The following is a 70,288-nucleotide window of genomic DNA, read 5'->3' as shown; positions in this document are numbered from 1 at the left end:
CCCGTCCACCGCTAGCAGCCCGGTGTTGACCCCTCCAGCCCATTGGGACCGCCCATCCGCAGGCGGTAAGCGACCTGCTTCTAGGCTAAGGCCACAGGCTTCCTCCTCCACCTGTCCTAAGTGGGCTCCTGGTGGTTGCAGGCCCTCCAGGAGCAGGTGACTCCAGCACTCTCCTCTCTCTCTGTTCCCACCAGCCCCGGGCTCACGCCTTCCGCATGCCTCTTCCCCGCATGCAGCTGCCAGGCTCTGTCCTCCTCTCTTTGTCGTCTGCCTCTGGGATGTCCCACTGGTCCCGTGATCACAACAGCTCTGCCTCCCCCCAGGCCCTCTCTCTTACTCCCTCGGCTCGGGCTCTTGGCCTGTCTGGACCCCGGTAGCTCGTGGCCGCAGCACGGAATTCTTCAATGACTCCTGACCCTGTTCCAATCCCTTCTCTCATGGCCATTCGCCCTGCCCCTGCTCCCCGAGCCAGAGATCTTGGGGTCACCTCCTCCGAGCAGGGGCAGAATTCCCCCATGGCCTCGATCTCGTCTGAGCTCAGATCCTTATTCACAGCCCTTATTCACTCCCTGCCGTTACCCACCCTGGTTCAGGAGGCCTGGACCGCGGCACCCTGGCTCATCTCTGGTTCCAGGAGCTGGAGCGTAGGCCCCTGTCCTCCACTGCCATCGTCCTCTCCAACGCCTTGTACACTTGGGAACTACCCGGAAGGCTTTCCCCCGCAGCCTACTCACTAGTGCCATAGGGAATGCCCGTCTAGATCTGATCCAGGGCCCATGTAGCCCAGCATCTTGTCTCTGACGCTAGCCAGCATCACCTGCTTCAGAGGAAGGGGCCCCACAGGAGGCAGTTATGGGGCAACTTGCCCCCAGGGGGCATTTCTTCCTCCCTCTAATAGTCAGAGGGTGGCTTACGCCCTGAAAAGCTCTCTGACCTTGGTCTCTGTTCCCTGCCCAGGACTCTGCACAGAGGGGGTCACTAAAGCCATGGCAAATATTTGCACTGACCCTGAGACCTACTCAAAGAGCCCTCGGGGTCAGGCTCCCGAAGTTATGGCTGAGGTGCTTGGCAGCTGGGAAGCCAGCAAACCTCACTCCTCACAGCCCCCAGCTGACCCTCCAAAGGAGGCTTGGGGCTTGCTGGTGGGGGAGGAGAAGGCAGCTGGGGGACATGACGCTCCCCCGTTTGTTCAATTCAAACCACCAGGTGAATCTGTGGGGGTTGGGAGGTGCTCACATCCTGTGGTGATGGGTGTGGTATGGAAACTTGGCTGGATGGGTGACAGGAAAAAGAGAGAGAGAGACACTTCCCCTCCTTCAGTGCCACCACAAAACCTTCCTCTCCTCCCTAGCGCACAGCAGACGGGGTGTATGCAGCACCTTGCAAGACTGCAGGGATGCCATGAACGAGCACATGGCTTAGCGGGCACAATCCCTAGCCACTGAACCCCACAGGAGCCTCCCAGCTGCTGGCACTGGCTGTTTGTGGGCTGCTCCCTGCATGGTCCCTAGAGCGGAGACTTTACCATAACAAGACCCACGTGTCTCCCCCCCGGGGCGAGGATGGGACAGACGTTAGTCACATCGCTCGGTGCACGGCTGGAAGGAGCTGAGTGATGGGGGTGGTATAAGAACTCACGGCGAATAGCCACCGATGCCACCAGCGACAAACTCAACCAGTCAGCTTCGTGGCGATGTGCTGCTCTCTCTGATGCACCAACGCCAGGACCATCGCCCCACCCAGCACTCCCCAGGGGATGTCTACACTGCGGCTGGGAGCGAGCCTCCTGGACCAGGCAGGCAGGCTTGAGGTCGCGGTGCTCAAGCTAACAGGCCAAAAAGAGCAGTGTGGACGTGGAGCTTGGGCTCTGAAGCCTAGCGGGTCGGGCGGGCTCCCACTAGCACGAGTCTGTCTCCCTGGGCTGCCAGGCTGGCTCCCAACTGCAGTGCGGACACACCCTACGCGGTCACCGTGAGGTATAAACACGTGTCCGGAAACACCCTGCGAGCCACTAAAACAACGCGACCGAAGCGGGGGGAGGGATAGCTCAGTGGTTTGAGCATTGGCCTGCTAAACCCAGGGTTGTGAGTTCAATCCTTGAGGGGGCCATTTAGGGATCTGGGGCAAAAATTGGGGATTGGTCCTGCTTTGAGCAGGGGGCTGGACTAGATGACCTCCTGAGGTCCCGTCCAACCCTGAGATTCTATGATTCACTTGTTCTCTTTTCACTTTGACCCTGGCTCAGCCCAAGCGGTCACAGAACAGGTGAAATCAGTGGTGAAGAAGCTAGGTACCATTTAAACTGGCTCCCAAGGCAGGACCGTAACCCCGCATACGCTCTTCTAGTGCTTTGCCTGGCCTGGTTTGACGGGCCTTCCACCACCCAGTGCTCAGCGTTGCTGGGACACTCTGGGGGCAGGGATGTTATTCACCCTCTGGCCATTGAAGATGTTAACACTGAAGTCTGGAGGGAGATGGGTGTATTAAAGCTGCAGTGATAGATGGAGAAAGAAACCAAATGCAAATGGCACTGGTGTTGTCTAGGTCTGTATTTGGCCCTCTCTGTGCTGGGTAAGGGGAGATCGGGACAGATGCTGTCATTAAGCTTGGTTTCATTCAGCTGTTTGCTTGCTCGGCCATTGGGGCTGCAATCGGTTCTCTGGCGGAGGGGACAGCAGTGACCTCCTTGTCATTACACTGGTTCCCTTCTGCCTTCCGCCTCTTCTGCTGGGTCTTCCAGGGCTTGTCTGGTTGTGCAGTTCTTGCCAGGCCCAGCTCCTTGTGCTGCTCCACGTTAAATAAATCACTGGCGGCTACCCAGAGAGCCGCAGTAATTGCAGGATAATTCCCAGGGAGCCCCAGGTAATTCACTTGAAGCAAAGCAGAGTGGAGGAAAACAACATTAATAGCCATTACCCAGGCTTCGATAGGACCATCTGATCGCCCTGCAGATGCACTGTGCTTTGGGCAGCGTGTCCATTAGGGCCCCCTGACAGAAGGGGGTGCTCTCGAGCCACAGCTGTAGCTCAGTTTTCAGTCTCCTGCCCACCAGCTGGATGCAGGTCACGCCGGTCCTGAGCAGGCCTCCTGCAGAAGGTGCACAGTTCCATCTAGCAGCCAGGCAGGAGCAGACTGGAGCTCCTCGGCACTCCTCCCAGGCTCTGAACGAGTCCATAGGACATCGGGGCTACAGGGGTTGGGCGATGCCAAAGCACACGTTACCTGGAGAGGCCACATGGTCCAGGGGGCAGGTGACCTGAGTAGGAGACCTGGGTTCTGGTCCCAGCTCTGCGACTGCCCTGCTGGCTGACCTTAGACACATCACTGTGCCTCTGTTTCCCGAGCACAGCGGGGCAGGCTCCTGATTGCCGCGTCTGGGCGCTACCTGAGCAGGCAGAATAAGCGAATGGGCTCCCAAAGCACAATACAATGAGCAGCTTCTCCGTCAGCCTGGAACTGGAGTTTCTGGCTCCTTTGGGGCTCAAAGGCCTGCTCCTGCCTCGCTGAAGTCCATGTGTGAGCTTTGCTCGCAACTCCTGCGGGCGCAGGATCCGGCTGAAACACGTCCCACTAGCACGACGTCATCAGTGTCTGAGCACTGCGTTCCTTTCTGTTGGTGCGGTGAAGACAACCAGGGCTGAGGCGTCACCCAGCCTGATGCCTGGCTCTGGCCTAAGCCTAACCCCAAGGGTTGGAACATCATCACTGGCCTGATGGGGACTCAGCCCCGATTCCCAAAGAGATCAGGGCCTGACTTTCAAGTGCTCAGCACCCGCCGGAGTGGCAGAACAGTTCAGCCCCCAGCAGCTCCCGTTGCGACATTTCGGCATGGATTTCCCAGAGCGCTCGGCCCCCAATGTGCTGAACCGGTTGGAAAATCCAGCTGCTTATTTTGGTGACCCGAAAAACGCAGCCCCTAAGTGGCTGGCAGGCTTTCTAGCAGAGGCCTCGGTCTGAACGTCCCCCCTTGGTAAAGGCCTGGAACAACATGCGACCACAGGCGTTTCATTCCGAGCAGTCTTTCAGTATGGTTGGGCGGTTAGGGTCTCAATGAATACAGATGCACACACATGTGCGTGCACACGCTTGTACATACACGCCAGCGTGCGTTGCAGGATTTCAGATGCTTCTTTTGTCCCGTTTTAGAGCAAAAAACAGCTTCATTCACAATGATAAAATATTGCAGGCAATTAAATCCACAAGGCAAACTTTAACGGACTTTAAACAATGGCTCCTGTGTTTCCCAGCTGCAGCAGCAGCTATGAGCTGTAGCTCACGAAAGCTCATGCTCAAATAAATTGGTTAGTCTCTAAGGTGCCACAAGTCCTCCTGTTCTTTTTGCGAATACAGACTAACACGGCTGTTACTCTGAAACCTGTCTAAGGGGGGATTGTCCCCCCTTTTTCATTTGGGTGTGTGTAAACTTAGTGCTGCTTACATGTGCCATGCTTCGTGCTCACAGACACACCCTCACCTGCCCATGTGTACACGTGCACACTCAAATACCTACCTACAGACATACACACCCAGAGACACAGACATATGCGGACTCAGAGACACACACAGACATGTGCACACTCACGTATACACACACAGACACATGCACACTCAGATACCCACCCACAGACACGTGCACACTCAGATATACATACACACACAGATACGTGCATACTCAAACACCCACACAGACACATGCACACTCAGACACACACACGCATGCATGCACACACACACACGCGCACAATCATCCACGCAGCTCCACATGCACCCTGCAGAGCCCTGCCTGGAAGGCACCACTTTCGGGGGTGAGAAGGCAGCTGCCTATAGTTTGCTCCTTGGTCTCCGTGCTGGGGCTGCCCACAAGAGGCTCCGTTTGCCCCAACTTCTACTTAAGTTTGATAAGGCTCTCGGGATGCACTTTAAGGGCCAGTGTCAGGATTTAGCACAGCTCTGTGACACTAGGGGTCCTTCCACTGTGAAGGAACAGAAAGTAGTTCCCCATGCCCACTTTTCCTGTTGCAAGAGGCGGGAGTGGGTCGAGGGATATCTCTTCTGATTCATTGGCTGATGTCTTCCCTTAAGAAATAACAAGCTGGCATTTCGGCACAGGCTGCAGAGATTCTTAAAAGAGCTGTAATGAAACCAGACGACCTCTCAATGAGCTTATCAAAGCACCCTCTGCAAACACGCTACAAGCAAAGCAGGTCTGATTCTGATCTCGCGGAGGCTCCTTCCACCCTGGCACAACCACAGTGACTTAAGGTAAGTTAATGAGTTAAGTCCAAAGCAGCCTGCGAAGAGTTACAAAGGGATCTCACAAAACTAGGTGACTGGGCAACAAAATGACAGATGAAATTCAGTGTTGATAAATGCAAAGTAATGCACATTGGAAAACATAATCCCAGCTGTTCATACAAAATGAAGGGGTCTAAACTAGCTGTTAGCACTCAAGAAAGAGATCTTGGAGTCACTATGGATAGTTCTCTGAAAAACATCCCCTCCGTGTGCAGCGGCCGTCAAAAAAGCGAACAGAATGTTGGGAATCATTAAGAAAGGGATAGATGATAAGACAGACGATATCATATTGACTGTGTATCGGTGGTATGCTCATGTCTTGAATACTGCGTGCAGATGTGGTTGCCCCATCTCCAAAAAGATATATTGGAATTGGAAAAGATATGGAAAAGGGCAACAAAAATGATTAGGGGTTTGGAATAGCTTCCATATGAGGAGAGATTAATAAGACTGGGACTTTTCAGCTTGGAAAAGAGCTGACTAAGGGGGGATATGATAGAGGTCTATAAAATCATGACTGGTGTGGAGAAGGTGAATAAGGAAGTGTTATTTACTCCTCCTCATAACACAAGAACCAGGGGTCACCCAATGAAATTAACAGGCAGCAGGTTGAAAACAAGCAAAAGGAAGTGTTTCTTCACACAACGCCCAGTCAACCTGTGGAACTCTTTGCCAGAGGACGTTGTGAAGGCCAAGACTATAACAGGGTTCAAAAGAGAACCAGATAAATTCACAGAGGATAGGTCCATCAATGGCTATTAACCAGGATGGGCAGGGATGGTGTCCCTAGCCTCTGTTTGCCAGAAGCTCGGAATGGGAGACAGGGGATGGATCACTTGATGATGACCTGTTCCGTTCATTCCCTGGCATCTGTTCATTCCCCACTGGCCACTGTCAGAAGACAGGATACTGGTCTAGATGGACCTTTGGTCTGACCCAGTATGGCCGCTCTTATAACTTCCGTGGGTGACTTCCGCTCTTCATCTACATTAGCATGAGCAAGCTCAGGATCAGGCCTAGGAAATTTATATCCACAGATATTTATTAATTAAACATTTAAAGGTGCACTCAGCTGACATGCCAGCCCTCTCTCACTCTTGGGGGCCTGATCCTGACTCGCACAAGTAGTCCTTATGTACACGAGTAGCCCCACTGACTTCATGGGGCCGCTCTAGCGAGGCAGAGTTTGAAGAATCAGGTCCACGGGCCAAGACCTTAAGACGTGACAAGGGATTTTGGGTGCCAAAACTGAGACAAGCTGAAGGGGCCTGATCCTCAGAGGCGGGTGTTTGGCACTAGCTGATAAAACCAGACTTCTGGAAGGAATGTCAGATCTGTCATCACGTCTGGAAACCGTGGCCTTGTGTTTGGCTGCTCACTGCGGTCTGTGTATGTTATGCTAATTGTGTTATTTAGAATGCAGCAGCAGCCACCATGGACCGGGCACTTCCGAACACTGAGGGAGACACAGTCTCCACCCCAAAGAGCTGGCCGTACGGCACTGGACAGACTGAGGGAACGGGATGCACCATCCAGGCGGAGTGCTGGTTGGTGCATGGCTTGGTAGTTACTCTTTTGCTTTCCGGGTTTTCAGTTAAACACACTAAGTTCCCCTCCCCCACATCCTCCTTCCACCCCTCCCCAAAGCAATTCCCAGCTCCAGCTCCTTACATCCATCCCCACGCACAATCCCTCTTGTCAGGGGGAGATCAGCACAGCCCCGGTTGGGCCTGTCGTTTCACCTGCTTCAGAAACCCCGCTACCGCCTGACGCTGCACGAAGCCCAGCAGAATGTCTCTCCAGGAATACGCTCCAGCTCTCCTGGGAGTTACGGGCTTAGCAGGTGGAATTCAGCAGGAGACCAGACTGGATGATTCTAATGGATATTCTGGCCTTAAATTCTATTCACGCGTCCCAGATACCCCCACCCATCCCAGGGGTGAATTCTGCCCTTGGATGCGAACATGCTGCCCGCATCTGGCTGGCCTCCTGCTTCTTCCCTGCAAGCTCCAGCAAAGCCCCTGAAGCGTGGTGTTCACATGGAAAGGATTCCCTGCTGGGAGCAAAGAGCAGAGCTGCCGGGGCTCAGTGGGAGCTGACCTGCTGCCCCCTTTGACGCAATCTTTGCTAGTTGTCTCCCTCCTTAAGCACTCTGTCCTTTTCCCCATTTGTTCCCCCCATTGCAGTCAGCAGCTGTGCAGTGTAACAGCCCTGCCGACCCTGTCCTGGGGCTGATGGGGCCATGCACCGGGTTGATGGGACAGTGTTTGGAGGCAGAGGGTGTTTGGAGGCAGAAGGGCCTTCGGCTCTCCTGCTGACACCACCGTGGGGCCGTGTCTGCCGGCTGGTGCTCAGCACCCAGTTACTGCAGCTGAGACACCAGCAGACCCACTTATGGGCTGGAGGAAGCAGCTTGGCTGGGTCAGCCAGAGAGGGGCTTCCCTCCGGTAGGGATCCCTGAAGAGCTGGGCGTCTCCTCTTGCTAGCCAAGCTGCTCAGAGTCACCACGGAGTGGTCTTGGCTGGGGTTACCTCCCCCTGACCGAGCAAGTAGGAAGGAATCACTGCCCCTTAGCCAAGCTGCTTGGGGTCCTGCCAGCTCAGTCTCCACTGGGTCCCCTCCCGCTGGCCCTGACCACCTTGCCAGATCCTTAGGGAAGCAGGCAACAAACATTCATCCTCTTATAAGAAATCCCGCATTCAGTCTGCTCCAAGGCCCTCGGCTCCGGGTCTGGGGCATGTGCAACGTTCCCTGCACCCGGAGCTGCAAACTTTTCCCATGGCAATTCAGGGTCCCCCCACCCCACCGATTCCCCCGGGGCTACCCCAGACCTGGGCTGAGCCCTTGGGCAGTGTCGCTTGGGGTGTCCTTAACAGACGCTGGGGAGGGAAGGGGGCAGGGAAGAAGCCTCCAGATCAAACCACACCCCCCCCGAGGGCGCCCGCAGGTCGTCCCCCCGCCCTCCCCCCCCGGCAGGAAAGGGAAGGGGCTGTGCAATGGGTGGCTGGGTTTCCCCGCGCTCAGGTCAAGCCCAGCTCTTTAGATGCTGCCAGAGCAGCGTGTAAAGGCAGCAAGGCCAAGCCGCACACAGGCCCGGGGGGGGGAAGAGGGGGGCGGAGCAGGCGCTCGCCGGCGTGGAACGTGCGGTTACAGCTGTGCACTCTTTTCAGACGGAAAGGGGATGGGGACGGCAGGCAGCTAGCGAGGGACCACGGCTTGGGCCTGCCTTCCAGCCCCGGCCTGTCAAGGGGCCTTCCTGAGCCGTGGCAACCTGGCAGCCAGCCTCAGCGGTTGAGGGGGGTGGGTGACTCCCTGGCAGTTTGGGAAGGGGGGACAGGCGATGCCCGGAGTGTCCCTCGCTCGGAGCTCCTTGCTTGGGCCCAGGCACAGCGGGGATTGGGGAAAGTGGAGCGGCTTCCGGTGTTCACACCGGGCCGGCTGCACAGGAAGAGAGCAATGCCATTGTGATGCAGAGAGCAGCCGGCCCAGATTTTACTGCAGCTCCGTGGGGAGTCCTGCAGGGCCCCCTCGGCTGGCCTGTAGCCTGCAGACAGGAGGCGGCAGCCTGAGGCGCTGGGATCCGCCACACAATGGCCCCAGCATTCAAGAGGCGTTTTATTTGCCCTTTTATGCTCTTCTTTATTTTCTTGGCCAACCAGCCCTGTGTGGGACAGACGCCCCTCCAGCGCTCGATGCCCGTGTGCTGTGCTGCAGCCCCTGCCCGGGCAGCTCTCAGTTCCCTCCAAGTACCACTGGTGGCTGGCACCCGTGACCCTCGGCTCAGTGGGTAAAACTGCGCCCGGAGCAGACCCGCTCGCTGGAGCTGCAGATTCCACCCCAGTGAGATTTTAATAACACAAGGGATTTCTATAGTGCCTTTCGTCCCCAGGCTCCTTCATGAACAATACACAGGGAAGGAAAGGAGTACTTGTGGCACCTTAGAGAATACACAGGGAAGTGTGTCATCCCCAGCTGAAATGCAGCCACCTCTGGGGTGAGGCGCAGCAGCGATTTAACCACACTCAACAACACCGTGACATATTACGGTAGCAAGTAAAGGCCTCAATCCTGATTGTGCTTGGTGCGGCACGAACATAGAAGAAGACACAGTCCTTGTCCCTGAGTACAGGGTAGGACAGAAAGCTCCCGTTGCAGCTACAGAATGGGACTTGGCCAGGGTAAATGTCCTGATCCCACTGAAGTGAGGGGCAAAACTCCCACTGCCTTCGGCAGGGCCAGGGTTTCACCCCTTGCACAAAGGGTCACGGCACCTTTCATGACCGGAAGTGGTTAAGCTCTCACCTGTGTATCTCATCCGAAAGGCAGCACCGCCCCACCCCCTTCCAGGACACTGGGGCATCGGGGTGAGTAATGACAGAGAGACGAGCGCCCTCTGCTGACTCAGCAGCAGCCTCTGCAGTCCTCAGAGGCCCTTCAACCAAGCAGTGACCCCCCTCTTCTTTTGTAGCTTTCGAGGAGACCTAGCAGGAGGACACAGGTTACTGTCTCCCTCTGCTCTGTGTCACTTAGTCCCATGGTGATCCTGACCCCCCCTCCATTCCCAGCACTGGGGTACGTGAAACAAGTCCAGTCAGGGTGTGGCAATGCATGGGGGCGGGGGGGTGCTTACAGACAATACACAGGCAGTATTGAGGTCTGTTTGACGCCACTCTCCACCTCCATGGGCGGTGGGTGTCATAGGCCAGGCCATGGCTCCTCCCACGCTCCGCCCCATGGACGGGACTCCCTGTCTCCCCGAAGTCAGCAGGGGCTCAGCTCAGGACAGTGGGTCAGGATGGTTCAGCTGCGGCTCCTCCGGCTGTGGTGGGGAGGGGGGCGCTCAGGGCTCCGGTGGTCAAGGAGGGGGAAAGGGAGAGCAGGGGGAAGGGACGGGGCTGGGGGCTAGTCTCCCCAAAGGGGGCGTTCACCCACCACCCATGACCACCTCTACTCCTAACCACGCAGGGACAGAAGGCCTGGCCTGGAGCATGGCCCCGCAGTGACATTAACATCGCTGCTGGTGTGAAGCCTCTTCTTCAAAGTGACTCTCCCTGGGCTGGGGCGCTGGTGTTATCTGGCCCCATTCATAGGGCGCCGGGCCACACTGGCTCAGTGCTCTGAGATCCCCTGGCCACGGACGCGGCTTTCTTGTCTTTCTGCTCCCGATACGCTATAGCGCAAAGAAGGGAGAGGAGCCCAGGGGCAATAAGTAGCCCTGTCTCACCAACCCCCCAATTCACCTTTTACATTTTGGGGTACCTGAGGTGAGACCCTCAAGCGGTGTTTCAATAGGGCACATCTATACTGTAAAAACCCCCACGTGGCAGCGACTCTCAGAGCCTGGCTCCACTGACTGGGGCTCGCGGGGCTTGTGCTATGGGGCTAAACATAGCAATGCAGACACGCCAGCTCCAGTTTCCCTGAGCATCCTAAAGCCAATTCTTAAGGTCACAACAAACCCACAACGCCCCAGGATTTCCCAGGTTTGCTGCACTCCACTGCCTCCTTAGAACTTCAGGGTGTCAGTGGGGTTAGAGCTCGGAGCTGCAAGAAGACAGGCTTATATTGCCTGAGCTAAAGGAGAATCACCCTAAACTGCTTGCAGTATAGGGCCTATGAAACACTCACAGCAGCCAGCTCTTTGCAGTGTTCTTACTAAGTGCATCTATTCCACACACTCTGTTATCAACCTGGCCCTTTTTAGACTGCAGCTGTTATAACTGGCATCCTTGGAAGAGGCTGTTATCTTCGTGAGTCTGTTTCTTGGTCGCTTAAGCAGAGTTTGCTCAGACGTTGGGCCGAGGGGAGGTAGGGGGGAAGGGTTGCGGGTAATTCCTGGACATGGGCTCTGAGCATCTCTTGTGACAATGGCTTAGTCCTGACTATCAGGAAATTATTTTAACCCTTAACATAGACCATGGCTTTTGGGGCTCTGAACCCCACCCTGATTGGCATGACATAGACAGTCAAGATGTCCAAGCTATGACACCCCAAGGGTCCCAGGGAGGGGGGGGCTGCAGTGAAGTGGCATGAAAACTTAATTCAAAGGGCTGGCCCCAGGATAGCACAGGCCCCGCATGCCAAGCGTCACCCTGCGCGGAGCCCTGGCATGCAAGCACACTCCCGCTGAAGGGTGGGCTCTCTGCCCTGCCAGACAGGTGCTCTCGGCTGCCAGGACCCCTGTGCCAGCGTGGAGGAGGGCGCCCCCTGCAGCGTGAGCGCCAGACGCACATGCACCCCCACACCCTGGGATCCACAGTCTCCTATCCACCTGCGAGACAGGTCCCACCCTTTTGTTCACCCAAGATAAGACAAGAGCAGGCATGGGGTGGGCGGGGCGGCCACTGGCAATCACCCCATTGCATTTGTAGGCAGGCGCTTAGGATGCTGGTGGGGCGGGGAAGCAGCCTGCTGTGGGGCAGGCCGGCCCCTGTTGTACAAAGGAGAACTTGGCATCCTGCATCCCGGCTTGGGAACATTGGTAGTTAAAACACCATAGCCAGGTTTCCTTTTTTGTGCTTCCTTCTCTCAGCCTCCTCCCTGGAGTTGGCTTAACCCACCCAGCCCCCTACTAGGGCTATGGGTCAGCCTGTCAGACCACCCCCAGCCGCGCAGGGCCAGGTGCAGATGCTGGAGTCCATCTCTCCGCGCGTAACCCACGGCGCTTCCTGAAAGAACCTTTTAGCTGATGCTTTTAGCAAATGGAGCCTTTTGGCAGGTTGAGAGAGGCATGTTTGGGCAGGCGATTTCTGGCAATAGGAGGCTGTTATGAGAATGATCTTCCATTTACTGTCTCTAGCACCTTTCATTTCTGTGGGTCCCAGAGTACTTGGAGCACTGCTAGACACAGCGCCAGCCAGGCCGAACGCCAGGTGTGAGTGCAAACCGATCTCATTAAACCGGTGCCAGAGGCTGCGTGGGCCCACTTCATGCAGTTTAAAGCAGGTTTGTTTCGGTGCGGCTTCAGTCGGTTGGCTTAAACGGAACCAAATTAAGATGCTCTTAACCCGAATGAAGAGGGTCCACACTGCTCTTTGCGCCAGTTAAACTGATCCAGATTAAAACCAGTTTAAACTAAACCTAAGCAACTTCTTTGTGTAAACAAGGCCACAAGTACAAAGAAATCACTTCCCCCACCATGGCAAGACATCCACATTGGGGAGAGGGGGGGTTATGGATGGGAAGTGAAGCACAATTCTCTGTGCAACTGAAACTGCAAGGGGGGCTGAGGTGGTTGGACTCAGACAAGGTGGTATTTGGCCAGGGCGCCAGAGCTAACACCGTCACTTACAACAAGCACCCGGGGCTCTTTAAGAACCACAAACGATCGCAGTGTCACACGGGGCCACTGACCAATGGCAGCTCCAGCAGCACCGGGCCCCTAGCGTCGGCACTGACTCTGCCAGGACAGCGCCCCCGACGGTGTCATCCGCACCAATCCCTGCAACTACATGCAGGGACGCTGGGGCAAGCACTGACCGGGGGGAAGAGGAGCCTCTGACGACTTAAGGGCTCTGTGCAGCACCCCCGGCACCGCAGGCTCTGCCCGAGCTCAGAGCTCCTCTCACAGCCATGCCCTGCCAGGGTCTGCTTCTGCCTGTGCTCGGAGCAGAGAGTGGGGTTTCTTTCTTCGGCTCTAAGACGCGGCCGGGCTTTGCCAACCCCAGCATCCGCGCTGCCCGCCTCAGATGCTCTCCCCAATGTCCATTTTGTGCCGGTTGCAGTCAGGCAAGGAAAGTGCTCCTTTGATGTAGCTCCGTTCCTCTGCCAGCAGTGAGTCTCCCAGCGCGGGCACCCACCCAGCCTGGCACGGAGTCCTTGCCAGCTCTGATCCAGGCACTCACAAACAGGGCCGGGCCTTAGTCTTCTCCCTGCCCGCGCTTGGTAGGGGTCCATCCTCAGTCAAACCAGAGCCATGCTGAGGGTGCCCAGACAATGCAGCTGCCCTAGTACCCAGGTGGTTCCCCCCGCCCACCTGCCCTCCCCACTCATCCCCTGGCATTTGAGGAGATGCTGGGTTCGGCTGCTGTTTGAACACAGTGCCCTGGTCTCTCACAGACTGCAGGTCGTATGAGCCATCACCTGGCTCCTAGGAAGTCCTCAATCCCAGCGCAGAGCTCATCAGCCATCTGCCCACAAGCCTCAAATGCTGCCTCCTTAGGCTCAGCTAATAAAGCAGGAGCTAATTCCCAAGCACCCGGCGCTGGGCAGCACATTACCATATTGCACCGAGTACGAGACGCAAGCCTGAACACATTGGGGCTTAAATCCGGGGAATTAAGCTGTTCTCTGCTCGGAAATATGGCAATGACATTCCCAGGGGGGAAATCAGGCGGTTACTTGCAGCTTCTTGGGGTCAGATGCCTCCCCTTTTATGGTGGGGTGTGTGTGTGCTAAGGAGGATGTAACTCCAGGGATCCTCCCAGAGCCTGGATGACAATTGCATCCCTTTGCAAGACACTGACGGGTGCAATGTACAAGAGGATCCAGGGGAGATCAGATAGCAGGGTGAGGGGCACAAGAGAAGGATGGGTTTCAGAGTAGCAGCCGTGTTAGTCTGTATTCGCAAAAAGAAAAGAAGTACTTGTGGCACCTTAGAGACTAACAAATTTATTTGAGCATAAGCTTTCGTGAGCTACAGCTCACTTCATCGGATGGATTCAGTGGAAAATACAGTGGGGAGATTTATGTACATAGAGAACATGAAACAATGGGTGTGACCATACACACTGTAAGGAGAGTGATCGGGTAAGGTGAGCTATTACCACCAGGAGAGCGGGGAGGGGAGGAGGGGGGAACCTTTCGTAGTGATAATCAAGGTGGGCCATTTCCGGCAGTTGACAAGAACGTCTGAGGAACAGTGTGTGTGAGGGAGGTGGGGTGGGGGGGCAATAAACATGGGGAAATAGTTTTACTTTGTGTAATGACCCATCCACTCCCAGTCTCTATTCAAGCCTAAGTTACTTGTATCCAGTTTGCAAATTAATTCCAATTCAGCAGACTCTCATTGGAGTCTGTTTTTGAAGCTTTTTTGTTGAAGAATTGCAACTTTTAGGTCTGTAATTGAGTGACCAAAGAGACTGAAGTGTTCTCCAACTGGTTTTTGAATCTTATAATTCTTGACGTCTGATTTGTGTCCCTTTATTCTTTTACGTAGAGACTGTCCAGTTTGACCAATGTACATGGCAGAGGGGCATTGCTGGCACATGATGGCATATATCACATTGGTGGATGTGCAGGTGAACGAGCCTCTGATAGTGTGGCTGATGTGATTAGGCCCTATGATGGTGTCCCCTGAATAGATGCTGGACACAGTTGGCAACGGGCTTTGTTGCAAGGATAGGTTCCTGGGTTAGTGGTTCTGTTGTGTGGTGTGTGGTTGCTGGTGAGTATTTGCTTCAGGTTGGGGGGCTGTCTGTAGGCAAGGACTGGCCTGTCTCCCAAGATCTGTGAGAGTGATGGGTCGTCCTTCAGGATAGGTTGTAGATCCTTGATGATGCGTTGGAGAGGTTTTAGTTGGGGGCTGAAGGTGACGGCTAGTGGCGTTCTGCTCTCGTCCCCTAACGCCCCTACTCTACTTGCGCTACATTGATGACATCTTCATCATCTGGACCCATGGAAAAGAAGCCCTTGAGGAATTCCACCATGATTTCAACAATTTCCATCCTACCATCAACCTCAGGCTGGACCAGTCCACACAAGAGATCCACTTCCTGGACACTACGGTGCTAATAAGCAATGGTCACATAAACACTACCCTATACCGGAAACCCGCCCCCCCCCCCCCCCCGCTCCCCTGCTGGTAATAGCTCACCTTAAGTGATCACTCTCCTTACAGTGTGTATGGTAACACCCATTGTTTCATGTTCTCTATGTATATAAATCTCCCCCCTGTATTTTCCACTGAATGCATCCGATGAAGTGAGCTGTAGCTCACGAAAGCTTATGCTCAAATAAATTTGTTAGTCTCTAAGAGAAGGATGGTAGCTGTAGTGCAGGGGTGGCCTTAACCCTGTTCCCGGGGCGCCGTGGTGACGAGGGTGGTATAAAGACCTAGGTAGGTGTCCATTCCCCTCTAGCCAGGCAGTCCGAGTCCCGCTGGCAGCAGGACATGCTTCCACCCAGGTCCAGCTATTGCCAGTCACAGGCAGAGGGCTCCACTCTGTCACTAGAGTTTGGTTTTAGTGATAAATCTTGGGGTCCCCCAGCCAGGCCCATCTCCAGCTGTGTTCCTCTCCCTCCACCCCCAGCCGCCCTTCTCTCCTCATCTGACTGGTGCCGGGGCCTTGGTTTTCCTGGCATTGCTGGGCCCACCCTCCCCTGCCCCTGCCCCTGCCCCTCCCTACCCCTGGTGCGGATTTTCCTTCATTTTATACGGTTTGAGGCTAAGGGAAGTGAGGGGCTAGGAGCAGGCAGGCAGAGTGTGAGCAGGTGCTGGCTAAGGTCCCCACCCACAGCTCCGCCAGTGCCTGACAGTCCTGACCCACAGCCCCCAGGGGGCCCTGCTAACCCAGCCCTGGGCTCCCCACACGGCTCTGCCTGTGCTCCTCAGCCCCTGCTACCCCAGCCCTGGGCCTCCCTGATAGGAGATGTCCATCTGGCCGTTTGCGCAGTGGTTCTGCAGTGTAGACATGTCTGCACTGGGACCAGGTTAGGAGTCGCCCAATTAATTTCCACTGGTGAGCTAGGCCAGGACAGCCAGATGTGCCGGTGAAGAGGGTATGGGGAGGAGTGGAGCACTAGGCGGGGATCAGACTAGAGGAGTGTAGGGGAGGGCAGGAGATGCTGGAAAAGGCCAGAGCAGTGGGGGGACAGGGCCCTTGGTAGCACAAAGCACTGCTCCAGGTATCGGGGTATGCATCTGAACCCCAAGCCAGCTGCTCCAGCTCTGGCCTTCTGTCTGCCCCCCCGTAAAGTGGAGAAAAATGTGACATGGACTCCTGTGTCCTCCTGGAACGGACTCTAGCAAGGGCGGCTCTGCCCTGCATCTTCCTCCGCATGCCCAGTGAACGGCAGGGGGGAGCGGGGACAATGGCCACCGGGCAGAGCCAGCAGTGCTCGAATGGAAACCAAACCTGCCCCACTCCAGCAAGGCCCTGGACACTTGTGTTGCCCGAGGACTCCTGGCCTGTTTAGGAGGAGCCAGTCCCCTGGGCTGGTGCCTGCTCGGCATCACCGTCAGCGCCCCTCTGTGCCTCCCAGCCAGTCTGATCCCGCTGGGTGAGGATCCCTCCTACGTCCTCCCCAAACCTGCCTGTTCCTCTCCGCCCCTCACCCAGGTCCTGACCATCCCCCGCCGTCCTCCCCATGCCTGTGCCCTGGCTTGCTCCCCTCTGTCCATACCACTGCCGTGCCTCTGACCACCTCCAGCCGTTCCCCTCTCACCCAGACTCCCTGGCCTGGCCTCTCAGGCCCTGAACCGCCTGGCTCCCTCGCACCTCTCTGCGCCCGCTGCTCCCCTTCACCCCGTCCCCATCAGCTCCCTCCAAGCCACTTGACTGGCCAACCCCCTCCAGATCCTTCTCCCTTGATTTTCTCCCCATCATGACTCAGCCACTCTGGAGCGACCCCCTGTAGCCAAACGGGAAAAGGGTGGACAGGCCGTGGAGTAAGCCGGCAGAGAGATCAGCTGACCCACAGCTGGGTCTTCCTCTAACCCAAGTGTTGCCCAAACCTGGTGACATTGAGTCAACCCCTGACTCTCCGCCCCAGGGGACAGTGAGCCATCCTGAAGGGGCCCCCAAAGGCACCGAGGATAAGGAATTCCCGTTAGCAGAAGAGAACAAACATCCGTCCATGGCTGGTGTGCAACGGAGGTGCCTCTGCTTTGGGCCTCTGCAGCAGAATGCGTCCAGCCATGCTTCCTCCCGCGGCGAGGTCTCCTCCGCAGAACTCCCACCCCACCATGTTTGCAAATGCTCCCCGTTCAGTTCTGGCCTAACCCTTCCGGAACTGCAGTTCCAGCGTTCGCCTGCCTTTGATGTGCAAGATCAAAGGGGATTCTTTTGTGTGTGTGAGAGAGAAACAGACAGAGCGCGGAATAGGGGGATCAGGAGATCAAGGCCGGTTTGAGAAGGTGTCTATGGCGTCTCAAATCAGCCACCCCAAAACCCGAGTCACTCTGGACAGCTGTAGGGCAGATGGCGGTGGGCTGGGGAAAGGTCTCAGTGCGGGGCAATACCCTGCCTCGATGGATTTCTTGGTGCACGCACTTGGTAGCGTCCCGCCATTTCAAGCACGGTGCCATGCATGCGGTCACCTGAAGACTCTATGTTTCCAGGCAAAGGGAAAGGGGGTTTAGTGAAGGTGACGGGGTACACCTGCCCCGCGGCAGTGAACAATCCTGCTGCTCTGCCTGGAAGAGACAGAACAGGGCCACACAGGCGCCAACTCCCTGGGTGCCGAGAGAAAAAAAGAGATCAGCAACCTTCCTGATCAGCACCTCCCTGCCCTCCCACCTGCCGCTGATCAGCTGTTCCACGGCGGGCAGGAGGCACTGGGGGCTCACGGGAGGAGTGGGGGCGGGGTGCGCTCAGGGAAGGGGGGGGAACAGGGCAGCAAAAGGAGGGATGGGGGTGGGAAGAGGACAGGACAGAGTTGGGGCCATGGGGGAAGGGGCGGAGTGGGGGCCTGGGGCAGAGCTGGCGTCAAGCACCACCTCCTGCCCCCGGCTCGTTAGAAAGTTGGTTTCTCTGCATGGTGAGCTTTCAAAAGAGGCTGAAAAGCTTGAAGCGACGGATAACGGGGAGAGAGCAGAGGGACACAGAATAACAAACAGCTTGGGAGAAGTGCCTGGGGCACGGATAGTTCCCCTCCTTCGTTTTCATAGATACCCAGGTTTCAAGGCCAGACGGGACCATTCTGAGCATCCAGTCTGACCTCCTGCTTAGCACAGGCTGCAGAACCTTGCCCAGTGACTCCTCTATCCAGCCCATAGCTTGTGATTGACCTAGAAGAGCTCTTTTAAAAGAACCGGTAGTCATGGTACAAGAACGAGGGGCTATTCGGCGAGACTGAATGGCAACATGTTTAAAATGGATACATGGAAATAAGCTCTTGTGCAAGGCACGGTTAACCTGTGGAACTCACTGCCACTTGAGAACACTGAGGTCAAGAGCTCCGAAGGATCAGCCCGTTGTATGACTAGCAAGGGCATCTACTGTAAAAACAAAAGTTAAGTGGGATTTAAGCCCTCATGCTTCAGGGCCACAGAAAGGACTGGGAAGAAAACTTACCTCAGGGGCTGCCTATTCCATAGCTGCTCATCTTGCACCTGGCCATTGGCAGAGACAGGACGCTGGACTAGATGGCCTGGCACTTCCTCTCTTCCCACGTGCAGATCCCAGCATGTAACGCTCCCTCTCGATCTGAGCGCTGTGCATCCCACGGCACAGACTGCAGGTCCCAGCCTGCCCAGCTCCTCGCTATCAAAGAGCCGTGGCCCTCAGAAGAGACTGCAGGTCCCAACACGCCATGTTCCCTCTCGGTCTCAGCCACGCACAAGTGTTTGAGAGTCACAGTCCCCAGTGGCGAGACAGGACTCCCTCTCCATTACTATCTGCACGGTTTGTCCGTCACGCTGACTGTCACGGCAATGCACGTGCGACAGCTTCTGATGACTCCTCAGGGTACTTCTTGACCAGCTACTTCCAGCAAGGACCTCCCCACACCACAGGAGCTAAGGGGCCGTGATGAGCGGGCAGCTGGGATGTCACAATCTGCAGCACAACACGCTCTGCTTGGCTTTAGGGGAGACGTATTTTTCGGTTCAATCACAGGATTCAGACCCTAGAGTTTCCTCCCGCTCAGAGTCCAGATCCTTGGCTTCTTTCTTGTGAACTGGCTGCTGCTGGCTCGCCCCTGGAGGGAGGGTGCATTCCCTAACCCCGTAACCTCTGGAGTTCACTAGTACTTTCTAAAAGAAGTGCATCACTCTCCTCTGGCCACGATCACCACTTTAGCTGCATTACTCAGAGAAGAGACAATGATTGCTAATGAATAATTTACGTGAGGGGTCTGAGCAACCTTCCAATCCACAAGCTTGCGTCCTTGTATTTGTTATTCGAGCGCTACTGGATCATTCTTGGCCTGCGGCTTATTGGCAGGCAGTCTGTCCGGAGGAACTGAGATCACAAATCCAGTAGGAGTTCTGACCGGCTGCATTTGGCTACATGCTATTGCTTCTGTTCATTGATCAGATAAGGGTTAACTCTTCAGATCAGGTTTCTGGCAGGAATTTTGTGGATCAGAGCTCTTTCCATGAACACGCTCTAGCATTCACCTGCGAGCGGGCTGATCTCAGCAGTCCGGACAGCAAACTCAGACCTTAAGACATCTGCCCGAGCAGAACTGAGTGAAGGGCGTCAGGACTGAGCCCACTGAATGTGTAGCTACACCAGACCCATCCGTCCGGAGTTAGAGAAAAGGCTACTTTGATTTGCGGGGGTATTGGAGGGTGAATCTTGATCCGGCAAGGGCAGTTACTACGGCTGTGTTTAGCTTTTTAAGAAGCGGCATTTGGGGCATGGCAGTCTCTGGCATCCAGTTGCAGCCGTGCCTCAGTTTCCCTCCTGGGTATGGTGCAAACACACACCAAATAACTATGCTTCCGGACACACTCTCCCTTCCACACACAGTACCTCTCAACACTTGGACAGGAAACTGTCCACAACTTCTCCTTGGACTTCCCCAGCTTCTTACTGGTTTACAAATAGCTCTTCTTTCCTTGTATCAGAGATTCTCAATTTGCACCCTTAGCTTGCAGGGGCTCCAGGCAACTGGGAACCCTCTTGGGTCAATGCTTTCCATGCTGCAGACTCCCTAGGCTGCTTTCCCCAGATTTCTCTCCCCACTGAGAAAGTGGACTGCCTTTTATTCTACTTCCTCCTTTCCCAGAATACCTTGCTTCCAGCCCACAATTCTAATGGCTACACTACAAGTCCCAGAATTCCATTGATGGGGGCGGAGGGGAACAGACAGTTCAGAACTGGGACTTGAACTTCTGTTAAAGGCTCAGCTCACACCTGGACGGGGTACTTGTATGGGTAGCCTCTGAAATACAAGGCTGAATCTGGGAGAGGGGTGAGCCAGAACAGGGAGCATTTGTTCAAATTACCTCGAGCGAAGGGGATTTGGGGATAATGGGACCCAGGTAGGAACACTTCCTTTGTGCAAATCACTCCCGGTTGGTCCCGTCTCCAGAATCCTGGCAGCATTCACTTCACCAGACATAGAGAGCCCTGCCCGAGTCCCCGGCCTTGTCAAGGCTTAGGCTGCGAATTTCAAAGGGGCCACCACAGGAGCAGAGCTGTCCGAAAAGGGGGGATCCCTCCCTGTAAAAATATGCACAGTTTTGAGAAGAGAAGTCTCATCCCAGCATGCGGAGGAAATATTAAAATCTGGATTGAAAAGAAAAATTTCATTTCTGAAGAGCTGAGATGGAATATTTCCGCTTCCGGTGGCACTTGGGGAAGGTTTCTTCGTTAACTGACAGCTCCTCTGTTGTCTCTGCAATGACCATCACAGCTGGATAGTCAGTGGGGAGTTGAGCAGAGAATCTCCGAGCTCTTCGGCCCAAGCTGACTGGTAGCTCCAATGGGATGCTGACAATTTTCTCCTATTCCACGCGATGCAGGCCGGTCCTCTTGTGTAACAGGGTTCTCTAAAGCAGTGTTACCCTCCAGTTACAGCCTAGGTTGGCTTCAATGAAGTTGCCCTGATATAACTGAGGGGGGAATTGGGCCCATGTAGTAGGATATCATGAGGTCTTCTGCATATGTATCCAGGTTCTCACACTGCTTCCCAGCCCCATAGTGTTGGAGCACATCCTGGAAGTGGTCAGACCATGTGTGCTCTGGCTCAGTCGCATCTCCCCTGGAAGCTCATTCCACAGCTGAGGGTCCTTGACCCAGTAGGATCTATCTCAGACTCTCATGCAGCTGTCTTGAGGATACATGCACGGTGTTGCTGAGTCCTGACCCCATTGGTGGCCTTGGAGAGCAGGACCAAGGCCTGGAACTGGCAATGGAAACAGCCTAGGAGCCAGTGTAGGCCTGTCCCCCCGCAGGGCTGGTCTGTATAACTAGCATTGGCGTATTTCTTATTAGAGAAGCCAGTGACCCTGATGCCATGACAAAGCGCATCGGTGAGTGAATCCACTCCTCACTGAGAGTTTCCAGTTTTCAGGTTGGCTGCTTAAGGAGGCTGCTTGGCACCCAATGCACCAGGTCAGTTGGGATTTGAACCCAGAATCCAGATCTTTGAGTTATGCTATGAGATCACCATATGGTCCGAATATCACACCATATGATCTCTCTGGTCCCAGCGGGGCTGGGTATACGGAACAAGGGGCAGAATCTGCCTCTTAGCACAGACACTACAGAACTGCTCTTATTTCCTATCAAAACAACATGCGGTGCACCCGGCCCAATGGACCCTCACCTGGTCCTTTTTTAAGGCCAGCCCTCTGGCTTTTTCAGGACAGTGGGGGAACAGCTCACTGCTGGGTGGAGGGACTGTGACTTCAGAGCTAGCTGCCAATCAGTTCCCAGATGGGCTTTAATCCCTTTACAGGCTGCAGCCTTATTGGGTGAAATGCTGGAGCCCTTGCTAGGGAATGTTGTCGCATGTGACTGTTGCCCTGGGATGATGGCATTGTTCTGAGATGGGGCTTTTCCTCTCTGGATAGTGGCAGGAATTTTCTGCCTGTTAAATAGAGCGATCCAGACTCTGCTGGCTGCTCCATAGGGGTGAAACTAGAGTAAGGGACTTGCTCTGCATTGTGACCACAGCCACTGAGTACAGTTTAACCCATAGGACCTTCCCTGCCCTGCTTCTCCCAGCTGACAGTGGCTTCTTTCCATCTCTTCCCAAACCATCTCTCCTCTCACCCCTCCCTCTCCCTCTCCTTTCTCAGTGGAAAGAGGTTTCTAAGGGCTCAGAGCACAGAGGCTGTGAAACCAGGGCATTTATCCAGCTCACCTAATTGCTGGTTATTGTCCCTGTCCCCTGGTGCCTAATTAAATAGAGCAGGAGAAAAGCCCAGGAGAAGCTGTTGCCAGGTTCACACGCAAACGCCTGCGCGTGCTTACCCACATGTGCACACCTGTGCATGGGTTATAGACACACAGGCTGCTGCAAGGACATTGGTGGTCAAACAGTGCCAGGCAAAGACAACCCAGACAAGCAACCGGCAACAGAAGGGCTGGACCCTGTGCATGCACGCACACACGCACGCATATATACCCCCCCATGCATGTACAACCACACACACAAACACCAATATGCCTGTGCATATACACATATATGCATACACACATACATACACACACTGCAGGTGAACTGTGGGCCCCCGGATCTGCAGCAGCTCCTTAGGGAGTGGCTTCCATTCCTGTGCAAAGAGCCGACAAGGAACGGAGAAGATACGTGTGCGTGTGCAGGGCAGTATCCCTAGGTTCACCATCAATCCCCAGCTTCCTGTCCGCACACAAAGGTCCCCCCACACAGAGTTTTAAACCAGCCAGGTTTGCTGAAATTTCATGCCAGGTCAGGGACGGATCCAAACTCAAAAACTGTGTTGGGCCTAAAACACTGTCTCTAAACTAAACGTTATCGGCCGGCCGAGCGGTGTGAGCCCAAATCCCACTAGAATCGAGCAATGAGAAGCTTTGGTTGACTTGGGTCCTGGCCAGCGGTCCCACAGATGGACACTCACCAGTTCTGTCTGGCCCAGCTGCTTTGGGAGTGTTCTGAAGGGCTGATGTTGACTCCATTTTTCTTTAACATCTGACACAAATGATCTTAGTACAAAACCAGGACCACACATTTCGCCCATGTGACTTGACTGCAGTGCGCCGGAGAGGAGAATTATGCCCTATTAGAGCAATAATTATACAGCTACATGCCTGCGAACGAATGCCCAAGTTGTGCACACCAGTTAAGCTGTAAAATGACTCCCCTCCGGCAGGATTTGAGAGAGAGCTTCTCACCTGCTAGACTGGGCCCTCCGTTTTCCCAGGATCTAATATCTCCAGTAATAGTGGGAGCAATAAAAAAGGGGAACCCTCTCATGCAGTGCTCGGTCCTGAAATAAAGGAAGCCATCCCATGTCCTGGCCTCAGGGGCATTTGTGGTTGTGTGCATGGCAAGGCCTGGTGCACGTATACGAAGCAGTTTGGGCTCCTTGGGCAAATGGTACTGCAGATCAGCAAAGTGAGGTTATTATCATCAATGAGGAAGCCATCCACAACTCGGTCCCCACAGTGATAGATGCCTCCAATTTAGTTCCTGTTCTCCTGGCTGAATCAGGACAGGAAGCCAGTCTGCCAGTTTCTCCACGTTATTCTTCTCCAGACAGCGTGTGAGTGTGCTTGTGAAAGAGTGTGTGTGTGTGTGTGTCTGTGTGAGTGAGTGTGCGTGTGTGGTGCCTTTTCTGAAATCTCCCACCGTCACACTAGCCCTGATGCTGTGAACAGTAGCAGCAGTAAAAAGAAAAGGAGGACTTGTGGCACCTTAGAGACTAACCAATTTATTTGAGCATGAGCTTTCGTGAGCTACAGCTCACTTCATCGGATGCATACTGTGGAAATCCTTGTGCAAATTTCTTTTTGCGAATACAGACTAACACGGCTGTTACTCTGAAACCTGTCAGTAGCAGCAGTGGGAGCCCTAATGTAGACAGAGCTCAGGTGGTTTTAACCCGTTTCAGACCTGCTCTGAGCAGGATTCAAATTGTCCTGTCTGCACTAGTGCTTCTGCCCTTTCTATCACCAGTAGAGCTTGATCCAGTTCCCAAACGAGTCAATGGAGGAACTCCCAGTGATTTCAGTGGGCTTTGGATCAGGTCCCTAGACGGTAAGGTCCCCAAAACAGGGTTGTACTGACCCAGCCTTTGCGTGTGTACTGCACTGCCCCCTGGTGGATCAGGGTGAACTTGCTGGGGCTATCTCGGTTCTCTGTGTCAGCTGAGTTAACAGAGCCCTCCAGACAGGCAGCTATGTGTTGGCACTCCAAATTCCAGCCCTACAAAGGCTGGCTCTGTGAAAAATGACCAGCAACTGTGGCATCTGGGTGTGAGCACATGGCTCATTCTTACATGTTTCAAAACAGAAGCTCAGAACCCTGCTTCATAAACCGAGCTGTAAAATAAGAGCTGATCGGAGCCGTGGAAGGATGCTCCGGGCTGATCCAGCATAACTTTCCCTGATCAGTGTTTATGATCATTTCCTCCGTGCTGCGATGGGAACTGCAGCAGATTTGACACACTGAAGGGCAGGGTGTCTGGTTTCACTAGCACTCCTGTCAGTGCCTCCAGCTACCACGCAGCAAGATGAAAAGCACCCAATCTGCGCGACTTGGCTGAGTGATGACTAAGGGGGATGCGATGACTTTCCACCAGCATCGGGATGATATACATACTGTCATAAATCCATGGCCAGATAGGATGTCACTTTGCTGCTTGCAGGGGCCAATCAGAACTTTGCAGGACAGAACTTTTGTCCCCTTGCTCTAAAAGCTCAGGTCCTAACTCTTGAGGTAAAAGAGACTCACTCTTAGTGATACGGGGCCTATGACACACAGCCTGACGATTCTGATTTCATCCACTAGAGGGAAGTAGGGCACAGACACATTAGCCAGGGTATTTCAACACTAAGGACAGAGAGCAGTTGTTCAGAGAGGATCAAGAGGGAGCAAATAGGAATAAAAAGATGCAAGTGAGAACTGGAAAATGTAAGCTGACTGTCAAGGGGGGCTGTTCAAACTGTGACTTCTCTTAGCAGTTAGGAGAGTTTCTGAAGAGGATGGTGGAAACCTCACTGCTTGCACTACTTAAAACCAGATCAGACACATGTCAATACAATGGAGAGAACAAGCCTACCCTGACTCAGTGATCTGCTAACAGGTCTTCTCCATCTGCAATTTCTGTGATTCTACAGGCTACTCAGAAATTCCCAACAGCTATCCCTCTGCCTCCCTGTATTGAGGGGGCTATTTCTTGTCTACCTTTCTCCAGTGGTGAGCAGGTTGGCTTCCCAGTAGAGAAGAAATCCATAACAGGGGGTCTAAGTGTAACTTGTTCCTCATTTACACTATATACCCCAGGCCTGGAACAGAGATGGTCAAACAGCATGCAGGATAGCCTGTTTTTCAGGACTCTCAGCTCAACGCCAATGCTCAGTTCCCAGAGAGCTGCTCTGCCTCAAGATCTGACTCCAGTCAAAGATCAAGACAGGGAGCAAACTCTTCTACTGCTCCCCCATCTCTCTCTACACAGAACCTTGGACAGCAAAACTAACACTAACCCACAGCATGTCTTCCCAAGACTGAACATTTGCTCGCACACTGAGAAAAAGCCAAGGGAAGACTCTGTATAACAGAAAACAATGCGCAGCACCTGCAGCTGGGCCAGATTTTCAAAGTGCTTCACTCCCAGCAGCTCCCATTGAGAAGAATCCCAATAGGCGCTGGTGGTTATTGGGCCCTTTTAGATAATGGGACATTTCTTTAAGTGCCTAACAGAACTGGGGAAATCCTGCAGCCAAGCGTCTGTGAACATGTATCCGAATAAAACCTCTGATGGTATTTTCAACCTTTATTAATTGTTCCCCTTTAGCTCAAGCTGTAGCATTCATGCTTTCGGACCTCATTTGGGGTTGAAGCCCCATACACAGGCTGCAGCCTGCTGCCAGCGCTGTAGTCTCTGTGCCCTGCCCTCTCTGCTCCCCGGGTGTGGATAAAGGATCCCTGTTCGACCCTGCTGTCCACTCACCTCCTTCCTTCCTGGTCCCTTTCATTCTCATCTGCCTGTGTCTGCTTTCCAGCTGCGTTGGGGTATTGGGATCACGGGACGGCATTCTCAGCACTAACAGCCCATGCCGGTGATTGGCATCCGGTGGACTGGGGAAGATGGAGGCTTTGTCCTGGGTGCTGCTGAATATACCGACTCCAAGGGTGGCAGGGGTTGCTTAGCAACTCCCAGGGAGTGCTAGGGCAGGGGCCCCGCTGTGCCAGTCCCAGGCCCATCCAAGGAGATGGCAGCGTGAGACTGCCCGAGAAGAATACTCAAGCAACAATTTCAAGCCACCCTAGGGAACCCCAAAGGGGTTGAGGTGCTTGGTCCCAATCTCCACAGAAACTTGGGGCCAAGTACAGATCCCAGGAGTATAGCTTGGGTCATCCGCTCAGGGACCTGGCCTAGGTGAGGGCTGGATCCTCACTGGGTGTGGAGAGGGAGGGGCAATGCACAGGCTGGAGAGACCCAGCCTGACTGCCAGAGCGCGTGGGGAGTTGGCAGGGGTGACACTTGGAAGGAAAGACATCTTCTCCAGGGGTCAGCTGAGCAAACTTGGCCAGGGAGCCCACAACACCATTGGGGCAGGGTTGCTTTTCGAAGCAGACCTGGCCCTTTAACTTTACCATGCCTCAGTTTCCCCATCTGTGAAATGGGGATGATAGCAACCACCAGACCCGCTCCCACAGATCTTGTGAGGCACCATGAAAGCTGGCACCACTGGAGTCAGACAGGGCTTTAGACATGCTAAGGGTGATTATATTGAAGGACACCCAGTATCAACAGCTATCGTGGCTCCTAGGCCCAAATCCTAAAAGGTATTTAGGCACCTAACTCCCCTTGACTTCAGTGGATGTTAGCTTTGAAGATCCAGGCCCTAGTGTCCACCCAATATGGTGCAAACACTCTGTGCTCCTGGCACTAGCTAGTGGGAATTGTTCACGTGGGTGTGAGATTATGGGCCATACGGTCACACAGTGCCACGCAAGGTGGAGAGAAGCTGGTCGCTGAGCTGGACTGAATGCATGGTGCCCCGTACGTGCGACCGCTGTCAAACCATCTGAGAACATCCCCACTGGGTCTGAGATTCAACTCAGCATGAGAGATAAGAACTAGGCCCCTTGGCTAGAGACCTGGGGGTCTGAACAAAGTGAGGCCAAGACCTGCCGGCTGAAGGGGCCGGCTCTGACCCCGGTCCCTAGCCTTGGCTCAGGCCTTCAGACCTGGCCCTGGGTAACAAAGGGGACCTGATCAGCCAAGGCCTTTTCAGAAGTTCAAAGTGGAAGAGACGCCTGGGATTGGTTGGGAGGCAGGAGCCAGCACGTCTGTCAACATCTGGCCTGGTCTCCACCTCCCCTGCCAGCAACAGAGACCCCTCACATTGCCTCAGGACCCTCCCCTTCCTGCCTGCTGCAGGGGCAGCGGTGGGGGGATGGAGGCATGGAGGGAAGACCTCGCTCTCTAAGAAGAACAGGAGGACTTGTGGCACCTTAGAGACTAACAAATTTATTTGAGCATAAGCTTTCGTGAGCTACAGCTCACTTCATTGGATGCATGCAGTGGAAAATACAGGGGGGAGATTTTATATACACAGAGAACATGAAACAGTGGGTGTTACCATACACACTGTAAGGAGAGTGATCAGGTAAGAAGTGCTTCCTTCATGAAGGTTTGGGACACACACACACACACAAGCACTGACTCACAAATGCACACACAAACACTGACTCACAAATGCACACACAAGTGCTGACCAAAAATGTACACCCACACTCAAAGGCACACGCACAAAAGCAACGACTGACAAATGCACACAGGTTCTCCTAACCACCCTCCCTCCTCCGCACAAGAGCACTGACTCACCAATGCACCTACACATACACACTCACTCCTAAACACACACCCCTCGTGTGCACAACCACATTCACATCCATCCGCACGCAGCCACAGACGCATGGGTATAATTAGCCGGTTCCTGTTCAAACAGACTCACTGTGCCAGCGACCTGTAGCCTGTAATTTCGCCCTGCCCTGTGCGAGGCACTAAAGGAGCCAGGCCACAGCAACCCCAGCCAGGCAAACACACACCAGGCACGCAGGAACGTGGTTCACGGAGAACAGTCCATGCCTGGCCCTGAGTCCAAGGCAGGCCATGAATACCTGTTAAAGGGACATGGGCTGCAGATTTGGGTGGGGCACCCAGGGGAGGGATTTCTTCTACCCCCGCCCCTCCAACCCGGATCTTTTTCAGTTCTTTGTTTATTTTTAAGTTGGGGGTTTCACAAGCGCTGAGTACCCCTGGCATTAACCCTTTGCTTCCCCAGTGGAACTGGCTTTTCAGACCCTGCCATCCAAGCGAGAGGACAGCCGGTGCCCGGCAGGCAGTGAAGGAGTTTCTGTGATGGTCCCTCCTGCCCAGGTAATAGGAATAACGTTTTGAACAAGCCCCCTGCAGCGGCCCAGCCCCGGTGCTTGGCCGTGCCATGGGGCTCTGAAGCTGAGGAGTGTCCCATCTCATTAGAAGACTCAAACCAACCATTTTTCCTGCAGGGTCTACATTGAGGGCGATGTTTCCCTTCCCTCACACGAATGCCTGTCAAATGGACTCAGCCCTGTTATATGAAGAACACCTGCTAAAGGCAGACAGGAGTGCTTAGAGCAGGGGCATGCCTGGGCCAGGCCAAAAATCACAGCTCTGTCGGGGTTTTCTCCCAACTCCGGCAGGGAGTGTGACTCCCGGGTTCTGTTCCTGACTCTGCCACTGACTCTGTGTACCCTTGGGAAGGCCGCTTGCCTGCCACGTGCCTCAGTTTCCCATGCTGGGCGAGCACGGGGTTCCTCTTTCTGCTGAGTTGTGGGCAAAGAGTAAAGCCAGCCAGTGAGCGACAGGGGATGGATCACTTGATGATTCCCCGTCCTGTTCATTCCCTCTAGGGCACCTGGCACTGGCCACTGTCGGCAGACAGGATACTGGGCTAGATGGACCTTTGGTCTGACCCAGTCTGGCCGTTCTTATATTCTTATGTTCAGCTCACAGGGGCTCCCTCTGCTCACTGTCCAGCCAGTGCCCATCACCGTAGTACCTAGGCGCTGCATACTAGCAGCCGGCTGCACTGCTGGCATAACTCCACTGACCCACCTGGAGTCATGCCATGGCTGGGTTTGGCCCCCGATCTTTCCCAGGTTCCTGGTGCCCCTGATTTTACTCGGTTGCCTAAGCAGCGTGGGCTGAGGCCCAGGGTATGGGGGATCAGGGCTGGGCTGGACGAGCCAATGACCCGAGGCAAAGCTGATGGATATTCCATCATCAGACCTTCATCCTAAGTGCCCTGTGCCATGGCTGCCCTGCCTGTTGTTGCCTATTTATTTGGGGGTTTAAAGCCCTGTCTAAGATCAATGGTGTGTTCTCAGCCACTGGCATAGGAGCACCAGGGCTACCTCGCTCAGCGTCTGCCAGACCCGCTCGCTGGATCCCAAATAAAGAATTGGCAGAGACAGGGCAAGGGAGGCCAGGGCGGGGAGGGTCCCGCAGCCTCAGCCAAAGGGATGGATTAATCAGTACAAAAGCACCCCCTGCTGGCCAGCTGGAAGATGGCAGCCCCCCCGCACACCCTGCTGGAAATAGTTAGTCTCTAAGGTGCCACAAGTCCTCCTTTTCTTTTCACAGGAGAGAGGTGTGGATAAGAACTAGGGTGAAGGGGTGGCCAAGGGGAGGACTGGGACAGAAGCAGGGGGCAGGAAAGCCCAGGGCAGAACAAGGGAGCCACAGGCTGACTGGCTAAATGTCTCTCTAGTCCGTGAGTAAGGAAGTATTTGTCCTCGCGTCAGCGCCCTGTCTGGCCCAGCATTAGCTAGCTTTTTCCACAGGAGGTTTGTGGTTTCCAAGCTGGAGAGGCCTTTCCTGTCTGATCCTGCGTGTGTGTACGCAGCAGTGCATGGCTCTGTGCGTGTCTCTCTCCACAGGTGCATGCAGGTGTGTGGGGCTCCAGGTGCACACGCACGTGTGTGTGTGTGTGTGTGTGTGTGTGTGTGGTGTGCATTTTCACCCACCCCTTTCTTTCACGCCTTTCCCTTTTTTTCCAATCTGAGCGGCTCCACAGAGCCAGCAAGAAGGATCAGCCCTGCCCTGGCCCAGCCAATCAGAACACAGCAGGGCCGGGGGAATTGGAACATGTGCCTTTAAAACCAGAGCCTTTTGTCTGGCAAAGCCCTGCCGGGTAATGAACATGAGCCTGTACAGCACTGGGAGATGCCTCTGCCGGTAGCTGGCTCCTGTGCCGGGGCTGATGGGCAGCCCGGGGACAGGTCTGGACCCAGCTCACTGGAGAGGACAGATCACCGGCCCTGGGAGGACAATGCACAAAGGGGGGCTGCTGGCAAGCTGCCCGGGAATTAACGCGATTGCAAAGCGCTCGAAGGACAGACATCTCTGCCTCTGCTCTTGTGGCTTTAGAAAGGACACTAGCTCTCTGCAGGTATTTCTCATAATCCCCCCTCTTCCCCCCCCCCAAATAAATAGCGGGAAGTTTGGCTCGCCAATCTCTTTCTTTAGTGGCTAGCTGTCTTTTCTTCATCCATTGCCCAGGCAGATGCTTGTTATTGTAGGGTCTTTTTTGGAGTGGGAGGGCTGGGGACGTTGTTTTGTTACCATAGGCTTGGTCAAGAGGGCTGGACAGCCAGTGGGGCATTGCAGGGGCTTTGTGAGAGCTGGGCAGCTGGCTTGTTACTGTAGGGTTGCTCGGCCGTGCTCAGATTGTCTGTGCCCTGCGTTGTTGTTGTTATTTATGCAGCCATGGGTGCACGGCGCTTGGTAGGCAATCAACAAATGACAGGGCCATGCACTGGCGCGCTTAATTTTTAAATGACCGTTTCCATTCTGATAGTGGGCGCCCGGGGGCGCTGGGGCTGGGCAGGGTAATTCCAGAAGCGTTGGCGGCTGTACGCACAGCTGTTATTGTAGGGTCTCTCTGTGGGGGGGGAGGGGGGACGCACCCAGGGATTTTGTTGTTGGAGGGTCACACCACAAGGCTGCTGACATTAACTTTCTGCACTGAAGCACTTGTCTGAAAATCACTGGCTCGCCCCCGTCTGCTACAGCCCCTCTGCAAGCCAGTGTGCATGCCCAGTGGCCGGCAGTGCCAGGGATGTGTGGCCATGCCCTGGGTCCTTGGTTCGCTGTTGTTCTGTATTGTCTGTCAAGATCTCAGCACCCTAACGAAGACACTGCGTAGCTCCTCCGGCTCCATGTCTGTTGAACATCGTGTGGGAGGGGAGCTGGACCTGCCATCAGCCACGGGGTATGTAATGACCTGGCCAAGCAGCTGCCCTGACAGCAGCTCTGTCTCCCCAGCCCCTCCCTCAGAATGGTCCAACAGGACTGGTAATGCTGCCGGCCCCTGTAATGTTGCAATGCCTGATCCACTGCCTGCTGCAGGCTACGGCCTCCCTCTCCAGGGAGCGAATGTCCCCGTCGCACAGGGGTGGAGGTGGAGCTGTCTTTCCCAGCCTGCAGCGCACCCATGGAGGCATGTGGGCAGCAGCCCACCAATACAAGTCACAGTCAGCCATGCCCTGGGAATGACACCAGAGAAGAAGCCACAGAGTCCCTCCCCTGCCCTCCGCAGAGCAGATAGACCGTGAGCTAGCATCAAACGCATCCTGCCCCGGGCCTTTAGCTTCCCTGGGGACTCAGACCTCCCTCTAAGCTGAGCTTGGCTGGCCCTTGGGGTTCCCTTCAGAACCTCCCCTGTCCTAGCTCTCTAGTTCATTCTCCAGCCCCCAGAGCTTGCTTTTCCAGAGGCAGATGTGCTGCGACGGATGGTATCCCTCCCCTAGCCACACATGTGTCCTCCCTCCATTGCACTGTCGTGTCCTCCAGCCGCGTACCAGGAAGAGCGATGGCTCATCAGAGGGGAAGGGGAGCTGGCTCAGGGCTCTGGAGGGGGGGAAGCGGAGCCTTTGGCAGCTAGACTGCCCCTTCTCCCAGCCCAGGCTGGCAGTGACGAGAAGCGCTTGCCAGGCTTTGCGTGTTGGGTGGCCTGCGTGAACGGAGTTGTGGGGGGCTCTGTCTAGGTCAGGGGAGCGGTGTCCTCATCCTTACGGGGGCTGACTGACCCCCTCGTGGCGGCCTCCGTAGAGAGGCCGGTGGATGAACCGGCCACATCTTCCCAGAGGCGGGATCCCGCCCGCCAGAGCTGGGCACTGGGGTGGGCTGTGGGACCCCACTGCCCACACTGGCTCTGTGGATTAATCCAGCTCCTTGCACCAGGGCTGGCTTCCCAGCCACTCAAACCACAGCGCCACCCTCTGGCGGGTGGAGGTCCCTAGAGGGGTGGCAGAGGGGTCTGCTGCAGCTAGGGTGCTGGATCGAATACAGACCCAGGCTGGTCGGTAGCACATGCAGGCCGAGCATCCCACCAGGTGATTTGCGCCCTGCTCTGCCTCCCAGGTGACTGCTGGCAGCGCTGTCCTTTGCTCTTACTGAGAGGACTGGCTGCTGGGAACAGCGAGGGCCCGACAGGGCCGGGCTCATGGGAGCAGGAAGCAAAGGTCTGGGCAATGGTCGGAGGGCAAGGTGACTTTCAGGAGAGGGTAATGACCAGGAGAGCAGTGGCCTGACCACAGGACTGGGAATCCCAGAACGCCCAAGTTCCAATCCCAGCTCTGCCTTTATGGCCTGGTGCAAGTCACGTTCCCACTCTGTGCCTCAGTTTCCCCCCCACTTACCTGCCTCCCCAGGTGTGTGTGAAGGCTAGTTAATGGAAAGCTCTAGAGCAGCCCCAAGCATTGCTCTCGCTCCAGAGGTCCCCCCAGGCTGGTTGTCACAGAGACACCACCTCTTCGGCTAATGGAGGTTTGGGGGACTTGGGGGGTTTTCAGAGTAATGAGGCATCAGGGGACGTGGCTGGTTGGGATGCCAGGTTTGGCTCACTGAGGTTGCCCTCTGATTGTTGGCTGCTGCCTAGCTGGGCTGGATCTGCCCCGTGACCAAGCAATGAAAGACTTGGCGGGCCAGATTCTGCTCCCCGTTACACTGGTGTAAATCCAGCCTCACTCCTCCGAAATCAATGGAACGACTCCTGATTTACAGCCAGGGACCTGAGGCCAGCATCCAGCCCTGTAACTCTCTTGCTGTCCCTTGAGCGTTAGTGTAACTACAAGGTTAATTTGCTTCCAAATGGGACAGCTGCCAGTGGGTTAATTTTCATCCCTTGCCACCTGGGCCCGCGGTGTTGTAAAATGGGGTGGGGGAGGACACATTTTAGATTGGGGAGTGGAGGGCTAAACTGAGATGACCAAGTTGACACTGAGCCAACTGATTTACACAGCTCTAAGCTCAATAGGTCTGGCTTGTTATACTGGGCATCTGGCCACTAAAGCGCAGGATCCTAGGGGGAAACTGAGGCATGGGATCACGAAGATCCCCGGCCCTGTGACTCAAGAAATATACCAGTGAATGGGGTGTTGTGTGATTCCCCCCCCCCTCCCCGGGAGGCGCTTTGGGGCTCATGAGAGAGGCAGGTACATTGAAGCCTGACCTTTGCAGAACAAACAGCTCCGCCCTAACTCTAGGCAATCGCCCAGCAAACCCCAAGGGAATCGGACGCCCGTCCAGCCTGCCAAGGAGAGATCTTCCCTGACAAAGTGACTGCAGCCACGGGGTGCGACTGTCTCACCCGGGCCTCGGCAAAGAGCTCCGTGTTTTGCCGCGACCGTGTGAGCAAATGAACTGCCCCTACCACCAGAGATGTCCGCACTGCAGCTGGGGAGTGACTTGAGCTGGCGTGCTAACCCAGCCGGGCTCCCCAGCCTGCCCGACCCCCTGGATCCGGGCTCGGGGGGCGAGCCCAACTGTGCCGGAGCTGCCATGGCCACACTCCTATTTCTAGCACACTCGCGTAAGCGGAGTTAGTACAGGTCTGTTTACCTGGCCTGGGGGGCTCGTTCCCAGCTGCAGGGTAGACATCCCCCGGGAGACTAACAGCGTGGACGAGAGCCAGGGGGAACATGGCTAGGTACCGAGCACAGCCCCGCTCAGTACAACTGTGTCCTGACCCACAGCGTCCCCAGCTAGTCTGGAGCCCAGCCCCCTCCGCTCTGCCGATGCCACTCACTCCTCAGCAGCAGCATTTGCGGGCTGTAGTTATTCCAGTCCAGGGCCCCCGTATTGATCTGTTTGCCTGTCTCATTCGAGGCGTTTAGCAGGCACCAGGCGTCATCGTTTCTAAGCGTTAATGCACCAGCAGCATTCCGCACGCTCTCGAACGCAGGTCTCTTGTGCCAGGGGGGTGGGGGGCGTGAGCTACTTGGAAACACAGGGCTTGTCAGATGGGGTCAGACCCATGGTCCATCCAGTCCTGGCTTCTGTCTCCCACAGTACCCAGCTGCAGACACCGCAGGGGAAGGTCCAAGAACCCCTGTAATGGGAAGAAACGCCCCCGAGGTTATTCCGAGAGGTCGCTAGAAGCGCACGGTGGTGCTGAAGCAGGACCCAGGTCTGCGGGGGGTGGGTGTGAGTGTGAACACCTCCCCCCTTTCAAGGAGCCCCTTAAAACGAGCATTTCAGGCATGGGTATTTTAAAAAGCTGCTTCCGTTGCTGTTCCCGACAGGTGGGGAGAGCTTTGCGCTGACCACAGGAGCTCGCAGACGTGGCTGCTGGGTTCACACACACGCCTTCAAAACTCCCCCTACTGCCCCAGTGACACAGATCTACCAAAGCCAGGAAATAAGTCAAAGGCCCCTTCAGGACTGCGAAGTGACTCCGAAACTCCCCTCTCTGCCCCACCACGTGTCTCTGACGTTCCTGACCCGAAGAAGTACTGTTTCAACACCCATTAGGCTTGCCTGAGCCTAAACCTCGGGCAGACCTGCCTTTCCTCCTGCCCTGTCTATTTAGGCTGAGAGCACTTCTAGGCCCGGGAGTGTTTTCGCTGTGGGTATGTCTGCACATACTCGGGCGGCTAGGCCGTCCCGCTGCGCACACCTCCCTGGCAGCGAGTTAGCTCAGTCAGAGCGAGGGTGGCGACACCTGCCCAAGCTGGGAATCCAGCATAGACATGGAATCGTAGGACTGGAAGGGACCTCGAAAGGTCGTCTAGTCCAGTCCCCTGCACTCATGGCAGGACTAATTATCTGGATCATTCCTGACAGGGGTTTGTCTAACCTGCCCTTAAAAATCCCCAATGATGGAGATTCCACAACCTCCCTGGGCAATTTATTCCAGGGCTTAACCACCCTGACAGTTAGGAAGTTTTTCCTAATGTCCAACCTAAATCTCCCTTGCTGCAATTTAAGCCCATTGCTTCTTGTCCTATCCTCAGAGGTTAAGAAAAACAATATTTCTTCCTCCTCCTTATGACAACCTTTTACATACTTGAAAACTGTTATCATGTCCCCTCTCAGTCTTCTCTTTTCCAGACTAAACAAACCCAGTGTTTTCAATCTTCCCTCAGAGGTCATGTTTTGTAGACCTTTAATCCTTTTTGTTGCTCTTCTCTGGACTCTCTCCAATTTGTCCACAACCTTCCTGAAATGTGGCGCCCAGAACTGGACACAGTACTCCAGTTGAAGCCCAATCAGTGCGGAGTTGAGTGGACGAATTACTTCCAACGTCTTGCTTACAACTCTCCTGCTAATACATCCCAGAATGATGTTCGCTTTTTTCGCAACAGAGTTACACTGTTGACTCGTATTTATGTTGTGATCCACTATGACCCCCAGATCCCTTTCCACAGTACTCCTTCCTAGGCCGTCATGTCCCAGTTTGTGTGTGTGCAACTGATTGTTCCTTCCTAAGTGGAGTACTTTGCATTTGTCCTTATGGAATTTCATCCTATTTACTTCAGACCATTTCTCCAGTTTGTCCAGGTCATTTTGACATACACAGGTCTGTGCAACACCCAGCACAAAGGGGCGCTGATCTCAGCCGGGATCTTTAGGTCTAAGGATGTGGTCCTGCTGCCCACCATGTAGTCTCTGAGCACTGTCCACATGAGATAGACTGGCCCTGAGTGGAGTTTCTGGCTTTTCTTCCATTTCAGGTTATAGGAAGATCTGTGGGGTGTTGGTACGTTATTAATTCTTCTGCAGGGAAGAGAAGGTGATTGAACTTGGTGCTACCGCGACACCCACATTCATTATTATTTGTGTTACCCTCGGGCCTAGGGGCCCCACTCCTGGAGCAGGACCCTGTTGTACGAGGCGCAGACACAGAACAACAGACAGTCCCTTGCCCAAAGAGCTGACACTCACAGTAATACACAGCTTTGGGAGAGCCAGCCGGGCTCTATTCCGACTTGCACGTCATCAACAGACCCGTCAGCTCTGTTCTTGCTGGAAAATCCTTCTGACGGGGGATGAGGTCGGACGCAGCGAGAACCCCAGATGCCACGGGGAGCTGGCGGAAAATGCTCACTGGATCTGTGACCTGAGCCGTATGGGATGGCAGAGAGAATGGATGTGGGATACTGCCATACTCCGTTCCCTGTCCCTTTCCTGGTTTCACTGCGTGCGGGTGCCTTCCCAACCCTCCCCAAATTTATATGGCAAAGAAAACTGACATCTACACAGCAAAAGCTTGCTCAGCTCCATGGTGTCCAGCAGACACATGGCACCCAGCAGGAGGCTCTGTCACAGGGAGCAGAGTGCCACGTGGCAGGCAGCTACTCTGGCCTGGCAGCTCATGTCGGCTTGGTCTTTCTGGGCATCTGCTGCTGCCAGGACTTCGCTGTGCCAGGGCCCTGGGATTCTAGGGTAGCAATAGGCCCCCACGTTAATGCTGGCACTGCTCTCACTGCAGGGAGCTCTGTGGCTGATCCCTTGGCAGGGGTGTTCAGGGGATGACACCCAGGCCGGGGGAGAGTCGCCCGGCTGCCGTCTCTGCTCTGCCTGCTCTATGGAGAAGCAGAGGCCACGGGGCTTTGCCACGGCTACCTGAGCTGTCTTTGTTGACAGAAGCATCTGGGAATGGAGCGTGCTCTCTGGGGTCAGGCAGGGATGGGGCAGATGCGGTCTGGGATGGATGGACTCCCTGTGCTGGCCCCGGGACGAAACTGCCCCCGCTCCTCCCAGCCGGGCTGCTGGGATCAACACAGTTCCAGTGACGCCCCCTTTGGGCCTTGTGGCAGTTGAGGGCTAGCTGGGGTGGAGGATAGCCCCGGCCTCACCTCTTCCCAAACGGCAAAGGATACACCTGCTGCTGGCATAACTCCTATGCCAGGCCCTCCTGCCTGGGGAGAGGCATAGACCCAGCTCTGCATCTGCTGGGGAGGCGGGTAAGCTCAGGGGCCTTGTGGCTGTCCTGTGGCCACTTTGCCCTGGCATGGTGGAGCTCATGGGGCCTGAATTACACCTGCGGAGTTAGCACGACCGGGGCCGAGGGGAGAGAGCTCCCTTGGGCTGGGAAACACCCCAGGCTCTGTCACCAGCTCCGCCCCGCGCTGGCATGGCACTGAAGCCCCTTGCCCAACCCTGGAAAGAAATCAGGCCCTGCCTCTCTGGGGGTCTGTGCTTCCCTCCTGTGCAACAGCGGGAGAGAGGAGCCAAACACCCCCCTGTGCCCAGCTGAGAAGCAGCCTGCGCTGGAGGCTCTTCGTCCACCGGGTGGCGCCCCGTATGCCTGGCTGCCGTTGTGCAGAGGCCGAGGCGGGCAGCATGCATGCAGGCTCTGGGGAACGCAGGAGGAATTAGTTGCTTTGGGCCACCGGGGGGTCAAATTAGTCCTTGGTTGTGACCCAGCCTGTTCTCCGGGCTGCTTTCGGAAGTCTAGGTGGTGCCCTTGGCCGGCCCGGGGAAGGAGGCTGGCTGCAAAGGGATGAGCCTCTCCAGGCTCAGCAGAGAAAACTCAGCCGCATAGGCTCGGCTGGCCTTGCAAATACATTAAAGGGCACTTGCCTAGCAGAGCGCCGGGGGGCCTTGTGGGGGTGTGGAGGCATGGAGCCCAGCCCCGGGGGCGGAGAACGGACAAGGAGGAATAAGGACACCCCGTGTCTCTCTACTACAGAGCAGCAGGGGTGAGCTGGGCAGGGAGTCCGGTCCATGCCCCTTTGGCCGGAAGAAAGGCGGCTGTGATGGCAGGAGGGGAGGCTGCTTGGACGCGTGAGCTCAGAAGCTAGACCGGGCTCCTGGCCCAGGCTTGACAGGAGGGACGGGCCCAGGCGACGGGACCCGGAAGGTCGCAGCCCAGCTAGGAGTGCGGCGTTCACATGTCCATCGGTACAATCATCACCCCCACCCCCTGGCAGCCTCAGAGGGGCCACGGATTGCACGGGCGACGGAGACTGAGCTCCCCTCTCGATGGGTGTCCCTCCAGTTTGTGGGTGTGTGTCAGAAACTGGCCCGGCTCATCCAGCTCGGCCCCTGTCTTGTGGATGCACAAGAACACCGTCCTTTGCAGGACGCCAGGAGGAAGTTGGAGATCAGGGGCTTCCCCCCTGCACAGGTCAGGACATGAGGGGCCCCGGGGAGATCTCCTTCTGCCACCTCTCCCATCGCCTGCCCACCCTCCCCTTTCCCGGATTGCGGCTGGCAGAGCACAGGCAGCCTGCCCTTGTAATTAAAGCAATGCGTCCTCTTGGCTTTGGAACAGATGGGGCTTGTGGCGTCCATCCCTGAAGAGCAGCGGAGTGGAGGCGTGGGGGGCAGGATCTCTCCCAGCCTCGACCTGCACCATGTGCCCCACAGAAGGCATCGCAATCGCCAAGCAACCTGGGGGTCTAAGAGGAAACACCTGGCTGGAGTCAGCAGTAGAGAGCAATTGCATGCCCCCCCCCCCACTATGCTCCCCTCTCCCACACGCTGTCCCAGCCAGTACAATCAGGGAACCCCTGGTGGCAGCTTGGATCTCAGGTGGGGAATGATGTTGGTCCCAAGGTTGGGGCACAGGAGCGGGGCAGGAGTGCAGGCTCCGGGGGCGCTTACCTCAAGCAGCTCCCGGAAGCAGCGGCATGTCCCCCCTCCAGCTCCTACACGGAGGCATGGCCAGGTGGCTCTGCGCACGGCCCCATCTGCAGGCACCGCCCCCGCAGCTCCCATTGGCCATGGTTCCCGGCCAGTGGGAGCTGCAGAGCTAGGGCTTGGGGCGGGGGCAGCATACGGAGCTCCCTGGCTGCCCCTATGTGTAGTACCCGGAGCGGGGACATGCTGCTGCTTCCCAGAGCCACGGCAGGCAGGCAGACTGCCTTAGCCGTGCTGTTCCACCAACCGTACTTTTAATGGCCCGGTCAGCACTGCTAACCAGAGCCCCCAGTGCCGACCGGAGCCACCAGGGTCCCTTTTTCAACCGGAATACCCGGTCAAAAACCAGACACCTGGCAACCCTACTTTGACTGCAGTGTAGACATTGACGTGGACTGTGAGCTCCCCGGGGCAGGGACTGCCGTTCCCTATGTTTGCACGGTGCCTGGCCTAATGGGGCCTCTAGCTCCTACCAAAATAGACATGTTACATAGTAACACGCCACGTGGGCTAGCCTTTTGATCACTGATTATGAGAGAGGGCGTGACGCGCTAAATAAAGGGGCTCTTTGCAAGGGGCTAAGCCCCTTCAACCAGGCCTGGGAATGGAGGGCATTCAGCCCCTCCCAAGAGGCGATCATCAATAATTAACGGCCCTGTTAATTAACTATATTTATGCACGAAATCATCCCCCCTTTTCCGTGCCCCCTGCGCAGCTGTGCCATCTCCGCACAGCGCCAGCCCCTCTGGCTGTTTTGGGGCCATATTTTTGCCCTGGCTAGCTGCATTTCCTGTGCTCCAACCTTGTAAACACGTGCCGGGGGTGGGGGAGAGCGTGGCCAGCAGCCTGGTTGGAATCTAATTAAGATAATCACCAGACTGGATTCTGGCCGGATATGGGGTTGCTGCAGCAGTAGCAGCTTCAGCTTGCCGTTAGGAGAGGGGAATAGACCAGGGCCCAAGCCTTTGCTGAGCAGCTGGTGAAGGAGCCACATGCTGGAAGTCAGCTGGGCTGGTCACTTCCTCACTGATTTTTTTTTTTTTTTTTAATGCGTCCTGCTTCCTTTGAAAGCGATCAGTGTGCTTCAAAGCCGCCGCAGCCCCGCCCCTCGGCTCCTCGCAGCTGGCACTTCACCTTAACATGCCCTTGGCAAGCCCGTTCCAAGGGAAAGGAAGAATCCACCGCCTGCCATGGTGCCCTGCCACATCTTCAGGGGCGCCATGTGGGTGGCCAAGCGGCTTCCCCGCCCCTGAGGCCTGCTCTGGAGTCTCCAGAGTCGCCTGACCATCTACTGGGGGGCGGAGGGGTAGAGGTTGAACCTGGAGCTGCTGTCTGGCTCTGGAACCCAGCACCGGGCCCAGCCCCTGAGCCGAGCCAAGCTCTCCCCAGCCTTTGATGGTGTGGGCAGCAGAGAGAACACTTCAGACTAGCCCAACTGAGCTTCATCTTCCCATCAGGGGTCACTTCTTCAGCCTAAAACTTCCTCATGGTGGAGCCTATCACACTAGGGCCCTTTCTCCACTTCCTTAACGCTTTCGGGGCAGGTGTGGAGTGAACACCCTGTCACCTCCCCCCAGTCTGCCCATATCATCTGTTGTCTTTTGTCTTATACTTAGATTGTGAGCTCCCTGGGGCAGGGACTGTCTTTTTGTTCTGTTTGTACAGCGCCCAGCACAACGGAGTCCTGCTCCACGAGCAGGGCTTGTAGGCACTACGGTAACATAAATAATTAATAATAATCCCACGGGCTGGAGCCTCTGGGGCCCTGCCCCTTGTTCAGTCACAGATTGGGAGTAAAGTGCTACCCTTCTGATCTGGGGGCATTTCGCACTGCCTTGGCACCAGTGTCCTTGTCTGCAGACAGTGCAGGGCACTGGAGAACCAGGCGCTGATTAGCAGTCATTCCTTTCCCAAGGCCCGGATCGTTTGTGTTTTTTTCAGAGGGGATGGTCAAGACAGGGGACTTGCAGAGGAGAATTTACCACAGGCTCCGCCATCCGTGGGGGTCGGGGCTCTGGAATCTGGGCTTTCACTTAAAACCCCCAGAAGATTACATTTTGTAGCTGGGACCTACCCATTCCAACCCTCCTTCTGTCGGTGGTGCGCATCCTCACCCAGAGCACTTCCACTGACTGAAGAGGGACAGTGTATGGGGCTGAGAGCCAGGGATCTCTGCTTTTTGCCTCTGGTCGGGAGATCCGCGCCCAGAGCCTGGTCGGCTGTTCTGCACAATAGATCATAAGTGTGACTGGCCCTCATTTATCTCATGTGTGTTGACCCTGAAACCTAACAATGACCAACCAGAGGTGATGGTGCCGCAGAAATGCCAGCTACTGTGTTTGTCCCACAATCCCAAGCTGCCTTCCACATCTCCCCCAAAGCCCCAGCTGCCAAATCCTCCTGCTTGCCCAATGACAAACTTCAGCAGCACAACTGTGAGGTGTCATTAAACACATCCCTGTGAAAATGATTGCCGTAGGGGACGCTGGACTGAATTATTTATTCGCATATTTAATTCAACAAAACCCTCCATTGTGGAATTTACTCCAAGCTGCTGCAGTATTCCCATGCTGCTGCTCTAACAACCAAGGCGAGCTACCACAGAACTGTGCTGCAGCTGGCCACAGAGTGACTGGGACCCGGAGTTCACCCCTGCCTCGGGGTCCTGACTAGCAGTGGCAGAAGGGATCAGAACCGTTGCAGTTCCCGCCTCTGCTGCTGCTTGGCAAAGCTCTGAGCAGCAGCAGAGGCACTGTAGCTGCCTGCCTGCAGACTCAGGCAGACGACCCTGCGTTGATTACCCTCAGCCCACAGCAGGAGGGCTTCCTTTGCCACCATAATGCCAATCTTTTAAAATAAGAGAGTAAATTCTGCAGATACAGATGGCTCAGTCCCTCTGTCCCCACCCTAACCCTGCTCTCCCCCCTACCACTGCCCAGGGAAAACATCCCTTTCATGTGCAACAAGTGGAATTTTCAAGCCCTGCTCCAGCCACTGAAGACACGGTGGGCAGCCCCTGAAGCTGCTGTCCGTCTGCCCAAGCTTGCCTCGCCCCCCAGCACCCTGGGAGGGGGCTGCCAGTTCCCAGGCTGCAGCTGTCTGGTGTGCCAGCACTTGGAGGGTTAAAACGGGGGGCCAGCTTCCTCGCAGCCAAGGCTTAGCTGCAGAAAGGGCGGTTGCCATGTTAGCATTTCCCTGTGCCTGTGACTCATCCCAGCACCTGCTAATCATGTCCCCTGGGACCCAGTGGCTGCCAGCTGTACTCCCTGCTGCTGATGCAACAGAAGCAAGCAAAGGTCCCAGGCCGGGGGAAATCGACTGGTGAAAGCCAGGCTCCGGTTACAGGTCTGGGTGTTCCTGTGCTTTTGTCCCTGGCTTCCTTCTCCAGATAAAAAGGGATCAAGTTCGATGTAAGCTGACCCCATTTCTGCCTGCCATGAATGCTAGGGAGGGGAGCAGAGTTTATCTCGGGGGTCGGGGAGCAGGGGTCACTCTTAGGCACAGGCAGGGGAGGTCCCTTTTGGGAACCGTGCATAGATTTGCCACTCATGGGCTGGTCTGGGAACCCCACCTTCCGGGGCCGGTGAAGAAGGGACGCCTGTGGGTCTGAGGAAGGGGTGACTTCACTGCCCAGTCTCCCCCTCTGGCAGGAGCATCGGCGGAGGAAGGTGACTCAGCACCTGCTCTGCCCACCTGGCAGCAGGAGCGGGTGAGAGAGGGAGCTCACCCGTCGCCATTCCCAGCTGCGAGCCCAGTGCAGGGAGCCGTCTGGGGGCCACTCCTCTCGTCTCCAAGGGTGCCTTTGGCCAGCAGCAGCCGCGGTGACTTATCCCCGCTCGGAGGCATGCCTGGGCATCGAGAGCTCTGGTGCATGGACATTCTTGGGCATGGCTCACATGCTAGCCCTGAAGCGCAAAGCCATCCAGGCCCCCCTCCTCCCCTCCCCCTGCAGCTTAAAGGGGCAATCCACACCCAGGACTTTGCAGGTGACGTTCAGGGTGTTAAGCAGAGTGGCTGCATCTCCAGCGGGCTCAGAGAGGACTCCCCCAGTCTGCTTCAGCATGGCACTGTCCTGGCCTGGGTACAGCTGGCAATGTCTTTGCACAGCTGCGGAATAATTAGGAATGGAAGGAGCAGGAGATTGGGCGGGGAGGGGGTGGGAACTTCCAGAGTTTTATTGCAAAGTTTGGGGAGTTACCTTCTGCCCAGGGATCACAAAACATTTCCCTCACCTCCTGTCCCCTCAGCTTTAAAATGAATAATATTTTATTCTGAAAAAAAGGGAAGCAGTTAAACTACAGCCCGATAGCTACCACCACTACTGAGGCAGCGTAGGCCAGAGGGTGGGGAGCTGGGGTTCATGATACCTCGATCCTAGACCTGCCTTTGGCTCTGTCACTGGTCTGCCAAAGCCAAATGGACACCAATTGTTACCCTGGCTGACAATCTCAGCAGAGGTCCCGAGGCTCCATTTCGGCCTGTCTTCCCCATTAGTTAATTAATTAGGTATGGACAGTACTAGAGTCAAGTTACAACAGGGGGAAACTGAGGCACGGGGAGGGGAACTGCCCACTGTCACGCAGTGAGGCAGGACTAGAACTCAGCACCCCAGTCTGGGTGCTGGACGGCAGCTGCCTCCCACGTAAAAAGCAAGCCCAGGGATGCCGCAGGGAGCAATCCTGGCTGGCTGATGGGCGTGAGGACCAGGCTGGAGCATACACCTTTCCCTGACGCCGTGAAGTTTAGGATGCAGACAGCTTGTGCCTTCAGCCCTCTCATGATGGGGCAGGGCTCGCGGGTGGCATCATAAGATGGCCTCAGAGGCAGCTTGCTCCATCCCTGCAGCTGGTGCTCTCTGCCTCAGTTTTCCCCTTGGTCAATGTCTCCCCACGGGATTTAAGCCGCTGTGGGGCTCTTGGTCCTCTGGTCAAATGCTACAGGTCTCCCTTTCTGGGGGTGAATCAGAGGCCGGTCTCAGTGGTCCTGTAGCCCTTCCCCAATCGGCTAACAGTTCTTCAGCCTTGTACTAGACACGGCCAAGGTGTAGGGGAGCCCCTGCCTTTGCCCCAGGCTCCAGCCCCAAGGCCCTGCCTAATACAACATCCACGATGCCAGCCTCACCCAAGCACACTGCTGTGCCATCCTCCCCCGCTTGGTGGCCTCCCCCCTAGCTCTTCCTCGGCTCGCTCACAACGCTTCCTCCTAGACTCTGCCCAGAGCTCTTGCGGCTCCAGGGCCAGGCCTCCTGATTACCGTGGGAAGGGGAGACAGACAGAGACGCACACCCCACGCCCTACCTCAATCCCGGCTGCTCCAGCCAGGGAAAGGCTGCCCCTTTGACAGCTGGTGCCGGCTTCCGGCCTGCAGTCACGTGGACCCACAACGCCCGGAGCCAGGCGCCAGCCACTGCTGGGGCTTGAGCCCTTTACAGCCCCGGTTCCCCATCACAGGCAGGATGGGGAAGCCCTTCTCCCCTGGGGAGCAAACCACTGTCCCCAGGCCACACCTTTCCCACGTGATGCCACGTGTGTCAGGCCTGGCATGCTCAGGACTTGGCGACTGTCACGTCCTCTCAGCAGGGCGGCTCAGCACATGAGCAACCTCCATCCCACCGTGCGCCCTCCCCCACCCCCAGCCCATCACCCTGGCGGGCCATAAAGGCAGCCAGCTGCAGGCCCTCGCTGTATGGGAGATCCATGCCCGGAGCCTCGGCCTGACGGGACCCTGGCCACCCACCTGCCATTCAGAGAGGCCCATGGCCACTGCTGAGTCAATGGGCAATTGCCCCGAGGCTGTGGTGGGCCCTAGGCCACGGCAGACACTCCCCTTGACTCACCCCCTCCCCACCTTCACTCTCTTCCTGCTGATGCATGGCCACCCTTGCCCGCCCAGAGCAGCCCTGCTTGTCTGGGCACCGGTATCCAGTAGCTTTAGCTGGAGGATGCAGCCTGCCTGGTGCTTCCCCCTTCCCTGACGACTCATTGCTGCAGAGCCGGACAGGTCAGCGGCGGGGCGGGCACGTACGGAGAGGGCAGCGGGCAGAAGGCTGGCTTGATCTGCACTAGGACCGGGGGGACGCTTGCGCCAAGCTTGCCTGGTGCCTGATAACGGACGCACAGGCCTGGACTGCACCTCCCTTCGCGCTAAGGAGCCAGCCTTGCACAACCGCAGGGCAGCGGGAGATTCTCCCACCCTCCAGGAGAGAGAACCTCCCAGAGCCCCACAATCTGCGGCTGAGGGAGCCCAGAGGCGGGCTGTGCTCTGCAGATGGGACGGGCGAGAGCTGGCTCAGGCAGCTGCTTTCTGAGCCACGTGGGCGCTGGAGGGCAGGCGTAGAGATGAGGGATGCTGCTGGTTTATTGCCCTTGGACAGCGGCTTCCAGCCTCCTGGGGGCCCTATGCCAGGCGGTGGCGGCCGTGTCTCTGTAGCCCACCGATCAGTGTCTGGCACGGGGCCCCTCCGTGCTGATCTGCAGAGCACAGGAGTCCGTTACAGCCCCACCTACGGAGCCCTGACGTTTTAGCTCCAGCTGGAGCAGCTCATGCTTAGTTTCAGTGCTGAAGGTCGTCGGCTCAATCCCCTGGCTTCAGCCAAGATGGTGGCCGTCGCATCTGCACTGGGGATGTGCCCTAATGCCAGCCAGTGCGGTGGCACAGATCCCTGGCATTGACAGGCAGAGCCAGCCAGAGTGCTGCTCAGGCCGGGGTAAGTACACCCAGGGCGCCAGGCTTGGCGTATAGTGGCTTTGCCTGTCTACATGAGGGCGCCAATTCTCTGGAGGATCAGAGCCCCAGTGTAAACAGGCAAAACCACTATACGTGGAGACTGGCATCTGTGGCACTCACTGGAGCTGGCTTCAGTGGAGTCTCTCTGGATTTACCCCAAGCAGGTTCTCCTGGGGTTTGCTCTGGCCAAGTCACACCAGCCCCTAAAATCCCTAGTGCAGATGAGCCCTTGGCTGCACCCCGGTCTGCCCAGCCATGCGCTGGGACGTGTAGCCTAGAGTACAGTATGGCTTGGAACCAGTGTCCGAGGGCGTCTTTTCCCCCGGCCAGCTGAGCAGCCTCCGGGAGTGGAGTTGGCCCTCCACCGGAATCAAACCAGGATCCTCACGGCCATGGGAGCCTCTCCTTGGCCAGCCTGGAGCAGACATGCCAAGTCTGTTACTCCCTGCCTGGATCCTCCCTCCTCCCCTCTCCCCAGCCAGCCAGGCAAGGTACCCTGCAGGTTACTAGCTAGGGCTGGAGGCGAACACAGCCATGTTTCTCTCCAGCATCAGCTGGGGATGGGGACATACCCAGGACAGGAGAACATCACGTGGTTCCTTCCAACAGCTCCCTTGTCCTGTGATCACAGGCGAACCACCTGCAGCCCCAGAGGAAGCGCTGGCTCAATTTTCCATAATCCAGGGGAAAGCGAGTGTCCTGAAGCTGATTTACAGGCTGTGACCAAATCCTGCTTCTCTCCATAACCCAGGCAGCCCGCTCAGGATCTGTTTGCTGTCCCTATGGGTTCACTGCTCCAGCTCCTCTCTTGTCTAGCCTGAGGCTTCCCCTCCAGGGGAGAGGAACAAGACTCCACTTAGTGCTGGGAAGTCTCCCAGAGGGCCAGAGCTTCAGAAGCTGAGGAGCTCACAAACAGCTTCTGGGTGTCCGGGACACCTGGGCTGGCAGGCAAGAGCGGGGAGTAATTTAAAGAACCAGGGAGATGGGCCTGAGATGTTTCCCTGCATTGTTATCTAGCCATCCATGCATCCATCCCCTACCCGGGCTTGGTTGCCGTGTATGGCACCACATCTGGGTGGTCAACAGAAAAATAAATGCGGGCTCCCGCTGGGATGCTGGCCCTCGCGCCGCTGCCCTCTCTTGGTGTTTTGCAGGTCTTTCCGTTCTGCTGATGTTCAGAAGCAGTGATGGGGCCAGGGGCCGTCTGGTGTCTTCGGTAATGAGAAGGGGCTGGAAGGTGATTAGTCAGTAATCACTGGTAATTACATACATCCCACATCTTCCGTCCCAGAGCCCTCTAACAAATTAAGGGCCCAACCCTGTATCCGGTGGAGTCAACGACAAAACTTCTGTTGACTTTAATGGGAACAGGACTCTGTGGGCCTGATCCTGAGAGGTGCTGAGCACTTGCAACTCCCACTGAAACCAGTGGGGGTTCGCAGGATTGAGCTCTATCGACAGACATTGCCCCTAAAATGCCACCAACCGTGGCCTGCCTGTGACAAAGCCCTGTAGCTGTTTGATAGCACAAATGCTTACAGGGTGGGTTTAACTTTTTCCTCAAGCAGCTTCATAGATATCATAGCCTATAAGGTCAGAAGGGACCATTATGATCATCTCGTCTGACCTCCTGCACAACGCAGGCCATGGAATCTCACCCACCCACTCCTGTAACAAACCCCTAACTTATGTCGGAGCTATTGAAGTCCTCAAATCGTGGTTTAAAGACTTCAAGGTGCAGAGAATCCTCCAGCAAGTGGCCCGTGCCCCACGCTGCAGAGGAAGGCAAAAAACCCCAGGGCCTCTGCCAATCTGCCCTGGAGGAAAATTTCTTCCCGACCCCAAATATAGCGATCAGCTAATCCCTGAGCGTGTGCTCAGCTCCAGTAATTCTCACCAGCACAGTTAGCTAATCTCTGAAAGCCAAATACAAATGGTGATGCGATTCCTTCCTTGCTCTGGACTTTTCTCTGGCTTTCGGCTCCGTGGGGGAGCCACCTCCCCGAGTCATGAGTTATTTATGGCTTGTGATTTCACAAGGCCTTGGAAAAATCCTCAGGGGGGCCATGTATCTTACACACCCGCACTCACACGTCTGGCTGCACATCTTCACTGCTGCCCGCTTTGCAAAGACACACACACACATTGTTATACACACACAGTCTCCCTCACCTTCCTTCCCACCCCACAGACATGACCTGTCAACACAGTGATGCCAGCCGCTGTCTGATGAGTTGGGGGGCACGTGCTCGCTGGCTGGCCGGGCGCCGGGCTTCACGCAGATCTCAGCCAGGAAAAGACACATTATGGGGCCTGGCTGGGAGCATGGCCAGGGCTTTGGGGTCAGATGCACACAGGCCACTATATTCAGTAGGGCTGCAGGGCTAGTCATGGGGCTGAGTGACCCCAGAGCTGGCTCGGACATAGCCAGAGAGCTCTGCTTTTAGGAGCAGCCCAGTGCATTATGGGATCCTTTATCCCACTTGCTGCGCACTGCAGTCCCTTTTATAGTGCAAACCACTGACTGCTGCCCACACGCCCCGCCCACCTCGCAGGCAATCAGCTCCCCCTGCTCCAGCGCCGCACCTTCCCAGAAAGGTAAGCACCTGCCAGCGGTGTTTCTCTTTCTTAGCAGAGAGAAGATATTAGGGGGGTGAATTAGCAAGAATATGGTAATGAGCCAGGCTGGTGTGGCTGTGTCACCACTGCCCCCTACTGAGTGAAATCAGAACTGCTCAGCTGTGTGTCATAGGCCCCATACTGCTCTCAGCAAGTTTCCTTCAGCTCAAGTGGCAGGGCCTGTACATTAGGAGGGTGTCTGAGTTCTATCCTTGCTGTTGTCCTGACGTGCCAAGAGGCTGCAGGAGCAGCATCTGCAATCCCCCTTGGTGCGCCCCACCCCTCCTTAGCTTTGCTCTTCCCGCAGCACGTCCGAGATCTGTGGAGGATTTATGCTCTCTGGTCGCCCACCGTCTGCAGTGCAGGCCTCAGTCTGTGGACGACATTTTCCATGACAGGGGCATAAGCGGCGAAGGCTGGTTGACAGCACGGTGTTTAATGTACTGTGCCCCTTATTGGATCCCGCCAGGAGCGGCTGGATTGAGTTATCTCGTCTGGCTGGCAGGGAGCCCGGTTCCAATTATTACAGGGGCATGATGTAAAATTATGATGCCATTCAGTGTAAATGGGGTGGCAGGCTGCCCGCTTTCACTCAGCTCAGGGGGCGAACAGTAGCTGAGAGGGCCCGAGGACAAGGGGTAGGAGCAAGAGACTCCCTGGAGAAAGTCCTCTAGCTTCGCATTCTGGGCTGGCCCGGCTGTGTGGGGATGAGATGGGTGGGCATGAGGAATGCCCTGCTGTGCCCTACAGGGCAGTGAAGCAGCCACTGCCACGACACAGAACCGCACGGACCCTGTGAGTGGCTAACGCTGTTTGCCGCACGCATCCTGCTTTTGCATCTAACCCGGGGATGTTCTCCCACTCAGGGGTGAGACTCTGCAGGTCCCATTGCATGGGGCTCAGCCACACGATGGCCAAGCACTGCCATGTTTGTTTCCTATTCTGCTTCTGGTGGGGTCTGTCCTGGTGCATTGGCCAGCAGACCTCAGGAGAGTGCTGAAGAAAAGCAGGGCTATTTTGGCCCTATCCTACCAGGTGCTGAGCCCCTCCACTCCCACTACAGGAGGTGCCCAGTGCCACCGCCCCCCCCCCCCCCTTACAGGAGCAGGTCCAAGATTTCCAGTGGTCTCAGCACCCAAAGGTAGGGCTGGACTTTCTAAAGCACTCAGCACCTATTAGTGCTGGCAACTTCCATTATTTTACCCCCAGTCTCGTTGTGAGTCTTAGTGTTTTTCTTAAAGCCCAAGCTCCTGGAGCCCCGTGATTATGGGGGAATCTCAGAGCTTTCTTTCTAAAAAATACTAACTTTCTAGCTCTTTCATGGCTGCAGAGAAAAGCTTGAAAACACGACTTAAAGGCTCAAAGCCCAACAGGCGAAGAAAAAGAATCCCAAATCTATTCTTTTTTTCATAAATCTCATGGTTTTTAAGCAAATCTCTTGAATGTTTGGACCTGACTCATGATTTTGGAGCACTCGGCAACCAAAATAAGTGGCCAGATTTTCCTAAAGAGCTCAGCACGCTGGGAGGGGTTGCAAGAGCATTGGAGGACAGGATTAGAACTCAGAATGATCTTGACAATCTGGAGAATTGGTCTGAATTACATAGGATGAAATTCAATGAGGACAAATGCCAAGGAAGGAATAATCAATTGCGCACATACAAAATGGGATATGACTGCCTAGGAAGGAGCATTGTGGAAAAGGATCTGGGGGTCATAGCAGATCACAAACTAAATATGAGTGAACAGTGTAACTCTGTTGCAAAAAGGGTGAACATCGTTCTGAGCTGTATCAACAGGAGTGTTGTAAGCAAGACATGAGAAGACACTATGGGAAAGATGTGGACAAATTCGGGAAAGTCCAGAGAAGAGCAACAAAAATGATGTAAGGTCTAGAAAACATGACCTATGAGGGAAGATTGAAAAAACAGGTTAGTTTAGTCTGGAGGAGAGAAGACTGAGGGAGGACATGATAACAGGCTTCAAGTATGTAAAAGACTGTTATAAAGAGGAGGGTGATAAGTTGTTCTCCTTAACCACTGAGGTCAGGAAAAGAAGCAATGGGCTTAAATTGCAGCAAGGGAAATTTAGGTTAGACATTCGGAAAAACTTCCTAACTGTTCCGGGTGGTTAAGCACTGGAACAAATTAGCCAGGGAGGTTGTGGAATCTCCGTCATTGGAGATTTTTAAGAACTGGTTAGAAAACACTTCTCAGGGATGGTCTAGAACTTGGTCCTGTCTCAGTGCAGGGGACTGGACTAAATGACCTCCTGAGGTCCCTTCCAGCCCTATAATTGTATAATGACAGGTTTCAGAGTAGAAGCCGTGTTAGTCTGTATCAGCTCACTTCATTGGATGCATTCAGACTGTATTTTCCACTGAATGCATCCGATGAAGTGAGCTGTAGCTCACGAAAGCTTATGCTCAAATAAATTTATTAGTCTCTAAGGTGCCACAAGTACTCCTTTTCTTTTTATGATTCTGTAGTTTCCCTTGTAAGCTGGATGAGCAACGTTCAATTCAAAGCTTAAAAGTATCACTCTCATTATGTATTTGTATGGCTGTAGCACCAAGGAGCCATAGTTATAGACCAGGACCATATGGTGCTAGGCGAAAAGAGGAGTACCCCAGTGATGGCTGAAAGCCAGTGTGACTTGAAATTGCAAAGACCTCTACCACAGCAGGGATAGGCCATCAGACCCTTCCTACCAAAGCACAGGCTAAAGGAGCAGCTCCATTAGCTAGCAGCGGTAGTAAGCTGTTATCCTCTGTGTGGAACAAACCAAGAAGCAAGACATCACAGACATGTTGCACCAGTATTAATGATTATTATTAATTTGGTTCCCAGTGTCCTTATATCCCTCTCAAAATTCATCCTTCTCCCCATAAATGGGGCAAGCCACGCACTGGATAAGTAACTAAAATAGGTAAGCACTTGACAGAATCAGCAGGTTTCTTGAAGGAGGCCTGGCAGCAGAGGGATCTGAGCGTGGGAAAGCTCTGGAAGGGTGATCGGTGTGCAGGGGACGGGGATGTGACAGGAGGAGACAAGCCAGCAAGGAGGGAGGAGTCCAGTGGGGCTTTGGAGGGGAGGACAAACAGCTTAGACCTTATGGAATGGGGAATGGCCAATGTGGGGGATTGAAGGAAGGGAGCCATGTGGCCACAACAATGGGCCAGAAGAGAGCTGGGCTACACTGGTTTGTACAGAGGGGGCGGTGACATGGGAGGGGAGAGGACACAACTCAGTAATCCTGGTGGGAGAGGATGAGGGCCCGGCTGGGAGATTTTGCTGTGTGGCTGGAAGGGAAGGGCTGGGTCAGCAGCCTGACTGAAGCATTTGTGGCTAGTACTGCAGCAGGCCCTGGTCTGGGGTGGGGTTTGATTCCCCTGGCCACAGAAGCACTCTATCTCTTTCCCTGAGATTTAGGCATAGCTCTGTCTGGAGTGGGAGCCAGGATGCCTGGGTTCTATTCCCACCCATACCACTGACCCGTGCTGTGACGTTGGGCAAGTCACCGCCCTTTGCCTCAGTTTCCCCATCTGTAAATGAGGAGAATGACAGTGTCACAGACTGGCGGCCACGTAGGACTCCGGGCTGTCGCTGTGCTGCCGATGGTCCCTGCTGCTCTGCTCAAGGAGAATCGCTCCCCAGTCAGCACGGACGTATGCATGGGAAGTGATATTCTTCCCCCAACACAGACACACACAGACTGGCTCCTTCACTGCAATGCTGATCCACTTCACAGGGCGCTTCCAGGGAAGGGGAGTGATTATTTGGTGCCTGCAAAGTGCCTTGACATCCTTGGATAGAAGGCACTGGCAAAGGGAAGGGAAGGGAGATGGAACCACATGCAACAGATCCTAGTCATGTCACTCAATGTGCTGCTGGAAGGTGATCCAATCCCCTGGGACAGGGGCTATGGAGACCTGGCTAGAATATGGAAGAGCACAGGGTCGTTCCTATTCGTATTTGCCAGGGTTGAGTATCTGGGTGAGACCAATCAGCCAACATGCAGAGTGCACCGACCTCCTGCTGCATTTTCTGGCCACCTCATGCAAATTCTGCAGCTCTGGGCAAAATTAATTCAGCTGTTATCCTCTGCCCATCCATTCAGGCCCTGCGCTCCATCCAGCAACAAAAGATGCAGGCGGCTGACCATCAGAGCCGCTTGGCAGCATGTGTGTGGTGTGTTTTAGGTGGGGTGTGTATGCATGTGTATCGTGTTAAAAATAGCTTTTGGTCACACCCGGGAGGCTTGCTAGCGGAAATGGACATGCAAAAGGAAATAGCCTGTGACTGGAAAAAGAAATATAGTCCAGTCATTGAGGAATGGTTCAAAAAAAACCCCAGGGGAGGTGGTTGTTACAGGAAAATGAACAGGCCAGTTACCTCCCCAGTAAAATAGACACTTGGCTATCTGGTTACCTTCTATTCAACACCCAGACAAAGCACATTCTCCTGCAAAAAGGCCCCAGCTGACCAGGCCAATTTTTTGGAATATGACCATTTGCTAGACATGCCTGGTCTGTTAAATAGGTGTAATCAGAGACTTGGCTCAATGAACTCACTCGGAACAGCATGGCAAGGGGTTGCAATGGCGCTCGCTCTGAAGGTGGACAGCACCCTGTTAAGCAGAGAGCTCTGCCGACTAGATGCTTGGCTAATGGCTCGTTCGACAAAAGCTCCCTGGTGTAAGGGCTATTGTTTGGGCACTGCTCTTTACATGGCACGGGTTTGTAAAAAATCACCCACCACACCAGGCCCCCACTGCATATCCCCTGCCCCCCTTGAATGTCCAGGCTGTGTCTCCCAGGCTCCCTGGACTGCAGAGCAAGGCTGTGAGGGTCTAGCCCCCGGCAGGCCAGCAGGGGCTGCGTCTGGCCCATTTGCAAGCCGGCTGCCAGGCCAGACTTGTTTTCCTGTCGTGGGACGAAGAGGTTCAATATAAACTGCGTGCAGCGGTGGCAGAGAGCCAGGCAGCCTTCTCATGCTGCTCCGTTGCGTGAGCTTTGTTCTCACTCCCGCTCTCCAGAGGCCGACAGCCGCCCTCTGCATGCAGCAGCGCGATGGATTCTGCTTACCTCGCCTTTAAAAGCCTCGCACTTGCTCTGGCACGGCTTGGCTAGCCCAGGTGAAGGGAAGGTTTTGTCTTCCCCTGGGGAAACTTAGGGGATTGGCAGGAAGGCTAGGCACCTCCTCCCCTGCCCCACGGAGGGGCTGCAGCTCTGTCCCAGACGGATCCCCTCTAGGGGGCAGAGGGGAGCTCAGCTGCCATGGTCCATCCAGCCCTCGGTCACTCTGCTGGCACTGTTTGGTGAAGTGCCTTAGTGGGGCTTCCGCCTCCACCCAGCCGGCCTTCATCCGAGCCAGCAGCCCTGCCCAGCGGTGCCGCTCTCCCTGGACGAAAGCCTCACTCGCCCGCGCTCCAGTGAACCCCCCCGTGGCTGTGGGGGGAGTCACGAGTTAACATGTGCGGTCTCTCTGCTCAGGGGTCAATTTCAACCCCCCCCATGCCTGGAGCCAGGGGCTGAGATCTGATCCAGCAATAATCCCACAAGACAAGAGGCAGCAAGAGCTGCTCGGCCCACGGGAGACAGCGTCCGGCGCTCTGGTCCCGTTCACCCAGCTTTTGGTCTAGGATCGATGGATGGAGACAAACTGAGGCTGAAATACAGGGGAATGGGCTTGGCTTCCCTCCCCCTCCCTCCCCAATGCCGCCTGCTGGTCCTGTCTCACCCCACAGGACCCCTGCCATCCCAACCCCACCCCATTACCCCTTCCCCTGCTGAGGCCTGCAGAGCTCCCCCGGTTCAGAGAGGCCATGGCTACAGCGCAGAACAAGGCCTGGTTAGCTGGCCTGGCACTGAGCAGGGTTCAGCCGTAAGGCCAGACCTGGGTTCTGGGGAGGAGCAGCCACTTACAGAGAGCGGAGTGGCAGGGTCAAGGACTATCCCAAGGGAGGGAACCAGGGCTGTGCCTGCGCTAGGAAGCAGTAAGGGGAAATTCCCCCAGGACTACTCTGAGTGCCGTTGTGCTGATGGGAGCCCTAGTGTAGACAAGGCTCTGGCGCCTTCGGGTGGTTATAGCACCCTCTCAGTTAAACCTGCTGAGGAGCACCTGCACACTTACACCCCTTCCTCACCCGCCCCACGCAATGTACACTCCTCTCCTAGGATACGCACACGCCCACCCGTACCCAGGCACCAGGACGTGCACACACCCCTGCAGAGCGGGTGTCATCTCGAGAACGGTGTCTGCAGGAGGCAGCAGGGAAATGCCTGTGGGAATCTAAGACCTCTGGGCTCCCTGCTCTCTGATTTATCCCCCCATGCAGCCCCCTCCCGGCCCCCCAAGGGCTCTGCCGATGCCACTGGGAGCAGAGACAGGTGCAATCTTTGGACCTTTAGCTTCAGATACAGTTTCTGACTTCAATGCACAGAGCCCCCTACTGGTGGGGGGGTGTGCTGGAGCTGAGGGTGCGATGCGGGAGGCAGTGGGGGAGGCCCTCTCTCCATAGACAGCCTCAGGAACCGCCGGCAGAGCCGTCTCCCCAGTGCAGGACCTTCCCCTACAGGGATGGACTCTCTCAGCCCCCCAATAGGCCTTTCTTTCTTCCCACTCAGGCATCTTTGATCTCCTTCCCAAGTGGGGCAGCCCAGCCCAGCCCTGCCCCATCCCGTTCAATGACCTGCCCAGGGCTGGTCAGATGGTCTGTGGGGTCCCAAAAGTATGGGGCTCCCCACCCCACTCCGGCCCCACAGGGAAGGCTCCAGTTGAGAGGCCCTGGGGTTGCACCAGGGCCTAACCAGTGCTTGGGGCCAGCCCTGGCTTTGCTGCTGATGCTTTGGGCCTGTGAGCCACACACTCAAGGCTGCTGCATTGACCGACCCCAGTTCCAACTCGGGGCCACTCAGCAGCAGGACCAGCTGCCTATGGGTGGCGCCGGGCGCATAGGATCGTCAGCACAGACAACGTGCTGCCAAAGGGCGAACAAGGTGCTTGGGTGCCACAGGAAGGGGCAATGAAGAAGAGCGCAGAGACAGAGACAAGAGCAATCACGGGCCTGGGAAAACTCTCATAGGAAGGGAGATTGAAATGACAAGGCTTGTTACCTTGGAGAAGAGCTCCCAGGCTAGGTGGGTATAGGAGATAATGAGCGGGATAGAGAAGGAAGATGGGGTGCGTCTGTTCTCCCTGTCATAACACAAGGACAAGGGGACATCTGGGGGCTGGGATCCAAACCGATCAAAGGAAAAGCTTTCCACCCACCGTGTAAGTAGCGTGTGGAACTCCCTGACACAGGAAGGTGTTGAGGCCAAGAACTCAGCAAGACTCAGAAACAGGATTGGACGTGTCTCCGAACCTGCAGCGTTGTTACGGTTAGTGACCAGACAGGGCCCCTTGTGCTTCGGGGCGGCAGCCAGTTGCTATTATAGATGGATGATCTGAGTATAGGGGGTAGCTTCTCCCACATCTGCTGGTGCAGGGCTCTTGCACCTTCCTCTGGTCACTGTCAGAGGCTAAAGGGACCTCAGGGCTGATCCACCGTGGCGAGTGCTGTGCTCCTAGGAGCGGGGCTGTGCATGTCTGTGACCTGGGTACCAGGCGCCGAGCTTCAGGCCCCGGCAGGCTGAGATCCTGTGGTCACCGCCCACGGTAAGCGCCACGAGCTGATGGGGCTACAGCTGTAAAAGGCCTTGGGAGACCCCACTCAAGCATCTGGCCTTGGCACCTGCAGCTGCTCGGCTCGCCCTCATTCCCAGCCCTCTGACGCCCTCCAGTGGCCACGGATGGGATCCTCCTGCTAAACAGCCAGCAGAGCTCCAGGACGGGCTCTAAGCCCCTGGCCCCTGGGCACAAGCAGCCAGGTTCTCGAATCCAGGTAATCTCGCATCCCCCCACTGCCACAGGCCAGAGAAGCCCAGCAACCAGGGCCTGTGTGGGCAAGGATCCAACCTTGGGGAGTCCTGGCTGCACTGGGGGCCCTGTTTCCCTGCCCCTCCGGCAGTGGGAGCCTGGGATACCCCCTCCCGCTGCACCTGGGGGTTTCCATTAGCCCCCCGCGCTGGGCGGGTCAGCCCCAATCTCACCATGGTACAGATGGGGAGACAGATGCCCAGAGAGGTGCAAAGTATCAGGGGGCAGTCATGTTAGTCTGTATCCACAAAAACAGCGAGGAGTCTGGTGGCACCTTAAAGACTAAGAGATTTATTTGGGCATAAGCTTTTGTGGGTAAAAAAACCTCACTTCTTCAGGGGCATGGAGTGAAAATCCAGAGAGGTGCAGTGACTGGTCCCAGGCTGAGCAGTGGGTATCAGCTCTGCGGATCCTGGCTCCCGGCCCCTTGCTCAGTCTCGCAGGCCCCGATCACCGTCCTCTCCAGACCAGGTACCGTGGTGGCTCAGGCAGGCTTGGTCCTTCCTGCTGGTTCTAAGAGGGCAGCCCCAGAGCGTGGTGACGGTCCCAGCCCACTAGCTCACCTCTCCCACTGCCTCCAGCCAGTGTGCTCCCTGTGCCAACTATTCTGGGACAGCGGAACAGTCCATGGACAGCTGCGGCACCTGTATGTCGCCCCAGGGACCAGGCAGGGCCCAGCATTCAGAGGACACAAATGTGGCTTCATGGGCATCTCCCCACCCCAGGACTCCAGGGCTGCATTGCTCAGAATCAGGCCGGCGGCGTTTCGGAAACACCATCCCGGGAGGTGGGGGGATTCCTTTCCACAAACTCCAGAGATTTGGCGCAGCTTCGACTGGAGACGGGGCTAAACCGACATCGCACACCCCACCGGCCCCGAACATTGGCAGCGTCCGGATTCAGCACCTGGGCCCGGCTCTCCCTGCTCCGCCCCCAGTGACTGGTGCAAAGCCGAGAGCTCTGATCTGGAGCCTCCCCTGCTGCCTGGGGTAAACAATGACACCAGCTGCAGGGAAGGGGGGGAAACCAGGCCCTTAACTTGGGATCAGGCCTGGGGAGTCCTGTGGTGGGCACATGAGCGTCTCTGGTTCTGATCCGGGCACGGATGACTCTGGCTTCTAACCCGTGGGCTAGTTCTGACCACTCAAGAGCATTGTCACCACATCTGGCCTGGCTGCACCCTAGCGTGGCTGCAGCCTGCTGAGTCGTAGCAGACATGGGGGGTTGGAGGGTCCCCTCACTCCGCCAGGAGCTAAATGACCCTGACCCGGGCTGCCTGCTCGTAACAGGAAGGCTCGGAAAGGCTGCCCTCTTGTGACACTTTGGGGGTACAGCAGGTGGAGCAGAGGTACCGGGGTTAGGCGAGCGGGGATGGAGAGAACCTGGCCAGGTCTGCTCTTGACACTGAGGACAGCGCTCGAGGGGTGACCGATCCAGGACCGTAGCCGTGCCAACCGCACCCCCGGAGCAGAGGCAGCCGGGCTGATGGAAGGCGGCAGCCAGGTCGGCAGAAGCAGTCACTCGGGGAGGTGAGGTTCCTACAGCGATGCACAAACCCGTCCACCGGCATAGGCTGCGTGCACGCTCTGGGGTCATGCCAGCGTAGCTGTGCCATGCCCTGAGGCTGTGAGACTGGCAGAGCCACCCCTGTAAGACAAGCCGCCCACCCACCCACATGCCAGGACTGTTTTACCTCCACCCTATGCGGGGCCCCAGGGTTTGCAGAGCCCTGGGCCGTGGGAGGACCCTCCAGGGCTGGAGTGGAAGGTCTGGTTAGGGGAGGAGGGGAAGCAGGGGGTCATTCCTGGGACACTCTGGAGAGTGGGGGGTGTTGGCAGGGGTAGGTGGGAGCTCAGGACAGTTATCCCTGGAGGTCTAGTAAAGCCCAGCTGAGTCTCGCCGGGTGGGGAGAGGGAGCTGCAGCAGGCTGGGATGGGGCATTGGCTGGTGGTGACGGCTGTTGGAACAGGGCCCCCTGAAGGCACCTAGAGTGGGCAGTGCCCATCACCATCCGCTCCTTTCCCCTGCCCCCGGGTGACTGACCCGGAACCACTTCCACACGCAGGCCCAGGCCCGGGACGAAGGTTCCTGAGCCCTCATCTCTAGCCTGCTCTGCCCACCATGGCCTGTCGGGCAGCCCCCGGCCGGGTAGTGCCAGCCTGCCAGCCACCCTCACAGGCTGCTACCCAGTGTGCCACACCGCCTGGCCCGTTCGGTGAGTCTCTTACCATATACACATGGTCCATTTTTTTCCCCCAGCGTATCTTTCAGCTCCAGATTCCCAGCATCACAGAACATAGCCCAGGCCCGTGTCAGGAAGAAGCTGTTTCTACCACACGCAGCTAGCTCACTCGCACGCATCCTCCCCACCTTACTTTCTGTTCCTGCCCCTGCCAATTATCTCTATTTTTATTGAGCTAATTACCTCATGAGCCCCATCATTGCTCCCAAGGGTCAACAATTTCCCCCATAAAGGTAATTGCCTCGAATTAAGCCTGTAGTCTGCTCAGTTATGCAATGACCCAAGTGACCAGGGTGCGAGCACTCTGCCCCAGGGCCCCCGGAAAGTCCCCCAGGAATGACTGGGGTGATGGCAGTCCCCCCACAGGACCGCCCCACGGGCTCACTGGCTGTGATGGCCAGAAATGTGCACCTTGATTTCATGGCACTCTGCTTATACTGTGTGACCTACACTCAGGGCTGAGCCCAGCCCTGCCGAATCCCACCGCACACACCACCCCGAACCTGCCGGGGGCCGGGACCATTTCTGCGGGGGCAGCATGGCCAACCCCCCCTCCCCCATCCACAGACCACTGCAGGAACGGTGAAAGAGCCAGCTGGGGAGGTGGGGACTGCCATCGCCACCCCAAACGAGTACCTACGACCCAATCTCATTCTCCGTGATGCACCAGGCATAGCCTGCAGCGGAGCAGGTGTCCTCTCAGGGGGTCTATCTAGGACCTTGAACAACAGACCAGGTGCCCTCGGCCTGCACGGACGTGGCACGCACGGCACATGGCAGGTGCCCTCGGCCTGCACGGACGTGGCACGCACGGCACATGGCAGGTGCCCTCGGCCTGCACGGACGTGGCACGCACGGCACATGGCAGGGGCGCTCGGCCTGCACGGACGTGGCACGCACGGCACATGGCAGGTGCCCTCGGCCTGCACGGACGTGGCACGCACGGCACATGGCAGGTGCGCTCGGCCTGCACGGACGTGGCACGCACGGCACATGGCAGGTGCCCTCGGCCTGCACGGACGTGGCACGCACGGCACATGGCAGGTGCGCTCGGCCTGCACGGACGTGGCACGCACGGCACATGGCAGGGGCGCTCGGCCTGCACGGACGTGGCACACACGGCACATGGCAGGGGCCCTCGGCCTGCACGGACGTGGCACGCACGGCACATGGCAGGGGCCCTCGGCCTGCACGGACGTGGCACGCACGGCACATGGCAGGTGCCCTCGGCCTGCACGGACGTGGCACGCACGGCACATGGCAGGGGCGCTCGGCCTGCACGGACGTGGCACGCACGGCACATGGCAGGGGCCCTCGGCCTGCACGGACGTGGCACGCACGGCACATGGCAGGGGCGCTCGGCCTGCACCGACGTGGCACGCAGGGCACATGGCAGGGGCCCTCGGCCTGCACGGACGTGGCACGCACGGCACATGGCAGGGGCGCTCGGCCTGCACCGACGTGGCACGCACGGCACATGGCAGGTGCTCTCGGCCTGCACGGACGTGGCACGCACGGCACATGGCAGGGGCGCTCGGCCTGCACGGACGTGGCACGCACGGCACATGGCAGGGGCCCTCGGCCTGCCTTTCCCTGGTACGTTCAGTGGCACAGTGCATGGTTCTGCTTTGATGCATCTCCTACACTAAGCAGCCCAGCAGGTGATTTCTACCTCTGTGTACCTGACACGCGCAGCTCAGCAGCGTGGCAGGTGCGCGGTACCTGGTGCCTGGCTTTATCCGGCCCATCGAGCAGTGCAGCATCAAATGCCCGGGGTTCTTGGGGTTTCCTTGAATAAAAAGGGGGGTTGGTCTTGCATTCTTGACAGCATCAGGGAAATGAACTACAGGCCAGGCGCTCATACAGCCCAGCGATGGGGTGAGATCAGGGCCCTGCCAGGCCCCTGCCCGGACAGACTCCCATCTGCCAGCCGATTTCACTGGGGACTGCGGCCTCCTCGATGGGAATGGAGGCAGAACCCCACCCCCCAGTTCCCGCCTTGCTGTCCCGCAGCTGACGAACCCCGGGAGCACTCCGCCTCTGGAGGCCTGGCTGCCAGCGTACCCTGGGCTGCAAAGGGGGGGTGCGCGGGGGCGGGGGGTGCCTGGGGACGGAGGGGCTGGGCTCCCTGGGGGAGCATCAGTGGCCAGGTGGAACAGTTGCCTAGAGGGGACGGCCCCAGGAGCGCGGTGTGCGTAGCTCCCATGGGTCCCACGGCAGGGTGTTTGCAGCAGCCGGCCCATCACTGAGCAATATCCCCCAGGCCCAACCAGCTAACCTGCCCCCCCAGCTGCAGACCTGGCTGAACCAACCGGCCTGACCCCCATTTGCTCTGTGCCTGCATCTGGGGCCAGGGCCGGAGCGAAGGAGCAGGCTGAGAATGGAGGCAAAGGGTAGCTTTAAGCGCCCTCGGTGCTTCCTGTGTTCTGGGCCCTCCTGGTTTCTGATGGCCCACTGGCCACTACTGGCCCCAGGAAGCAGAGACGAGCCACAGTGCCCTGCATCTGGCCATGCCCCCAGCATGCCACGCTGCACCGAGGAAGGGAAAGGGGCGGCTGCGGAGCCTTACGCCAGCGCTGCGCCAGCTGGCTGCATTCTCAGGGGGCTGCGTCCACATCACCGAGAACCAGGCCCCGCGTTTGAATGATGCCTCCTGCCCGGGGCTGCAGCAGCCTGACACTCACAAAGTCTGCTCCCCCAGCTGGGCGGCATGCCCCCGGCCACTCACCCAGCTGATGCCCACAGCTGGCAGGGCACAAGGAGGTGAACACTGCAGGGCTCTGGTCGGCTCAGCTCCCCTGGGGCCAGCCAGAGGCAGGCTCTGGAAGTAGAGGCCGAGATGCCAGAGGAGCGACGACTCAGTCTAAGACCGTAGTACGAATCCCCTCCCCAATAGCTCCTGGGTGGCACAGATACGGCAGGAGCTCAGGACCTGGATGGCTGAGGTTCATAGAGCGCTTTCCACCCAGCGGTGCCAAGGAAATGCCACGAGTGGTATAGAGAGGAATCTCTCCTCCCACCACTGAAATGCAGCCACTGCTGGAGCGGAACGCAGCAGCTGTTTAACAGCCGCACATCAAGGTTACAAGGCAGCTTAGGACAGGAAGTGAGGAAGCATCCAACAGACACGACGAGAGCGAAAGGCAATGAGCTGGCATCCGGCCTGGAGAAGTGGGCTCTTCCGACAAGTGCCACGGGGTCGTTAATGACAACGAGCAATCGGGCTCTTGCTCTGCCCTCTCCTGCGAAAGACGTCATCTCGAGCAGCCCAGAATGAGTTCAGTGCTCACACAGTGGTAACAGCCCACCTCGAAGCAATCCACATGGCTCCCTGCAGCACGGCGCCCCCTGCTGAGCCCCCCAACAACCCATACAGCCCAGCGCCCCCTCCTGAACCCCCCCCACCGCTCCCTGCAGCACGGCGCACCCTCCTGAACCCCCCCACCGCTCCCTGCAGCATGGCGCCCCCTCCTGAACCCCCCCACTGCTCCCTACAGCATGGCGCCCCCTCCTGAACCCCCCCCACCGCTCCCTGCAGCATGGCGCCCCCTCCTGAACCCCCCCACTGCTCCCTGCAGCACGGCGCCCCCTCCTGAACCCCCCCCACCGCTCCCTGCAGCATGGCCCCCCCTCCTGAACCCCCCAACAACCCATGCAGCACAGCGCCCCCTCCTGAACCCCCCCGCCGCTCCCTGCAGCACGGCGCCCCTTCCTGAACCCCCCCCACCGCTCCCTGCAGCATGGCCCCCCCTTCTGAACCCCCCAACAACCCATGCAGCACAGCGCCCCCTCCTGAACCCCCCCGCCGCTCCCTGCAGCACGGCGCCCCCTCCTGAACCCCCCCCACCGCTCCCTGCAGCATGGCGCCCCCTCTTGAACCCCCCACCGCTCCCTGCAGCAGGGCGCCCCCTCCTGAGCCCCCCGCAGCTCCCTGCACCATGGCCCCCCTCCTGAACCCCCCCGCCGCTGCCTGCAGCACGGTGCCCCCGCTGAACCCCCCCACTGCTCCCTGCAGCACGGTGCCCCCTCCTGAACCCCCCCCACCGCTCCCTGCAGCACGGCGCCCCCTTCTGAACCCCCCACTGCTCCCTCCAGCACGGCGCCCCCTCCTGATCCCCCCACCGCTCCCTGCAGCAGGGCACCCCCTCCTGAGCCCCCCGCCGCTCCCTCCAGCACGGCGCCCCCTCCTGAACCCCCCGCCGCTCCCTGCATCACGGCGCCCCCTCCTGAACCCCCCACCGCCGCTCCCTGCAGCACATGCCCCCTGCTGAACCCCCCGCCGCTCCCTGCATCACGGCACCCCCTCCTGAACCCCCCACCGCCGCTCCCTGCAGCACATGCCCCCTGCTGAACCCCCCGCCGCTCCCTGCATCACGGCGCCCCCTCCTGAACCCCCCACCGCCGCTCCCTGCAGCACATGCCCCCTGCTGAACCCCCCGCCGCTCCCTGCATCACGGCACCCCCTCCTGAACCCCCCCGCCGCTGCCTGCATCACGGCGCCCCTTGCTGAACCCCCCGCCGCTCCCTGCAGCAGGGCGCCCCCTCCTGAACCCCCCCGCCGCTGCCTGCATCACGGCGCCCCTTGCTGAACCCCCCCCCGCCGCTCCCTGCAGCAGGGTGCCCCCTCCTGAACCCCCCCCACCGCTCCCTGCAGCAGGGCGCCCCCTCCTGAACCCCGCCCCCGCCGCTCCCTGCAGCACGGCGCCCCCTCCTGAACCCCCCCCGCCGCTCCCTGCAGCAGGGCGCCCCCTCCTGAACCCCGCCCCCGCCGCTCCCTGCAGCACGGCGCCCCCTGCTGAACCCCCCCCGCCGCTCCCTGCAGCACAGCGCCCCCTCCTGAACCCCCCCCGCCGCTCCCTGCAGCAGGGCGCCCCCTCCTGAACCCCCCCGCCGCTGCCTGCATCACGGCGCCCCTTGCTGAACCCCCCGCCGCTCCCTGCAGCACGGTGCCCCCTCCTGAACCCCCCCCACCGCTCCCTGCAGCACGGCGCCCCCTGCTGAACCCCGCCCCCACCGCTCCCTGCAGCAGGGCGCCCCCTCCTGAGCCCCCCGCCGCTCCCTCCAGCACGGCGCCCCCTCCTGAACCCCCCCCCCCCGCCGCTCCCTGCAGCACGGCGCCCCCTCCTGAACCCCCCCACTGCTCCCTGCAGCATGGCGCCCCCTCCTGAACCCCCCCCCACCGCTCCCTGCAGCATGGCGCCCCCTCTTGAACCCCCCACCGCTCCCTGCAGCACGGTGCCCCCTGCTGAACCCCCCACCGCTCCCTGCAGCACATGCCCCCTTATCAACCCCCCCGCCGCTCCCTGCAGCACGGCGCCCCCTCCTGAGCCCCCCGCAGCTCCCTGCACCATGGCCCCCCTCCTGAACCCCCCCGCCGCTGCCTGCAGCACGGTGCCCCCGCTGAACCCCCCCACTGCTCCCTGCAGCACGGTGCCCCCTCCTGAACCCCCCCCACCGCTCCCTGCAGCACGGCGCCCCCTGCTGAACCCCGCCCCCACCGCTCCCTGCAGCACGGCGCCCCCTCCTGAACCCCCCCGCCGCTCCCTGCAGCACGGTGCCCCCTGCTGAACCCCGCCCCCACCGCTCCCTGCAGCACGGCGCCCCCTGCTGAACCCCCCCCCACTGCTCCCTGCACCACGGCGCCCCCTCCTGAACCCCCCGCCGCTCCCTGCAGCACAGCGCCCCCTCCTGAACACCCCCCCCGCCGCTCCCTGCAGCACGGCGCCCCCTCCTGAACCCCCCCACTGCTCCCTGCAGCATGGCGCCCCCTCCTGAACCCCCCCCACCGCTCCCTGCAGCATGGCGCCCCCTCCTGAACCCCCCCCACCGCTCCCTGCAGCATGGCGCCCCCTCTTGAACCCCCCACCGCTCCCTGCAGCACATGCCCCCTTATCAACCCCCCGCCGCTCCCTGCAGCACGGCGCCCCCTCCTGAGCCCCCCGCCGCTCCCTCCAGCACGGCACCCCCTCCTGAACCCCCCGCCGCTCCCTGCAGCACAGCGCCCCCTCCTGAACCCCCCCCCCCCGCCGCTCCCTGCAGCACGGCGCCCCCTCCTGAACCCCCCCCCCCCGCCGCTCCCTGCAGCACGGTGCCCCCTGCTGAACCCCCCGCCGCTCCCTGCAGCAGGGTGCCCCCTAGCACCCGGGGGCGTGGGCGGGGCTTTGGCTCAGTACAGACATGGCAGGGAGAGCGCCCCGTGCTGAACCGCGGCCTCCTGCCACGCCCTGGTTTTCCCTTGGAATTCCCCCTACACGCCTGAGGATTTCCTGCGCATGCCCCTGGAAATGGGGGGAGCGGGGAGAGTCACCCCCTGGGCGGGGGAGCCTACGCCGAGAGGGGCAGGGGGGGTCACTGCTGTTTGGACGGCGCTGGAGCGGGGCAGGCTGATGTGCACGAAGGCGGACGGATCCCAATCAATAAAAGACCCAAAGGGGACGAGCGTCCTTTGAAGCCTTCGTCATGTCCTCAGAAAAGCACAACCCCCATCCCCCCCCCTCCACTCCACCCCCTTCCACACCCCCCCCTCCGCTCGGCCTGGCGTCCCCAGGGGCCCGGCGCGCTCCTTCCCGCCGGCAGCTGGCAAATGTCAGCGTTGCAACAGCAACCCCGCGCGGGCTCCAGATAAGGAGATGTTGCCGGGGGCCGTTTGTCATTTGGGGAAGTTGTCGAAAAAAAGACTCAAGTCGTCCTCCCCCCCTGCCCCCGCCCCGGAAGTTTCTGTTCCCATTTGGGGCGAGGGGAGGGCGGGGGGGAGAAGAAGCTCACCCCAGCCCAGTCAGGGGCGATCTGGACGGGGAGGAGGAGTCGGGAGGGGCCTGTCCCCTCGCCCCCCATCCCGCCGGGGTCCCTCTGGGCTTAACGGGTCTCGCCCTGGGCTCCTGCCATGCTCGCAGCTGCCGTGCAGCCAGCGTGGGACCCGGGCAGGCCCTGAGCTGCACCAGCTGCCCTCGGCTGGCTTCTGTGGGGCTTCCTCGCCTGGGGGGTCCTGGGTGGGAGGCCGGGGCCCTGAGGGGAAGGCTGGCGCCTCTTGGGGAAGGCTGATTCCCTGGCTCACGCCCTGCCCTGCCCCACGGGGGCCTGAATCAGAGCAGAGGAGGCCCCCAGGGCTCCATCAGGGAGCTGCCTGCAAAGGAGGGTGGGGGGTGGGGGGAGGAAGATGGGGGGTGGAGGGAGCCCGTTTGCACGGCTGCCGTTATTGCGGCAGGCCCTGGGAGGCCCAGTGCCAGCCGGGCCGAGCATCAGGGCAAGGGCCCCATCGGCCCGACCAAAGGGCAGAGTGCGAACGGGAGGCAGGGCCCAGGTGTGTGCCGTCGCCAGGGGGACCGCCAGAGCTGGGACGCGGGCAAGGGGGGAGCAAACACGGTGCCACACCCCGACCCAGCCTCACTTGGAGGGGCAGTGGTGGCGGGCTCGCACACACACACACACAGAAAGGTGGTGGTGGGATCTCTCGCTCTCGCTCTCTCTCACACAGACACACACACAGACACACACAGAGGTGGTGGCGGGCGCTTTCTCTCTCTCTCTCTCTCTCACACACACACACACACACAGACAGTGGCGGGCTCTCTCTCTCTCTCTCTCTCACACACACACACCCACACACAGAAAGGTGGTGGTGGGATCTCTTTCTCTCTCTCACACACACAGACACACACAGAGGTGGTGGCGGGCTCTCCCTCTCTCTCTCTCTCTCTCACACACACACACACACAGAAAGGTGGTGGTGGGATCTCTTTCTCTCTCTCTCTCTCACACACACAGACACACACAGAGGTGGTGGCGGGCTCTCTCTCTCTCTCTCACACACACACACACACACACAGAAAGGTGGTGGTGGGATCTCTTTCTCTCTCTCACACACACACACACACACAGAGGTGGTGGCGGGCTCTCTCTCTCTCTCACACACACACTCACAGAAAGGTGGTGGTGGGATCTCTCTCTCTCACACACACACACACACACACACACACGGTGGCAGGCTCTTCCTCTCTTGCTCTCTCTCTCTCACACACACACACACAGAAGTGGTGGCGGGCTCTCTCTCTCTCTCTCTCACACACACACACGCACACGCACACAGAGAAAGGTGGTGGTGGGATCTCTCTCTCTCTCACACACACACAGACACACACACACGGTGGCGGGCTCTTCCTCTCTTGCTCTCTCTCTCTCACACACACACAAACACACAGAGGTGGTGGCGGGCTGGCTCTCTCCCTCTCTCTGTCTCTCACACACACACACACACACACAGAGAAAGGTGGTGGTGGGATCTCGTTCTCTCTCTCTCTCTCTCTCTCTCTCGCACACACATACACACAGACACACACACACACGGTGGCGGGCTCTCTCTCTCTTTCACACACACACACACACACACACACAGAGAAAGGTGGTGGCGGGATCTCTCTCTCTCTCTCACACACACACACACACACACACAAGGTGGCAGGCTCTCTCTCTCTCTGTCTCTCTCTCACACACACACACACACACACACAGCCAGCCCCTCCCTCCCACACACAGGTATACACAGGCTGGCACACCTCCGCACACAGTTATATACAGAGAAACACACACCTCCATACACAGGCTCCCCGACTCCCAGAAACGCCTCCCACCCCCATCTCCTGCCTCACACACAGGGCCATCTCCTGCCCTCCATGGGATCCCCGCTGACTTTAGCACCGGCTTCCCTCGGACCCTCAGCGGCCTTGTCCGCACCAGGGTTGCGGCTCCCATCAGTTCAGCTCTCCTGAGGGTAGCAATGGTGGGGAGCACTAGTGTAGCCAGGTTCTGAGGTATTTTAACCAGCACATCATCTTGGCCTATTCTGAGCAGGGCTACGCAACACTGCGGTTACAACGTTGTGAGCTTCCTGACACCCTGTCTACACCAGCACTGCACTGTGGCTGTTCCTGAGGGAGCTGTGGCAGCCCCAGTGGGAAACCAAGTTGGGGGCGGGGAGGAAGACTGGTGTAGAAATTCTTGTTTGAAATAAGCCTTTGATGGCTGAACTGTCAAGTGAAACCAATGGGCTTGGTTATGAGTCAGACGTAATCGTGTGCCGTGCTAATAAACTGAATTCTTACGAAATACACACACACTCCTACAGCCTATGTTCCATCCCCTTCCCCTAGACACCCACACAGAGGGGACTGCATGCACCTGCATGCACACAGGCACCCACACACATGCACGCGCACCCACACACATGCGCACACACACACATGCACACTAGCATGCACACACATGCACACAGGCACACAAACCCATGCACGTGCATACACGCACACACACACATACACGCACGCACACAGGCACGCACACACATGCACTCACCCGCACGATTCATTCACTGCTGGGGTTGCCACCAAGGTCACCCTCTAATTTGCCAGCTCAGAGAACATCTGGGAAAACTGCTGATCGGGGCAGTGCGAGCAGCAGGCTCCCTGGCTTTCAGATTCCTTCTGAAAACCCTTCTCCGGTAGCAGACAGAGCGGGTGCAACGGAGAATGGGCCCTGGCCTTGAGACAACATGGCTTGCGGCTCCTGTCAGCCTCGCAGGCCCAGGCTGGCACTAATCGCCAACAAAGGGTTAAATCTGCCCTTGGTGACACCCCAGCAACCCCATGGGCTTCCCTCTGGACTGCACCAGTGTCACTGAGCATGGGCTTTGGCCCCAGATTTCCTTCCCCCAAAGTCCAGTTTGGACCACGCCCCCTCTGTCCAAAGGGATCTGAGCCCCAGATGAGGTGCTGTTCATCAGGGAAGTTTTACAAAGCCTAATGGACCAAACCCTGACCTCCTTCCTCTATTTTACTCTGTATTTATGTAGGTAAACTCCTTCTGAGGGCGCTGGGAGCCTTGCCTGGGTTAGGGCAGCAGGAGCAGCTCCTGGGGGTTCTCTCTCAATGGAAACATATCCAACCTATCGATCCCAACCTGCCCTCCCAGCACGGAGCCTCCCAGCCAGCAGCACCGGGCTCGGGTGAGAGAACCAGCAAGGAGCAGAAGGGGGAACGGGACGGCCCAGCTTGCTTCACAAATCAAGGGCCCAGGGAAACGCCGTGATGCTCTGTCACTGACCATTTAAAAACCCAGATCAGAAGTTTGTCTGCTCAGGAATTGTTTGGCAGAAGGTCTCTGGCCTGTTACGCAGGAGAAAATGGTCTCACTGGTCCCATCTGGCCTTGGCAGCTATGAATCTGTCGAGTGAAGTGCAAAAATAAGCCGGCTGCGAGGGGAGTAGCGTTGCCAGTTTGGGTTGGATGCAGCCCTGAAGGTTTCATCATGTGACATCAACTTTAACTGAAAATTAATCTTTAATTCCTGGTGCATTCTCCCCAGGGCGCAAGAGGAGACCCGGTCAGACCCCGGCACCCACTGCCGCCCGTGGTACCTACAACACCCATCTCTAAGGCCAAGCAACTGTTCACGCACGTGTTTCACGTTTCCTTTGACAAGCGACTAAAGAGAGCGGCTTGTGGGCGAAGCCTGCCCCCTGGTGGCTGAAATGTAGGAGTCGGTCCTGGCACCCACTGTCGGTGGAGGGGTCAGGACTGAATATGCCCGTAGCAAGCCAGGGTCTGCGCGGAGGGGAAGGTGGGCCCTAAGGGCCGGGGGTAGACCAGTCAGGCACAGTGTGGTGTGTAGCAAGCTCCCCGAAGCTGCCAGGGAGCTTGGAGGGCTTGGAAGGGGCAGGGTGGGTGTGCGGTTGTGGTGCCAGGTACAATTTGTGGCATAGGTGGGATCACGGGGGCTGTGGGTGGAGAGGGCCCTCGGCAGCAAGGCCTCTGTATTGAGAACCAAGCCGGAGAGGAACAGGGCCCGACCACTCCCCAAAGATCCTCCAGCACATCTGCACACCCAGGCCCAGCACAGCTCCAGAAGAATGCCACATCCATTGCATGGCACGTGCCAGACACCACAGGGTCCCGTGGCGCTTCCTGTGTCTGCACCCCCTGGATCGGATTGGCTTATGGCTTTTTGAGACCCGTCTGGGACTTCTGGGGCCCAGCTCTTGCTGCTTCACTGTTAGCTGGGGGGCAACGCGCTCAGGCCCCAGGGGAGCTGGGAGGTATTGGGGGGGGGCAGGAAACTGCCATGCTCAGGCCCTGGGGGAAGCAGAGAAGAGGGATGGTTGGGGCCCTGGGGAGAACAGGGAGTAACGGGGATTGGGCCCCTGGGGGAAAGTGGGGGGGGTGGGTCAGGCCCTTTGGGGAAGCAGGGAGGAGGGACGGTTGGGGCCCTGGGGGGAACAGAGATGTGGGGGGATTGGGCCTCTGGCGGAAAGCAGGGAGAGGGGGGTCAGGGTCCTGGGGGGAGCAGGGAGAGAGGGGTCAGGGCCCTGGGGGGAGCAGGGAGGAGGGGCTTTTGGGACCCTGGGGGGAGCAGGGAGAGGGGGGTCAGGGCCCTGGGGGGAGCAGGGAGAGACGGGTCAGGGCCCTGGGGGGGAGGAGGAACGTGGTGCACTTGGGCCCCACCGTGGGGCAGGGATGCAGTGCCCATGGCCCTCTGCAGTCACCGTTCACCTCCTACACAGCAGTGGCATTGCCACTCTCAGATTGGAGTCACACACAGCTTTTCTTCTTGCCACCCGGAGCAGGCAGGGAGCAGGGGTTGCTGGGAGCCTGGCAGCTTCCCAAATGGCCAGTCTTTGGGGTGTTCCCATGCTGGCTGTGAGCAGGGAGGGGCTCTCTCTCTGCCCCTCTGGGCAGGGGGTGTCCGAATGGA

At 57.5% G+C, this 70,288-nt stretch overlaps 1 protein-coding gene across 1 annotated transcript; it reads right to left on the bottom strand.

Annotated features, from left to right (window-relative positions):
- Positions 1–37,270: 37,270 nt before the first annotated feature.
- On the bottom strand, positions 37,271–48,213 carry LOC122461820. Its single transcript, XM_043522945.1, has 4 exons — positions 47,936–48,213; positions 46,804–46,993; positions 41,112–41,261; positions 37,271–38,796 (listed from the first exon to the last, which is right to left on the bottom strand). Exons 1-4 carry the CDS (start codon positions 48,186–48,188, stop codon positions 38,637–38,639), a joined length of 753 nt encoding a protein of 250 aa, XP_043378880.1. The 5' UTR covers positions 48,189–48,213; the 3' UTR covers positions 37,271–38,636.
- Positions 48,214–70,288: the final 22,075 nt, after the last annotated feature.

This window comes from Chelonia mydas, chromosome 9 (assembly GCF_015237465.2).
Source record: "Chelonia mydas isolate rCheMyd1 chromosome 9, rCheMyd1.pri.v2, whole genome shotgun sequence".
NCBI classification, from domain to species: Eukaryota; Metazoa; Chordata; order Testudines; family Cheloniidae; genus Chelonia; species Chelonia mydas.
The sequence above is the reverse complement of the archived record's forward strand: the minus strand, read 5'-3'. Positions and strand labels throughout refer to the sequence as shown.

Bases quoted from the DNA above. Each gene is read 5' to 3' on its own strand.
- LOC122461820 (XM_043522945.1), bottom strand. From the start codon at position 48,188: ATGTCCGAGCCAGCTCTGGGGTCACTCAGCCCCATGACTAGCCCTGCA. The intron at 46,994-47,935 runs GTGAGGGAGACT...ATCACCTTCCAG, and splicing joins TCTGTGGGGTGGGAAGGAAG to CCCCTTCTCATTACCGAAGA. The intron at 41,262-46,803 runs GTAGGGGATGGA...TCTATTGTGCAG, and splicing joins TACACGGCAACCAAGCCCGG to AACAGCCGACCAGGCTCTGG.